The sequence below is a fragment of the Pseudophryne corroboree genome, chromosome 6, assembly GCF_028390025.1.
Source record: "Pseudophryne corroboree isolate aPseCor3 chromosome 6, aPseCor3.hap2, whole genome shotgun sequence".
NCBI classification, from domain to species: domain Eukaryota; kingdom Metazoa; phylum Chordata; class Amphibia; order Anura; family Myobatrachidae; genus Pseudophryne; species Pseudophryne corroboree.
The window spans coordinates 824,952,668-825,013,615 of NC_086449.1; the positions used below are offsets into that span (position 1 = coordinate 824,952,668).

General features: G+C 49.1%; 1 protein-coding gene across 1 annotated transcript; it reads right to left on the reverse strand.

The window, feature by feature from the left end:
* Window positions 1–23,527: 23,527 nt before the first annotated feature.
* ATP6V0A4 (ATPase H+ transporting V0 subunit a4) lies at window positions 23,528–51,760 on the reverse strand. The gene is made up of 20 exons (XM_063929247.1): window positions 51,586–51,760; window positions 48,971–49,049; window positions 48,328–48,425; window positions 47,922–48,047; window positions 46,150–46,247; window positions 44,546–44,672; window positions 38,108–38,190; window positions 36,479–36,572; window positions 36,078–36,290; window positions 34,326–34,476; window positions 33,527–33,666; window positions 33,118–33,275; window positions 32,426–32,519; window positions 32,196–32,314; window positions 31,613–31,829; window positions 29,623–29,730; window positions 27,233–27,403; window positions 26,603–26,720; window positions 26,325–26,496; window positions 23,528–23,733 (listed from the first exon to the last, which is right to left on the reverse strand). Exons 1-20 carry the CDS (start codon window positions 51,700–51,702, stop codon window positions 23,640–23,642), a joined length of 2,577 nt encoding a protein of 858 aa, XP_063785317.1. The 5' UTR covers window positions 51,703–51,760; the 3' UTR covers window positions 23,528–23,639.
* Window positions 51,761–60,948: the final 9,188 nt, after the last annotated feature.

Sequence of the window (60,948 nt, forward strand, 5' to 3'; positions counted from 1 at the left end):
GGGTTTCATGCTCTTGGTTCCATGCACGGTGCCATGGGTTTTCATGCTCAGGGTGTCATGCTCGTTGCCAGGGGTTTCATGCACTGGGTGTCATGCTCGTTGCCAGGGGTTTCATGCACTGGGTGTCATGCTCGTTGCCAGGGGTTTCATGCACTGGGTGTCATGCTCGTTGCTAGGAGGTAGTCCTTGTTGCTAGGGCTGTGCTCCCAGTGCCACATATGTCCCCAGTGCCAGATATTCCCCCACGGTGCCAGGTACTCACATGCCCCCAGTGCCAAATATAGCCCCCCCCCATGTGCCAGGTACACATATACCCCCAGTGCCAGATATTCCCCGACAGTGCCACATATGCCCCCAGTGCCAGATATTCCCCCCCCCAGTGCCAGATATTCCCCCCCCCAGTGCCACATATGTCCCCAGTGCCAGACAATGCCCCAGTGCCAGATATCCCCCCAGTGCCAGATATTCCCCCCAGTGCCAGATATCCCCCCCCCAGTGCCACATATGCCCCCAGTGCCAGATACCCCCCCAGTGCCAGATATGCCCCCAGTGCCAGATATTCCCCCCAGTGCCATATATGTCCCCAGTGCCAGATATCCCCCCCCCCCTCCCTGCCAAATATGCCCCCAGTGCCAGATATTCCCCCCCAGTGCTTGCGTCCCCCGTCCCCCCCTTCCTCCGCCGCCGCTGCTCCCCCCGCTCCCCTGCTGTTAGGAGGGACACGGAGGGCACAGTGCACGCCTCTCCTGTGTCCCTCCAGGGCCGTCTTAACAGCAGTGTAGGCCCCTGGGCACAGAAATGCACTGGGCCCCCTACCCATCCTTCAGCGGTAGGGGTGGGGGGTGCTATCAGTGCAGCTCTGATGTCCCGCAGGCAGTAGTTGGTGTTCTATCTTCCGCTCAGAATGTAGGACCCGGAACAGTAATTTCTGCTAATTACTCCTTTACTGCACAGATGGGGCTAAACTGTAGAAGGGGGCATTGGGCTGAATGAAGAAGCCCTGGTACATGACCTCCAGGGTGGTAGGGGGTGTTTAATACTTAGGGGAGGGGTGGATAGTGGAGTGGGCTTAATATTTATCATTTTCCAGTGGGAGGCAGCTTGCTTGACTGCAGATATCTCATGTTCCTGAAAATATATTTCTTAGCTTTGAATGGGAAAAAAACTAGAGAGCCCCACCTTTCAGAAGGTTCTGGGGACTTGGCGATCAGTGTTCAGGAGCCAAAGCAATTCACCAACGAAAATCTAAAACTGCATATTAGGCGTGTGGAGCTGGAGCAGGGACCAGCTGCTTGAAGGCTGATATCTCTGGTTCTGGGCATAGTAGAAACAAGCTGCCAGTGTCCACCAAAAGAGGAGAGTCACAGCTTTTGGGTTATATCCTCAGAAATACTTTAAGTCAGACAGAACCCGAGATATCAAGCTGGGAAGAGCAATTAACAGGCTTGGATGGGGACCACTGCTTTCAAGTCAGATATCTCCGGTTCCCCAGGGCCGATTTTCAAAAATCTGGTACCCCTGGAAAGAGGGGACCCTCAGCTATCAGCCTAGGGCCCTTATACTCCTGGGGCCCTTGGGCAAGAGCCCATTGAGCCCATACGAAAAGACGGCCCTGTGTCCCTCCTGTGTCTCCGGCGGCCGCGGGTCACTGTAATAAAGGAAGTGCTCACGAACGGCACTTCCTTTATGAGACCCGCGGCCGCCGGAGACCCAGGAGGGACACAGGAGAGGCGTGCACTGTGCCCTCCGTGTCCCTCCTAACAGCAGTGGACGAAACGAGACCGCAGACTGACATGCGGACGCGTCCGCATGTCAGTCTGCACTAAAAATGACAGGGGGGGCACGTGCCTTGGTGCCCCCCCCCCCTAAATCCGCCACTGACTAAATGTATAGTCCAGTATGCTAATACTAAATGTATAGTCCAGTATGCTAATACTAAATGTATAGTCCAGTATGCTAATACTAAATGTATAGTCCAGTATGCTATTACTAAATGTATAGTCCAGTATGCTAATACTAAATGTATAGTCCAGTATGCTATTACTAAATGTATAGTCCAGTATGCTATTACTAAATGTATAGTCCAGTATGCTATTACTAAATGTATAGTCCAGTATGCTAATACTAAATGTATAGTCCAGTATGCTATTACTAAATGTATAGTCCAGTATGCTATTACTAAATGTATAGTCCAGTATGCTAATACTAAATGTATAGTCCAGTATGCTATTACTAAATGTATAGTCCAGTATGCTATTACTAAATGTATAGTCCAGTATGCTAATACTAAATGTATAGTCCAGTATGCTATTACTAAATGTATAGTCCAGTATGCTATTACTAAATGTATAGTCCAGTATGCTATTACTAAATGTATAGTCCAGTATGCTATTACTAAATGTATAGTCAGTATGCCAATACTCCAGTGATCCTAGGCACAGATCACACAAGCGTCTGGCAGTGGGAGATGCAGACAGACTTTTGTGGCTTAACCAGTTTTTCCTTCCCGCTGCCGAACCACAAATAGTGATTTCATTCTAACCTGCTAGGAGTGTTGATGTGAGGATAAGCATCCATGCACACCACATTAACTGTAGGAAACAGGCCCGCTGCAGCTGCACCTTTAGGGGTATATTCAATTGAAGTCGAAAACTGCCGTCCGTCGAAAAGACGGCAGTTTTCGACTTTTTAAGGTCGAATCGTGATTCGACCTATTCAATATATCCCAACATTTTTTGACAAGTCGATGAATTCGACTTGTCGAAAAGCACGTGGATCGGCGGAATGCCTGCCGATCCATGTGCTTGTGTCGAAAACGGGGCCAAAACCGACAGGTTTGGGCCCCCTTTTCGACCATCTCAGTCCGACATAAAAAAAATGTTGGACTGAGATGAGGGATTAGAGCAGGAGAGGGGGAGAGCCAAGGCGGGGACGGGGTGAGCAGCGCTGGAGGACAGCCGCCACTCACAGCAGCGTCCACCCGGCTCCAGCAAGCGAGATCTCGCTTGCTGGAGCCGGGTGGACGCTGCCGTGAGCGGCGGCTGGGAGAGAGGGAGAGACAGGGAGTGGGGGCTGTGTCGGGGGACAGAGTGGCGGCTGTGACGGGGGATGGAGCGGCGGCTGTGAAGGGGGACGTAGCGGTGGCTGTGAGACAGGAGGGACGGGGGAGAGCCGCGGGCAGACGGGGGAGAGCAGCGCTACAGCAGCGGCTGCTGCTGCTATAGCGCTGCTCTCCCCCGTCTGCTCGCTGCTCTCCCCCGCCCCCCCCCTCCCCCCCCCCCCATTCGACTTTTGTAAAAGTCAAATTGAGATGTCCATTGAATAGGCCAGGTCGGATCCATTCCAACAAATGAATGTCGGAATGGATCCGACTTCAATTGAATATACCCCTTAGTCTGGTGATCACGGCTATGGGACATAACAATCATCCTACCAGATATGCTGACCACTCAGCAACCTCTGAAAAGTGTTGTTTCTTCTGACGCATCTGCTACTTTTTTTAGAGCGTTTCCAAAAGACCTTTAAGGGCCCGATTCAGACCTGATCGCTGATGTGCGAATTCACACAGCAGCTGATTATCGAATGACTGCGTATGTACCGCAATGCGCACGTGCAATGCCAAACTGCGACAGAATGGTGTGAAAATTTTGATCACTGGGTGTACGCAGGTTGCTTGGCAGGAAGCGGATGTTTGTGGGTGGTAACTGGCCGTTTTCTGGGAGTGTCAGGAAAAACGCAGGCGTTCCCAAGCGTTCTCAGGGCGGGTGTGTGATGTCATATCCGGCCCCGATCAGCCTGTGTGTATCGCACTGTAGGAGTAAGTCCCGGGCTACGCACACACTGCACACACTGGAAAAATCATTCGATGGTGAGTGAGTTGCGAACGGATTTGCAGATGTCCGCTGTCTGGCGAAGATTTTTGCATGGTGTACACCTGCACGGGGTGGGTTTTCACTCTCCCTGGGCGGCGGCTATCTGATCGCAGACCTCTCAAATTTGCAGCACAGCGATCAGGTCTGAATTAGGCCCTAAGGGGGTCATTCCGAGTTGATCGCTAGATGAAAATGTTCGCTGCGCTGCGATGATGCAAAAAAACGGCACTTCTGCGCATGCATATGAGGCGCAATGGGCAGGTGCGTCGTACTTTCACAGCGGCCGTAGTAGTTTCACACAGGGTCTAGCGAAGCTTTTCAGTCGCACTGGTGGCCGCAGAGTGATTGACAGGAAGTGGGCGTTTCTGGGTGGCAACTGACCGTTTTCAGGGAGTGATCGGAAAAAACGCAGGCGTGCCAGGAAAAACACAGGCGTGGCTGGGTGAACGCAGGGCGTGTTTGTGACATCAAATCCGGAACTGAACAGTCTGAAGTGATTGCAAGCGCAGAGTAGGTATTGAGCTACTCTAAAACTGCACAAAATTATTTTGTAGCCGCTCTGCGATCCTTTCGTTCGCACTTCTGCTAAGATACACTCCCAGTGGGAGGTGGCATAGCGTTTGCACGGCTGCTAAAAACTGCTAGCGAGCGATCAACTCGGAATGACCACCTAAGCTGCTTCCATGTAAGAATCTGAGTTCCCAGTCACATCCATAAATAAAAATACACCACAGACAATTCTGACCTAAATGTTGTTTGTGATATATGTGTGTAAGACACACTAAAACACCTTATGCTATATGTTGTCTGACCCCAGTGACAGCACAAGCTAAAATCACACACAGTAGGTACATACATTGGGGAGTATGATTGAAAATGATGTAGTATATGTTAACTTTCATTTGCAACACCATTGTTTAGTAACATATATGGGTTTTCTTTTGGGCCGAATCCAAAAATGTTGAGGTGTAATTATTTCCAATTGTGTCTGTGTTGGTTACATTACAATTTTCGCACAAATTATTCATGTACATTTGTGTTTTCCTTTTAGGTGAAGATCATTTTAAGATGTTCCAATGTTATCCTTAAAAGTAAATTTGTATTTGTTAAGTAAATATACATGTGTAAAGAGCCTTGTTTGTTGTTAAATATACAGAAATGCATCAAAAACCTTTAAAAAAATAAAAATATGGATGACACCGTACCAATTGTTTTTTTTTTGTGCATAAGAAAATATTAACAGCTACATTTGGCGCAATCGGATCCACCCTCTCCCCCAGAAAATATAAACACTATATTTGAAGCAAAAAAAAACGTGTTTGACCAAACACAAAACAAAATAGAAAACATAAGTAACTGTGTATCATTTGTAGAAAGTTATTTAATCAAAACTGCTCAAAAAAATAAAGGGAACACTAAAATAACACATCCTAGATCTGAATGAATGAAATATTCTTATTAAATACTTTGTTCTTTACATAGTTGAATGTGCTGACAACAAAATCACACAAAAATTATCAATGGAAATCAAATTTATCAACCCATGGGGGTCTGGATTTGGAGTCACCCTCAAAATTAAAGTGGAAAAACACACTACAGGCTGATCCAACTTTGATGTAATGTCCTTAAAACAAGTCAAAATGAGGCTCAGTAGTGTGTGTGGCCTCCACGTGCCTGTATGACCTCCCTACAACCCACACAAGTGGCTCAGGTAGTGCAGCTCATCCAGGATGGCACATCAATGCGAGCTGTGGCAAGAAGGTTTGCTGTGTCTGTCAGCGTAATGTCCAGAGCATGGAGGCGCTACCAGGAGACAGGCCAGTACATCAGGAGACGTGGAGGAGGCCGTAGGAGGGCAACAACCCAGCAGCAGGACCGCTACCTCCGCCTTTGTGCAAGGAGGAACAGGAGGAGCACTGCCAGAGCTCTGCAAAATGACCTCCAGCAAGCCACAAATGTGCATGTGTCTACTCAAACGATCAGAAACAGACTCCATGAGGGTGGTATGAGGGCCCGACATCCACAGGTGGGGGTTGTGCTTACAGCCCAACACCGTGGAGGACGTTTGGCATTTGCCAGAGAACACCAAGATTGGCAAATTCGCCACTGGCGCCCTGTGCTCTTCACAGATGAAAGCAGGTTCTCACTGAGCACATGTGACAGACGTGATAGAGTCTGGAGACGCCAAGGAGAACGTTCTGCTGTCTGGAGACGCCAAGGAGAATGTTCTGCTGCCTGCAACATCCTCCAGCATGACCGATTTGGCAGTGGGTCAGTAATGGTGTGGGGTGGCATTTCTTTGGGGGGCCGCACAGCCCTCCATGTGCTTGCCAGAGGTAGCCTGACTGCCATTAGGTACCGAGATGAGATCCTCAGACCCCTTGTGAGACCATATGCTGGTGCGGTTGGCCCTGGGTTCCTCCTAATGCAAGACAATGCTAGACCTCGTGTGGCTGGAGTGTGTCAGCAGTTCCTGCAAGACGAAGGCATTGATGCTATGGACTGGCCCGCCCATTCCCCAGACCTGAATCCAATTGAGCACATCTGGGACATCATGTCTCGCTCCATCCACCAATGCCACGTTGCACCACAGACTGTCCAGGAGTCAGTGGCGTGCGGTGAGGTCAGTGGCTGGTGAGGCACTACAGCCATAATGTCCGCCGCATCCTGCCGATGACCCCTACCGCCGTCGAGCCAATGCCCGCTACTGCCTCTGAGCCGATGCCCGCTGCCACCGCCAATGGCTTACAAACTCGCCCACCATCAACTGACCCGGGCCTCCTCCACTAATTTGCATCTCAGTCCGATGCCGCCAATGCCTTCTGCCTGCCTGCTCATCATACTTGTTGTATATTGTACATTTTTATAGAAAAATAAATAAAAATTTGTGTTTGGGAGTGGAAGGAGGACATGAATGCAATTTTGTGGTCCAGGGCTTCCATTAACTTAAAGGAGAAGGGTCTGAATGGGTTACAAAAATGTTTAAAAAAAAATGCGTGAGGTCCCCCCTCCTAAGTATAACCAGCCTCGGGCTCTTTGAGCCGGTCCTGGTTGTTTAAATACTGGGAAAAAAATTGGACAGGGGTTCCCCGTATTTTGATAACCAGCACCGGGCTCTTAGTCCGGTCCTGGTTCCAAAAATACGGGGGACAAAAGATGTAGGGGTCCCCCGTATTTTTGAAACCAGCACCGGGCTCCACTAGCCAGGGACATAATGCCACAGCCGGGGAGACACATTTATGTAGGTCCCTGCGGCCGTGGCATTACCCCTCCAACTAGTCACCACTGGCCGGGGTTCCCTGGAGGAGTGGGGACCCCTTAAATCAAGGTGTCACCCCCCCTTCCAGGCACCCAAGGGCCAGGGGTGAAGCGAGAGGCTGTCCCCAGCACCCCTGGGCGGTGGGTGCCAGGCTGATAGCCATGTGTGTAAAAAAAAGAATATTGTTTTTTGTTGTGGAACTACAAGGCCCAGCAAGCCTCCCCCGCTTGCTGGTACTTGGAGAACCTCAAGTACCAACATGCGGGGAAATAACGGGCCTGCAGGTACCTGTAGTTCTACAACAAAAAAAATACCCAAATAAAAACACAACTCTCACACCGTGAAAGTAAAAAATTATTAACACACACTTACACACTCACACATACTTACCTACATCCCACGCCGGTCACGTCCACTTGTCCAGTAGAATCCAATAGGGGTACCTGTAAAAATGAGAGACAGATTACTTACCTACATCCCACGCCGGTCACGTCCACTTGTCCAGTAGAATCCAATAGGGTAGGGGTACCTGTAAAAATGAACATTGGCCCTCATTCCGAGTTGTTCGCTCGTTCTTTTTCATCGCATCGCAGTGAAAATCCGCTTAGTACGCATGCGCAAAGTTCGCACTGCGACTGCGCCAAGTAACTTTACTATGAAGAAAGTATTTTTACTCACGGCTTTTTCTTCGCTCCGGCGATCGTAATGTGATTGACAGGAAATGGGTGTTACTGGGCGGAAACACGGCGTTTCAGGGGCGTGTGGCTGAAAACGCTACCGTTTCCGGAAAAAACGCAGGAGTGGCCGGAGAAACGGTGGGAGTGCCTGGGCGAACGCTGGGTGTGTTTGTGACGTCAACCAGGAACGACAAGCACTGAACTGATCGCACAGGCAGAGTAAGTCTGGAGCTACTCTGAAACTGCTAAGTAGTTAGTAATCGCAATATTGCGAATACATCGGTCGCAATTTTAAGAAGCTAAGATTCACTCCCAGTAGGCGGCGGCTTAGCGTGTGTAACTCTGCTAAATTCGCCTTGCGACCGATCAACTCGGAATGAGGGCCATTATACTTACAAACAGAGAGAGAGAGAGAGAGGGTGGGATGTACTAAACAGTAATATAGCAGTAAAACCTGTTACCGGCCCGATGTCTTTTCCCCGTATGTTCTATTAATCCTCAGCCTACTGCGCTGTCAGTTGCTTCTGCATCTCCTGTTACACGTGACTTCTTCGGCACGGTACCTGCTCTCATAGGTAGCCTATTATTCCACCACGGGTACTGTATGTACGAACGTACAGGACCCATCACCTCCAGGCATACTGTATGTGCCATTGTTTAATGATCAGAGGTGATGGCTCCTGTACGTTCGTACATACGGTGCCCGCGGTGGGTGGACCAATAGGCTACCTATGAGAGCAGGTATAGTGCAAAAGTCACGTGTAAGAGGTGCAAGTGACAGCGTGGCAGGCTGGGGGTTAATGAAATACGGGGAAAAGATATTGGGCTGGTAAGACACACACACAGGTTAACACAGCAATAAAGCAGCATTTTTGCACCTTGCAATAGATGCAGCAAGTGGCAGTTCTCCATGACGGCTGCCAGCTCCTCTTCTTAGGTGACCCAGGCCGCAGCAGCAGGAAAAAGCAGCGAAGGGATGTGCAGCTTGAAAAAATGTGTACACACACAAATCCCCCCTCCCCCCACCCTTCTCCCCTCGTACCTGCTTAAAGACTGCTGAGAGACTCACACTGCCGGAGGAGAGGGAGAATAGCTCCGGACAGCGGGAGGGCGCAGGAGCGGGAGAGCCGCTCGGGTCACACAGCGGGGGGACGGAGGAGGTCGGGGGAGAGCCGCATACACTCCAGGGCCACGGCTATCTCCAGCGACACTCACCGCCAGGACCCGCCGCATCCAGCGCCGCATGTGTGTGATTGGACAGCGGATCCAGTACTGGATCCGCTGTCCAATCACAGCTGCCTCGCTGACATGGGGGTGGTGTCCCTGTCAGCGAGGCACTTGTAGAGGTGCCGCTTTCCCTATCTTTTTGAATGGGCTTTAACAGCCCAGTGCTAGGCTCCGCCCCCCCCGCTCTGTCCCCGTTCCCATTATGTTTGGGAGGCACTGCTATCAGTGCCTCCCACACGCATTTAAACTAGAAAAATTATTAGAATTACATAAAGAAGATACTTACCAAGTAAATGAACAAAAACACAAACACAATAACATTCAAATAACTATTGTCTGTGCAGAATTGTTTGCAGCAAATGTTTACTATTTACAATGCCCTGGTGGCTGCACTAAGGCCTGCTTCCACTCGGTCAAGCTCCCTTGATAATATTTGGAGATTATCTCTCTCTGAAGTTGTTGTGGAACAAAAAAATGCATATTAAGTACACAAGTAATTTTAATAGCCTTTCAGGGCCGGTTCTTGCCCTTTTGGCGGCCCGGGCGAGAAATAGGGGCGTGGCTTCATACATGGGGCGTGGTCAGTTACGCCCCCTGTACAGTAGAGTAGCGCCGCTGAAAAATAAAAAAATTAATAAAAATGAATACTTACTATCCCCGCTCCCGACCGCTGCAGACCTCCGCCGGCGCCGCTTCTCTCCTCGGATCTGGCATAGACAGACACTAGAGGTCAATTATGACCCCTAGCGTCTGTGTCAGTCCCACAATGCTTTGTGGTGCGCGATGACATCATCACGCACCGCACAGCAAAGGTCCTCTCCACGAAGGCAAACTAGACGCTACGCGTCTAGTTCCCTTCACAGCGGGGAACCAGCGGACCCAGCGGGGGACACAGCGGGCAGCGGGGGACACAGTAGCGGATCTTGCCATGGTGCGGCGCCCTCCGGAAGGCGGCGCCCCGGGCAAAAGTCCTGCTTGCCCGTGGCAAGATTTCTACTGTAGCCTTTACAAACATATACCTACTGACACATACCTAATGATGGGCTCATGACCTCAGCAGAAGACAAGATGTCAGAGGTAGAAGCCTTATAAAGTATTGCTGCCAGATATGTTGCACTAGGTAGAGGAGGAAATTCCTCATCACTTGAGTCCAGATGCCAAACTAAGGATGGGGTAGGTGGTGTTGGTGGTCTGGTTTTAGTGCTTGAGGTGGTGCTCCTCTTCCTCCTCCTCCTCAGTAACCTGGCCCATGTGAGCTTAGTGGTGCTCCTCTTCCTCCTCCTCAGTCACCTGGCCCACGTGAGTTTGGTGGTGCTCCTCCTCCCCAGTCACCTGGCCCATGTGAGCTTGGTGGTGCTCCTCTTCCTCCTCCTTCTCCTCCTCAGTCACCTGGCCCACGTGAGTTTGGTGGTGATATTCCTTCTTCTCCTCTTCCTCCTCCTCAGTCACCTGGCCCATGTGAGCTTGGTGGTGGTGCTCCTCTTCCTCCTCCTCAGTCACCTGGCCCACGTGAGCTTAGTGGTGCTCCTCTTCTTCCTCCCCAGTCACCTGGCCCATGTGAGCTTGGTGGTGCTCCTCTTCCTCCTCCTCAGTCACCTGGCCCACCTGAGCTTGGTGGTGCTCCTCTTCCTCCTCCTCAGTCACCTGGCCCATGTGAGCTTAGTGGTGCTCCTCTTACCTCCTCCTCAGTCACCTGGCCCACGTGAGTTTGGTGGTGATCCTCCTCTTCCTCCTCCTCAGTCACCTGGGCCATGTGAGTGTGGTGGTGCTCCTCCTCCTCAGTCACCTGGCACATGTGAGCTTGGTGGTGCTCCTCTTCCTCCTCCTTCTCCTCAGTCACCTGGCCCACATGAGTTTGGTGGTGATATTCCTTCTACTCTTCCTCCTCAGTCACCTGGCCCATGTGAGCTTGGTGGTGCTCCTCTTCCTCCTCCTCAGTCACCTGGCCCACGTGAGCTTGGTGGTGCTCCTCTTCCTCCTCCTCAGTCACCTGGCCCATGTGAGCTTAGTGGTGCTCCTCTTACCTCCTCCTCAGTCACCTGGCACACGTGAGTTTGGTGGTGATCCTCCTCTTCCTCCTCCTCAGTCACCTGGGCCATGTGAGCGTGGTGGTGCTCCTCCTCCTCAGTCACCTGGCACATGTGAGCTTGGTGGTGCTCCTCTTCCTCCTCCTTCTCCTCAGTCACCTGGCCCACGTGAGTTTGGTGGTGATATTCCTTCTACTCTTCCTCCTCCTCAGTCACCTGGCCCATGTGAGCTTGGTGGTGCTCCTCTTCCTCCTCCTCAGTCACCTGGGCCATGTGAGTGTGGTGGTGCTCCTCCTCCTCAGTCACCTGGCACATGTGAGCTTGGTGGTGCTCCTCTTCCTCCTCCTTCTCCTCAGTCACCTGGCCCACATGAGTTTGGTGGTGATATTCCTTCTACTCTTCCTCCTCCTCCTCAGTCACCTGGCCCATGTGAGCTTGGTGGTGCTCCTCTTCCTCCTCCTCAGTCACCTGGCCCACGTGAGCTTGGTGGTGTTCCTCTTCCTCCTCCTCAGTCACCTGGCCCATGTGAGCTTAGTGGTGCTCCTCTTACCTCCTCCTCAGTCACCTGGCACACGTGAGTTTGGTGGTGATCCTCCTCTTCCTCCTCCTCAGTCACCTGGGCCATGTGAGCGTGGTGGTGCTCCTCCTCCTCAGTCACCTGGCACATGTGAGCTTGGTGGTGCTTCTCTTCCTCCTCCTTCTCCTCAGTCACCTGGCCCACGTGAGTTTGGTGGTGATATTCCTTCTACTCTTCCTCCTCCTCAGTCACCTGGCCCATGTGAGCTTGGTGGTGCTCCTCTTCCTCCTCCTCAGTCACCTGGCCCACGTGAGCTTAATGTTGCTCTTCTTCCTCCTCCTCAGTCACCTGGCCCACGTGAGCTTAGTGTTGCTCCTCTTCCTCCTCTTTCTCCTCCTCAGTCACCTGGCCCACGTGAGTTTGGTGGTGCTCCTCTTCCTCCTCAGTCACCTGGTCCACATGAGGTTGGTGGTGCTCCTCTTCCTCCTCCTCAGTCACCTGGCCCACATGAGGTTGGTGGTGCTCCTATTCCTCCTCCTCAGTCACCTGGCCCACGTTAGTTTGGTGGTCTTTCTCCTCCTCTTCCTCCTCCTCCTCAGTCACCTGGCCCACGTGAATTTGGTGGTGATCCTTCTCCTCCTCTTCCTCCTCCTCAGTCACCTTGCCCACGTGAGCTTGGTGGTGCTCCTCTTCCTCCTCAGTCACCTGGCCCACATGAGGTTGGTGGTGCTCCTATTCCTCCTCCTCAGTCACCTGGCCCACGTTAGTTTGGTGGTGTTTCTCCTCCTCCTCCTCCTCAGTCACCTGGCCCACGTGAGTTTGGTGGTGATCCTCCTCCTCCTCTTCCTCCTCCTCAGTCACCTGGCCCACGTGAGCTTGTTGGTGCTCCTCCTCAGTCACCTGTTTATAAATGTTTGCTGAGTTACAGCAGGAGGAGAGCTAAAATAATGTATAGTCTGTTCTGAGTGCTGCAGTATGTGTTTCTTAAGGCTAAACATTAAATAATGCATGTTTCTGATGGCATACCCCTGTGGCTGGTTTTACTATTAACAATATAAATAGGTCATGCCCTACTGTTGTCCTGAATGAACCAGCAGGGTACTAGAATTGCAATGATACTTTTACCTGTCAAGTTATCTTAAGTATAAGCAGAGCATGAACCGAGCCACCTAGCGGCAAGTTGGAGTGTTGACCCCCCTAAAAAAAAAAGAGAAAACAAATATAAAATATGGGGGGGGGGGGGGGGGGTGTATGTAAGAGTCTGTGAGGGGTTGGGTATGGATGACCGGCGGTTGGGATAGCATCGGTCACCATACTGACACCGGAATCCCGGAGTTTAGGTTGCCGGCGGGAAGGGGGGGAGCGCTAAGAAGCCCCTTGCGGGCTCGGTGGCTCACTGCACTCACCACAGGTTCTATTCCCACTTTATGGATGTCGTGGAAATAGTCCCTGTCAGTTGGCATGCTGACTGTCGGGATTACATCCGGGCGGGATTCTGGCGTCTGTATAGTGCCCGCCGGTCTCCCGCTCCCGACCGCCGGTCACGTAACCGCATCACACTGTGAGAAGCGGCAGTAATTTACATCAGCTGTCCTGCCTCATAATCCAGGTATACCCTCACTCCGTCACAGGGGATATTAGGGGTCATTCCGAGTTGATCGCTCGCTGCCGATTTTCGCAGCACAGCGATCAGTTAAAAAAAGGCAAATCTGTGCGTGCGTAAGCACCGCAATGCGCACGTGCATCATACTGGTACACAGAGCATCGTTGCTGTGCAATGCTTCTAGCGAAGAATCCATTCGCACAGCCGATCGCAAGGAGATTGACAGGAAGAGGGCGTATGTGGGTGTCAACTGACCATTTTCTGGGAGTGTTTGTGGAAACGCAGGCATGTCCAGGCGTTTGCAGGGCGGGTGTCTGACGTCAATTCCGGGACCTTCGTCGCTGGATTCATCGCACAGGATTAGTAACTACAGGGCTGATCTTGTTCTGCACAAAATATTTTTGTACCGCTCGGCTGCACAGGCGTTCGCACACTTGCAAAGCGAAAATACACTTCCCCGTGGGCGATGACTATGCGTTTGCACGGCTGCTAAAAGTAGCTAGCGAACGATCAACTCGGAATGAGGGCCCTAGTCAGGTAACCGGATCACTGTACTGTCATGTATCACTAAGTACTGATTATTATACCTACACAGGCACCAGGACTTGTTATTATCCCCAATGTATGACTGACGTCCTCCCCTGCCTATACTGGGATAACACATCCCCACCCCCCACATCACTAACTTACTGACATCCACCTCCCAGTAATGTCGCCCTGAGGAGAATCCCCATGTACTCATTACCTGTGGACACTGAAATCTCCATGCTGTTTCTGGGTGATTCATATGTGACCTGGATGCAGTTTTCCTGTCACCTGATATCTGTATATAATCACCAGCTGTAGTTACATCATATCCTCCAACTGTACCTTTTTGGCAGGTACAGTACCTTTTTTTATGGTCTGTACCGATTTTTGACTCTCCATTGAAAGTATAGGAAAGGGGGCATGGCCACACCCCCTTTACCCATGGCCACGCCCCTTTTCCTAATTTGTACCAGGTTTTATGTGTAAAATGTTGGAGGGTATGTTACATCCAGTAATAGGTCTGTAGCTTCCTGTATATAGAAACATACATTTATATCTGTTATTATAACAGATAATGGTGGTCATTCCGAGTTGTTTGCTCGCTGCCGATTTTCGCAGTGCAGCGATCAAGTGAAAAAAATTGCAAAAATACGCATGCGCATGGTACGCAGCGCGCATGCGCTAAGTGCTTTCACACAAAACTTTGTAGTTTTACACATGCTCGAGCTACGTTTTTTCATCGCTCGAGTGATCGTAGTGTGATTGGCAGGGAGTGGGTGTTTCTGGGCGGAAACTGGACGTTTTCAGGGAGTGTGATAAAAAACGCAGGCGTGCCAGGTAAAAACGCAGGCGTGGCTGGGGAAACGGGGGAGTGGCTGGCCGAACGCAGGGCGTGTTTGTGACGTCAAACCAGGAACTGTACGGACTGAGGTGATCGCAGTCTAGGAGTAGATCTGGAGCTACTCAGAAACTGCAGGGAATTATTTAGTAGCAGTTCTGCTAAGATACACTCCCAGAGGGCGGCGGCCTCGCGTGTGCAATGCTGCTAAAAGCAGCTAGCGAGTGAACAACTCGGAATGAGGGCCCATGTGTATAATGTCCCTGAGATGAGACCACATCCAGATCTCCTGCACCATGGACCTGGGTATCATGTCTCTCTGTGTCCTCAGTATCACACAAGTCCCCTGTGTCTGGTTGCTGTAAGACAGTCACTGGATCAGACATGTTACACAGCTCCTCAATGTGATGCATCTTCCTGGACAGCTCGTCTTTCTTTATTTCCAGCTGCTGGATCAGATCAGAGACTGAGAGTGAAACGCGCTGTTCCTGCCTGGAGATCTCACTCAGTACGCTCTTCTCCAGGTCTTCCAGCTGTCTCCTGATGTCTCTAAACACGGCAGTGACTGTCTCTGTTACACCCACTGCTTTTCCCTGATCTTCTCTCCTGCAGACTCTGGGCTCTTTTCTCAGTCTCTGCTCTCTTTATGGTCAGTTTCTGCAGAACATTCCTCAGCTTCTGCTTCTTCTTCTCAGAAGCCTCATCCAGAGACTCCACATGGTGTCCCCGATATTCTCCATCCAGACTGCAGGACACAGAGATACAGGCAGCATCCTCAGTGCAGTAATACTGCAGGACCTTCTTATGGACAGAGCATTTCCTGTTCCCCAGGGCAGAGGTGGGATCACATAAGACGTGCTCTGGTGACTTGCTGTGTACTCTCAGGTGATTATCACACAGAGAAGCCTCACACAGCAGACAGGATTTAGCAGCAGGTACAGGAGAGTCCACACAGTAAGTGCAGAAGATCCCAGTCTCCTCCTGATCTGGCCGAGTAGACAGGAACCTCCCCACTATGTTACACAGCGTTATGTTCTGTATCAGTGCAGGACGCTCCTGACACTCTGCTCTGCAGTCAGGACAGGTATAAACTCCAGCCCCCTCCTGTGTATCCAGCTCACGATCAATACAGACCCGGCAGAAGTTGTGGCCACATCTCAGGGTTACAGGATCTGTATAAATGCTCAGGCAGATGGAACAGTCCAGCTCCCGTCTCAGATCAGGAGACGCCATAGCTGCAGCAGGAGAGGGAAATGAATGTGAACTCTGACACTCAGATACCAGTAGGGTCACATTCTGCACACAGGGGGAGGGGGAGCTGTTACTCACATTATAGCTACAGGCTCAGTTACACTAGCGCTGGGTACACACTAGACGATATTCTGAATGATATGCATGATTCCAATATTTTGGAACGACAAATCGTTCATATAGACCAGTGTGTATGGACTATATTGTGTACCTATGTGAGGAGGTAAGGGAAAGGGAACTCTAGGACTTGCCTGCATGGGTTATGACTAAAACCAAGTTGGCTAAAGGACCTCTGATGTCACAAGGGGAAGGGGAGGGGGGTTAGCAAGGCCAGGACATAGTATCCGAAATGTACCCTCGTACTGAAGAGAGTACTTGTTGATGTGGATAGTGAAACTACTATCCCACCAGCCTTGCTCCTCCCCCTGATGTCAGAGGTCCTCACTTGGATCTAGCATCTGAAGCCTGTGTTGTGGGGCGGTGATGGTGCACAGCTAGACTCACTGGAGGTTGCTGGGAGAAAGAGACTGTGTGTGTGGAGGTGTAGGTGCACAGCTAGACTCACTGGAGGTTGCTGGGAGAAAGAGACTGTGTGTGTGGAGGTGTAGGTGCACAGCTAGACTCACTGGAGGTTGCTGGGAGAAAGAGACTGTGTGTGTGGAGGTGTAGGTGCACAGCTAGACTCACTGGAGGTTGCTGGGAGAAAGAGACTGTGTGTGTGTGGAGGTGATGGGGCACAGCTAGACTCACTGGAGGTTGCTGGGAGAAAGAGACTGTGTGTGTGGAGGTGGAGGTGCACAGCTAGACTCACTGGAGGTTGCTGGGAGAAAGAGACTGTGTGTGTGGAGGTGGAGGTGCACAGCTAGACTCACTGCAGGTTGCTGGGAGAAAGAGACTGTGTGTGTGGAGGTGAGGGTGCACAGCTAGACTCACTGGAGGTTGCTGTTATGATTCCCGTACTCCAGACCAGAAGAGATCTTATGGCAGAGGTCTGAGTACTGGGAAGATATGCTGGTTGTGGGAGCAGGAGAGCCTAGTAACCCCTGGCGCCCTAACTCCGTTGTCTCGCCCGTGTTATCAGAAATCCCTTGCGAGACTATGGTTGCTTGAGCCCATGGCAGCCGCGTTCGAAGGGCGGATTATGTCTGCCCAACCCCGATGCCCCCGCAGGTCTTAATGGGAGACAAAGGGAAATCCGAGACAGGGTGATAACAAGGGGCCCTCTGACTAAGCAACCAGGCCAGGGGTTACAAGCTAACTAACTTTAACCAAAGGTATGTGCGGACTAGCCGCCAGGGAAAAGGACAACCAAAGATCCACTGATCCGTTACTCCTATCCAGCACCGCTGGATACCAGAGTGGATCTGTGGGAGCGGAATCCTCCGCAAAAGCTCCAGAACACAAATCAACCAAATAACAAACAGCAAGCGGACAAGCCGCAACACACGGCTGAGCCGCGACTCACGAACACCACAGGATGCCAAAGGTGCTCGGTCAGACTCCAGGAATAGATGGCAAACTTCCGAGTACAGGATCTCTGAGGACAGGAACAACCGGATTGAGCAGGACTGGAAACTCTCTGTAGCAGACACAGGCAAACAGGAAGCTATCACCGGCGTCTGTAAGAAGTCCTGAGGGTGCCTTTATTCAGGAACCCTCCAATCAAGATCCAGACAGGGTAATCAATGGAAATGCCGTGCAGCTTGCATGCTGCACGGCCAGCACATAATCAGGTAATTTAGGACAGACCCAGCAACGGGGAACGCGGCTGAACGTGGCGTCCCCGTTGCTAAGGTCAGAGCGGCTCTGTGCGCCCGGCGTCTAGCGTTGCCAGGGAGCCGGCGGCTGAACGCGCACGGCGTCCCTGGTTGCTAGGCGCCGGGCCGCACCGACGAGCGGACCCCGGCGCCTAACAGTACCCCCCCCTTGAGGAGGGGTCAAGGAACCCCTAAAGCCAGGTTTCTGAGGAAATTCTCGAAAAAATGCCCTTTTGAGCCTTGGGGCATGAAGGTCCTCATCCAGGACCCAAGACCTTTCCTCTGGCCCATAACCTCTCCAATGTACCAAAAAATAAAGCCGACCCCGGGACAACTTGGAATCGAGAACCTTCTCCACCAAGAACTCCTGCTGACCCTGTACATTTACTGGAGATCTCCCCTGAGATATTTTACGAGGAAATCTACTGGACGAAACATAAGGTTTAAGCAATGAGCAATGGAAGGTATTTCCGATCCGTAAAGTTTTTGGTAAGCGTAACCGGAAAGCAACTGGATTGACTTTTTTGATAATGAGAAATGGTCCAATAAATCTAGGACCCAATCTGGCTGAGGTTTGTCGGAGTTTAATGTTGCGAGTCGACAACCACACCCTGTCTCCTACTTTAAAAGTGCACGGCCGCCGGAGCCTGTCAGAAAATCTTTTTTCCCGGAATGCTGCTTTTCTGAGAGCCAGGTGCACTTTTTTCCAAATAAGTTTAAGATGAGAGGTCAGGGCCAGAGAGGAGACAGAGGAATGTTGAAAAAATGAATTAGCTCTGGGGTGAAAACCAAAAACTGCAAAAAATGGAGACACATTGGTGGAGGAATGACAGGCATTATTATAAGCAAACTCCGCCAATGGAAGAAACTCAGACCAGTCATTTTGGAGTTTGGCCGAGTACAAACGCAAATATTGTTTAAGAGATTGGTTAACTCGCTCAGTCTGTCCATTGGATTGGGGATGATAGCCGGAGGTTAATGATAATTTCATCTTCAACGAAGCACAAAAGGACTTCCAAAATTGTGCAATGAATTGTGGACCCCTGTCAGAGACAATATCAGTGGGTAAGCCATGGAGTCTGAAAACATGGCGGAGGAACAAGACTGCCAATCCCTGGGCAGATGGCAATCGGGGAAGAGCAATGAAATGGGCCATTTTGCTAAAACGGTCCACTACCACCCATATGACTCGGCATCCGGCTGACAGAGGGAGGTCCACCACAAAATCCATGGAGATATGCGACCATGGCCTAAGGGGAACATTCAAGGGCATAAGTTGACCTATAGGCAAAGAACGGGGAACTTTATGCTGTGCACAGACCTGACAAGAAAAAACAAACTCTTTAATGTCTTTGGAAAGACCAGGCCACCATACTGAGCGGGAGACTAATTCCAAAGTCTTAGCGATTCCCGGATGCCCGGCAACCTTGCTATCATGAAACTCCGCCAAAACAGTAGCTCTCAAAAACTCAGGGACAAAAAGACGACCAGCAGGAGTATTTCCAGGAGCTTGATGTTGAAGCAGCTTTAACTGGGTAAATACATCCTGTGTGAGGCCTGCCCGAATGACTGAAGACGGAAGTATGGGAGTAACAGGACTGTTGTCTTGAACTGGAAGAAAACTGCGTGACAGGGCATCTGCCTTAGTATTCTTGGAACCTGGCCTGAAGGTGATAATGAATTTGAAACGAGTAAAAAATAAAGCCCAACGAGCCTGCCGGGCATTCAGTCGTTTAGCAGATTCAATGTATTGAAGATTTTTGTGATCAGTCAAAACTGAAATGGTATGGGTCGCTCCTTCAAGCCAATGCCTCCACTCCTCGAAAGCCCATTTAATAGCCAGCAATTCCCGGTTACCAACATCGTAGTTGGATTCTGCAGATGAGAATTTCCTGGACATAAAGGCACAAGGATGTAATTCAAGGGAATCTGGATCCTTCTGAGAAAGGATAGCCCCTACTCCAACCTCCGAGGCATCAACCTCAACAATGAAAGGCAATTCTGGGTTGGGATGTCTAAGGACAGGGGCTGAGACAAAGGCTTGTTTCAAGGCCTGAAAAGATAACTCAGCTTCACATGACCAATTGGTAGGATCTGCTCCCTTCTTAGTAAGTGCCACAATGGGAGCAACTAGGTCAGAGAAAGAGTGAATAAATCTTCTATAGTAGTTCGCAAACCCTAAAAAGCGCTGAATTGCTTTTAAATTGGTGGGTTGCGCCCAACTAAGGATGGCTTGGAGCTTCTTCGGTTCCATACGGAATCCCCGAGGGGAAATAATGTACCCTAAAAAGGATACCTCCGTGACATGAAATTCACACTTCTCCAGTTTGGCATATAGGTGATTTTCACGTAATTTCTTTAGCACCTGACGCACCTGGGTAACATGTTGTTCTACAGAGTCAGAATATATCAAAATATCGTCTAAGTAGACTACAACGAATCTTCCAAGAAATTCACGGAGCACATCATTAATGAGATCCTGGAAAACTGCCGGAGCGTTTGACAGGCCGAATGGCATAACCAGATACTCATAGTGGCCTGATTGAGTACTGAATGCCGTTTTCCACTCATCCCCTGACTTGATTCTGATGAGGTTATATGCTCCTCTAAGGTCAATTTTAGAAAAAATCACAGCCGAACGTAGCTGATCAAAGAGGACAGAGATCAGCGGCAGAGGGTAAGTATTCTTTACTGAGATTTTATTCAAAGCTCTAAAGTCAATGCAGGGTCTGAGTGAACCATCCTTCTTCTCTACGAAGAAGAAACCTGCACTTAATGGGGATTTAGATGGCCTGATAAAACCTTTCCCAAGGCTTTCTTTCACATACTCATTCATGGCCACAGTTTCAGGACCAGACAATGCATATAACCTTCCTTTAGGCAACGTGGCACCAGGAATTAGCTCAATGGCACAATCGTAAGGCCTATGGGGAGGCAGAATATCCGCATTGCCCTTGGAAAACACGTCGACAAAATCCTGATATTCCTCAGGAATGGGTGCAGGAACGGCGGCAGCTACTCGGATAGGAAGCGTAATACATTCTTTATTACAGATGGTACCCCATTGTAAGATCTCCCCCGACTGCCAATCAATGATGGGATTATGAAAGGCCAGCCAAGGGTGACCCAGAACCACAGGAACTGCTGGACAATGAGTAAGGAAAAACTCAATCTTTTCAGAATGCAGGGCACCCACCGAGAGTAAAACAGGAGGTGTACCTAGAGAAATAACCCCATTGGACAAGGGACTCCCATCTAAACCATGCATGGTGACACACCTACCCAAGGTCAACTGAGGAATACCTAAGGCCTTGGCCCATGTTAAATCCATAAAGTTCCCTGCAGCTCCACTGTCCACAAAAGCAGAGACCGAGGAACAGAGGCTGCCAAAGGAAACTTTAGCAGGAACTAACAGTGAATTATTTGAGGAGATGAGCTGCAGACCAAAGTGAACCCCCTCACAACTCACTTGGTCAGGAAGTTTCCCGATTTGTTCGGACAACTACGGGCAAAATGTCCCTTACCTCCACAGTACAAACAAAGACCAGAATTTTGCCTCCTGGTTCTTTCTTCAGGAGACAATTTGGAGAGACCTATCTGCATAGGCTCCTCCATGTCTACAGGAATGGAAAGCACACAAGGAGAAGACCCGACAGATGCCCCTTTTTCAGCCCTCCGCTCTCTGAGCCGACGATCTATCTTAATAGAGAGCTCCATGAGTTTATCGAGAGTCTCAGGAGCGGGATACTGAAGGAGACTGTCTTTTATAGATTCAGATAAGCCGAGGCGAAACTGACTGCGCAGGGCTGGGTCATTCCATCCACAGTCGTTCGACCAACGGAGAAACTCCGTACAATAATTCTCTGCGGGATTCCTACCCTGTCTAAGAGCACGTAACTGACTCTCAGCGGACGCCTCTCTATCAGGGTCGTCATACAATAGCCCTAAAGATTTTAAAAAGGCGTCTACAGACGATAAGGCCGGATCGTCTGTCTTTAAACCAAAAGCCCAGGTCTGAGGATCCCCCTGAAGCAGAGAAATAATAATTCCAACCCGCTGAGCCTCCGTACCTGAGGAGACTGGTCTTAAACGAAAATAAAGTTTACAAGACTCTTTAAAATTAAAAAACTGTTTTCTATCCCCAGAAAAACGGTCAGGCAGATGCATTTTTGGTTCAGGGATGACCCTCGGGGAAGTCCGTAACAGATCTTCCTGTGACCTCACCCGGAGGGACAGATCCTGAACCATCTGAGTAAGTTCTTGAATCTGACTAACTAGAAGCTGGCCAGGATTTGGCCCAATACCGGCGGGATTCATGAGGCCGACAAAATCTCCCAACTGAATAAGTGAAAAAATTAACTCCTGTTAATTTAAATTTTTTCTTTTGTCTGGCCGGTGATAATGTTATGATTCCCGTACTCCAGACCAGAAGAGATCTTATGGCAGAGGTCTGAGTACTGGGAAGATATGCTGGTTGTGGGAGCAGGAGAGCCTAGTAACCCCTGGCGCCCTAACTCCGTTGTCTCGCCCGTGTTATCAGAAATCCCTTGCGAGACTATGGTTGCTTGAGCCCATGGCAGCCGCGTTCGAAGGGCGGATTATGTCTGCCCAACCCCGATGCCCCCGCAGGTCTTAATGGGAGACAAAGGGAAATCCGAGACAGGGTGATAACAAGGGGCCCTCTGACTAAGCAACCAGGCCAGGGGTTACAAGCTAACTAACTTTAACCAAAGGTATGTGCGGACTAGCCGCCAGGGAAAAGGACAACCAAAGATCCACTGATCCGTTACTCCTATCCAGCACCGCTGGATACCAGAGTGGATCTGTGGGAGCGGAATCCTCCGCAAAAGCTCCAGAACACAAATCAACCAAATAACAAACAGCAAGCGGACAAGCCGCAACACACGGCTGAGCCGCGACTCACGAACACCACAGGATGCCAAAGGTGCTCGGTCAGACTCCAGGAATAGATGGCAAACTTCCGAGTACAGGATCTCTGAGGACAGGAACAACCGGATTGAGCAGGACTGGAAACTCTCTGTAGCAGACACAGGCAAACAGGAAGCTATCACCGGCGTCTGTAAGAAGTCCTGAGGGTGCCTTTATTCAGGAACCCTCCAATCAAGATCCAGACAGGGTAATCAACGGAAATGCCGTGCAGCTTGCATGCTGCACGGCCAGCACATAATCAGGTAATTTAGGACAGACCCAGCAACGGGGAACGCGGCTGAACGTGGCGTCCCCGTTGCTAAGGTCAGAGCGGCTCTGTGCGCCCGGCGTCTAGCGTTGCCAGGGAGCCGGCGGCTGAACGCGCACGGCGTCCCTGGTTGCTAGGCGCCGGGCCGCACCGACGAGCGGACCCCGGCGCCTAACAGTTGCTGGGAGAAAGAGACTGTGTGTGTGGAGGTGATGGTGCACAGCTAGACTCACTGGAGGTTGGGGTGTTGTCCCCTCTTAGTGTCCTCAGCCACTCTGTGTGCCCTGCTACAGCTGTCATTGCTGCCCAGGACTGCAGGAGATATAGAGCAGCTGGTAAGGACTTTGCTGAACTCTGAGTGGACATTATTAGTATAACCCTGCTTGCTGGTCACTGGATTTCTGGAACTCCCTGAATAAAGCTCACCTTGTTTTCATTGTAACCCGCTCTACTGTGTGATCCCTGAACCCCAGGATACCCAGGTCACCTGGTATCCTTACAACCAGAGCCAGCCCTAACCAATATGATGCCCTAGGCAAGATTTAGACTGGTGCCTCCTAGCACCGCCGCTAGTTCTTAGGCATTTGCCTAGTTTGCCTATGCCTAAGTCCGGCTCTGCTCGCTACCTATGTTATATTTGTCCCATGGACCCTTATCATTGGCGTATCAATAGAGGTATCCGTGGTTACAACATCACCAGGGCCGATGCTTTTTTTATAATGAAGATTCCACATTTATGTCCCAGGAAATTAAATATAGAACACACAGGGCTGATAAATTCATATGCACTTAATTTTATTGTAAATCATCCAGATTTATTGACGACGGATGTCTCTGTTGCATTTATTAATATAAAGGTACAATTGGCGCGGAGACGACCCTCAGTTTAATTATCCACAGTTCCATCCAAGATGCGCTGGAAGGAGAACGGGCTGAACATGTGTCCGGTGCCGACGTAAAACTTATTCTGGAACTCCACCCTAGAGGGAAAGGGACAGAGTACGGGAGTGGTGAGCGGCAATCTATGAGACACAGCTACATCATATTATAAGGGCAGATGTGCTCCAAACAGGAGGCGAGGAGCCAGAAATAGTGACTTTCACAGTATAACATCAGTATTTTACACTTATTCCCCATTACAGGCCTATTATAGAAAACATTGTCACAAACTCATCATTGTATCATGATCGGTGGGAAAATCAAACATTTTATGCCTGATCTGGTCACATACAGATGGGTCCACGGTTATCTTGACTAGTTTGCTGCGCCTAGGCACACCATGGTTTATTAACATAAACCCTTCATCTATTGTTCTCAGCTGCAATACAATACAGAGAACAATACAGCAGGGGATTACGTCATTACAGCAGGGGATTAAGTCATTACAGCAGGGGATTAAGGGGGTCATTCCGAGTTGATCATAGCTGTGCTAAATTTAGCACAGCTACGATCATCTTCCCTGACGTGGGGGGGATGCGCAGCACAGGCCTAGTCCGCCCCGCATGTCAGTCCCCCCCCTCCCCCACACACACACACAAGTACAAAAGCGCTATTGTATTTGAGGAGTTAATTGTCGCTGCCACTGGCCACAGCGGCTGCGTGAGACGTCACGCAGCCGCTGCGGTCCGACCCCCCAAAAGTCCGGCCACGCCTTCATTGGTCGGACCGCTCCCCCTAAACGGCGGCTTAACGCCGCTGTTCAGCCCCCTCCCGCCCAGTGACCACCTCTGTCTCAGAGGCGATCGCTAGGCAACGAAAGCTGCCATGCGCCGGCGCATGCGCAGTTCCGACCCGATTGCTATGCTGCGACATACTGCAGCGAGTGATCGGGTCGGAATGACCCCCTAACTCCGACTGCCCAGTCTCAGTTAATCCTATTAAAGGTCAAGATAAACATGGACCCATCTGTATGACGGGACCATTTTTTCTGCATCACACTCCAATACTTGAATCCAATACAAAACTACTTTAGTATAACGAGTGAATAAATCACAATACAACATTTTCAATGTAAAGTAAAAAAAGACCCTTTGTGTGTGAAATTCGCACCACACGGGTGAGTCCGTACATTTTTTTGTAGAGCAAAGTTGCTACAATATGATGAAGGAAAATAACACACACTTCGAGATTCTATAATAAAAAGACGCTCCGTCACTTCACATAATATCCCCTAAACGATGTCAACTCTAAGGGGGTTATTCAGAGATGGACGCAGATCTTACTTCCGCAGCAAGATCTGCGTCCATCTACTCACATGCTGTGTGCCGCCCACCACAGGATAAGGCCGTCCAGCGTGTGTGTTGTGCTGCCCCGCGATGCGTTCTCAATTTAATTGTGAACGCATCGATTTGAGGTCGACCCTTGCCTGCGCAGCCTGCGCTGTCTGGACCACACCCGCCACACACGAATGTTGACACCCTCCCCTACGGGATGCGGCTGTATGGTGAAAGGTTGTGCAACCACACTGCGGCCGGTGCGCGTGACAGTCTCTGGACGCAGCCGCTGCGTACAGATGCGCAACTGCAATCCGGGTCTGAATAAGGCTCTAAGGGCAGGATGTATGAAAGTGAAACTGCAGCAAAAACTCTGAAAATGCTGTTTGCGGAGGTTTGGCCACATTTCCCATATGTCTCAAGCTTTGGATAGTGATACTTTCCGGAGTCTGGGCCATTAGACAATATATCTATAGATGGCACTGCCTAATAGAAGCCTGTGAGATGTATCCAGTTGGGTCCCTCCCAGTATCCGCTGCGGCGCAGATAGGACTCCCCGGTCATAAACCCATAAGTCCGATCATCTTTTCGGAAGAGCTGTCCTTTGAGATTTTAATCGCAATTCTAGGTTCACACCAGCGTAGTTAACACCGGTATGTGTCCAATAAGTGGCGTGATGTATCGCATCCAAAATGTATTGCGTAGTACGTTACGATACTCTAATATATTATTATAGGGTAGATGCATTAAACCTTGGAGAGAGATAAAAGTGGAGAGAGATAAAGTACCAACCAATCAGTGTATAGCTGTCATGTTAAAGGCTGTCTTTGAAAATTGGCAGGAGCTGATTGGTTGGTATTTTGTCTCTCTCCAAGTTTTGACACATCTCCCCCTGTGAATGTTATCTAGAATCCGGTCTCTCTGCCAATGTTTTAAAAGCAAACCAGGCGGCTAGAAACCGGCTTCATTGTTTCGCAAAAAAAGTTAAAGGGGCAGCAGACATCTATGTAGGTGTTCACACCGACAGACGTTTCCATCTTGGAACCAGACGTTATAAAACAGTGCTGGTGTGGCTGGGCTGCTTCAGGTCGGCACACCCTAACACTTTATTAACACGTTTTTCCCTATCACATTGTATATATTTTTGTATTATTTTAATCACACTTCTCACTTACATAGCACTTATTTGCTTAATATTAACCCATAGCCAGATGAAAGGGGGATGCAGGGCATACTGTGCCAGGGGGCCCCCTGGCCAGAGCACACTGACATCACTGGCTTTCCCTCTTAATCAGCAGCAGAACCAGCAGCCAGTATCGTTACTCTGGTTCATTGACCCAACGTAGGACGTTACCTACCAGTGGAGACGGAGTGCGTGCAGGAAGGCGGACAGCCCCTCCATGATCAGTAGGATGGCAATCGTTAGAACGGCAAAGATAGCAAAAATGATGAAAACACCGATAAGCCCTCCCCAGCTCGCGCTGGACAGGCCAATGTGCATCACCATGGTCCACAGCACTTCGGACAGCTCTGCAAGGGAGAAGCACCAGGATGATTAGTACAGAGGGGCCCTATAATAAAGGAACCACAGAGGTCCAGATTTACAGATTGTTACGTTGATTTCATGGTGTCTTACCTGCATGGGCCAGACTCAGAGCCCAGAGCCGCAGGTAGGAGGCGGTGTTGGAGATGCAGCCCAGGCAGTACTCTATGGTGTGGATGGCTTGGTGAACAAATACATCTCCAAAATCAAACTGTAGAGAGAAAAAGTGATGTATAATGCCACGGTCTTGTAGAGATAAAGGGGCCTATTTATTAACAAGAGGAGATAACAGGACCTTTTTATGTCCAATGACTATGGTAAAAAGTTTGTATTTCACAATGGAATTTATATACAAAGTTTTCACTGTGATGGAGGGTAAGGAGCGATACACACTTCCTCCATTATAGACCGGCGAAACGTCCGTATGCACAAACAAAGGTCTGAAGTGTCCACGCAGCTCATTTGGAGGGCTGGATACTAAGTGCTAGTAGTAGCTGTGTCTGGGACAGATTATATTAATAATGAGACTTTATACATTCTTGTGGAAGCTGATGGCGCAATCAGTGGGACAGTACAGCCCCAGAACACAATCTAGAACCCTATCCAACCTCCGAGGGTATGTGTTATGTGGCTCGAACCAGAACTGATGTTACACTGACCTCTCTGTGGGCCATGCTGGACACTCACTGTAGATAATGAACATTTTTGTCACTGAGCTCGTACCTCCTCGTCCCCATGTCCTCCGTGTCCTCCTCCCTGATCTCCGTGTCCTCCTCCCTGGTCTCCGTGTTTTCCACCGTCCTTCTCCTTTTTCTCCTCCTTGGAGTGGTTTGTTTGCACATTTTCTATCTCGCCAATCTCAATATTATCCTCAGGTAAGGATGATGAGTGCAGCTGTGGGAGACAGAGGAGAAGTCGGGCCTGAGCCGAGAGCTCACTCACTGGCAGTCGCCTGCCACCACCTCTACTGAGATAGCATTCAGAGCTGTAGCCTAAAAGGGCGCTAAAATGTGGGTGACAGGTATTGGAACATTCCACTGTTATGGGACAGTCACAGAAGGATGGTCCTCCAGGGCACATGTGGTTCTACGGTGACTGGAGGTGAGATAGCTCATTCAATCTGAGGACAGTAGGCGGGCAGACCAGTACACGAGAGGTAGAGAGTTCATATTTAAGGGACTCCCACCCACCAATTACTTTTGGTTGATGTAGGGAAACAAATTAGGGCAGGAGCAACCAGCCCTCCCCCCTCCCCATCACATCTGGGAATTGCCCCACTCTGCTAAACATCCCATCTCTGCATTGATCGGTGATTGAATGATAAGCAAAAAACAAAGAATCAGGTAACTTTGTACCTGGGTAACATGTGTGGGCTACATGCAGAAGCAGCCAGTAACTGAGCACCTGGGTAACACCATGCTGCATTGCAGGGGGGCAGATGTAATATGTGCAGAGAGTTAGGTGTGGGAGGGGTGTGTCCTAGCTCAGAGCTACATTGCAGTGTGAGAATAAAGCTGCCCAGCATGTGTGTGCTACATGCAGAAGCAGCCAGTAACTGAGCATCTGGGTAACACCATGCTGCACTGCAGGGGGCAGATGTAACATGTGCAGAGAGTTAGGTGTGGGAGGGTGTGTCCTAGCTCAGAGCTACATTGCAGTGTGAGAATAAAGCTGCCCAGCATGTGTGTGCTACATGCAGAAGCAGCCAGTAACTGAGCATCTGGGTAACACCATGCTGCGCTGAAGGGGGGCAGATGTAACATGTGCATAGAGTTAGGTGTGGGAGGAGCGTGTCCCAGCTTAGAGCTACATTGCAGTGTGAGAATAAAGCTGCCCAGCATGTGTGTGCTACATGCAGAAGCAGCCAGTAACTGAGCATCTGGGTAACACCATGCTGCGCTGCAGGGGGCAGATGTAACATGTGCAGAGAGTTAGGTGTGGGAGGGTGTGTCCTAGCTCAGAGCTACATTGCAGTGTGAGAATAAAGCTGCCCAGCATGTGTGTGCTACATGCAGAAGCAGCCAGTATTTACCCTGCATGCAAACATAATAAATGTATCTCCCCCCTCCCACCCCTGTATTTCTACATGGTCTGTTCCAGATATAAAGTTACTGTTTGTTATTTGCTCCCAACTGAGAATCAGCCCGTTAATATACAATGTGCTCTTTCTAGGGATGGCCATTGGTGTGGCCGCTATCGATGGGGGTGGTGGGGTGGGTGGGGATCGGTTATGCTGTGCCATCGAGAACCATCTGGTTCTGCCCTATCGATGGCAAAAGTATTCAACATCGGCCACGAACCATTGATGATTATGAATCATCGATGGTTGATGGCCATCCTTAACCCTAAGGGAAGTTTTTTAGCGGAAAATCAAAACTAGTTTATATTAATGAGGGTGGTGGTCCTAAGGTAATAATGGGCGGTGACATTTCTTCTTTCTGTACCAGCAGGATTCCTATCTCTGCCCACAATGCCGCATATTGCCCTGCAGCCCGCTTACACGGGGGCAATTACCCTATAAGCATATAATTCTTACTGTCAGTGCAAAAGTGTAACACGCCTACAGATGAACTCGCCGTCTCCCCACACCTGCCGTACTGTACGCCCCGTGCCGGGTATACGCCCCGTGCCGGGTATCAGGGGTGGTCGCTCTATAAGGGGACCTACCCCCAGACACAGCACCAGGACTGGGTATAGGGTGGTACTGAATTAGGGAACAACAATGAAGTCAGATCCTGTGCCCCGCTCCTTGCACCTCAGGGATGTAGACGTCCACTAATAATGATGCCACGATGGGGACACAGCAGCTGGAAGAAGCCACCAGGATCGCGCAGCACAGAGCACATGGTAGCGGAGGGACAGGAAGTTGCAATATTCCACTTCCTGTATGCTGCCTCAGCTGGAGCCGGGTGGGAGGGTGAGTGGTGGGCGGCTGCAGGAGGTGGGGGGCTGTAAATTGTCCTAATGGGGGGAAACTGACATGTATGTTGTATTTATTTCAGTGCACATAATCACGCCACCATTGTATGTGCCTCTTACCACACATCATAAGGAAACCTCTCGTGTATTTCTCCCATTGATCCCCACAATTAAGCGACCCCTCCCCCACTTACCATGCGTTGCGCCTTGATGTGATTGGCTCTTAGGACGAAAGGCTTTATCAGGAGCATCCAGGGAACGGCGATTAGCGCAAATATAACCAGGAAACTCTGCACTTCTTTCTGAAATGACACATGTGTATGAGGGTGACACGCTTAGCCCACACATAGCAAGTACAGATCATGTGACTGCGCTAGCGCTGACCTGGGTAACATATTATGGGGGCTCATTCTGAGCCGGACGCAGTGAGGCTGTGTGTGTGCGATGCCGTAGATATACTACCTGATGCTAATGTGAGATAATAGGAGGATCCGCGTTAGAGATGAGCGGAACGCAGAAAGGGACAGAACCCGTGGCTGCCTTAGGCAACACTAAGTGCGTGGGAACTGACAGAACAAAAATTCGGTATACTGTATATAAAACAGTAATAACAATAATGAAAGCGGGAAGTCGCTCCTTTCACTGCTTCTCTGTCCACAGCCGCAACCGTCATCATCAGTACCAGCCCCACGCTATGCGCAGGAGGTGGAACAGTTCCGTCCGACCGGATTGTCGCTGCCCAGTTCCCGCCCTGAAAGGCCCATATCACACAAAGACAGATCTGGCCAACTTAGAATCGGACAGAAATGCGCAAAAATGTGTAATTCGCATCTGCGCATGGGCTGTAGGCTAAAACTCACTATTTGCGTCCATGCAAACCGATGCGTTCTTCTCAGAATGAGCCCCAATATGACTGGCCTAAGCTGTAAGAGACACGTAGATGGAGGTTATTTTATAATGAAGGTATTTTATTATGAAAAAATCCTAAAAGCATCGCTGCCCTCTGCAGGATATAAGTGAGTACTGCACCGCATGATATGAGAGTCAAAGTGATTCGAGCTCTTTAATTCTAGTGGACATGTTGATTATTCCAATATATACGACATGCAGTGCCGGATTACCAAATATGCAGAGTAGGTACCAGCCTACAGGCCCCAAAATAATACTGATTTGATCTTGAAAGAGAATTACAATCACGCTTTCTTACGTTGTTTCCAAAGGATAGAAAAAATGAGTCAACTCAGACGGCGAGATTCAAATGTTGCTCTGCCTGCAGCCAGTAGATGGCGCCCAAACAGAGCTATTCAATTGTAGCACCATTCGGGTGCGAATGGCTGCCGGCGTCTGCATTTCAGCTCGCACCCCCTGGGGGTGATGGGCTGAAATGTGGAAAAAGTGACCCCTTTGGGTGCCCAAATGGCACTTTTCGCGATCACGTCCAGCAGATTGCACCTATGGTTCAAGGAGCATTACTGCCTGTGTGGGGCATAATATGATAATATGGTACAAAGGGCATTACTGCCTGTGTGGAGCAGAATATGGTGCAAGGGGCATTACTGTGTGGGACATAATATGGTGCAAGGGGCATTACTGTGTGGGGCATAATATGGTGCAAGGGGCACTATTGTTTTGGTGTATGGTAGTCTTTTCCTTCAGGGCCACGCCCATTGCAGTGAGGCCACGCCCCCTTTTAGCGTTTGCACTAATGTGCATAAACCACAGACATCAGAATCACATGACAGTTTCCAGATCGTAGCCTGTTAGCTGGTAAAATGATAAACGTATCAGGAGATAATTTGCGAGGGGGCCCCCAAAATTCCGACCTCCTGGGGGCCTCCACAGGTTTTAATCCGGCACTGATGACGGGTACTTACAGCAAAACTGCTTTACAGGCAAATATATGGATCATATCAATTATCCTTTATACTAAGTTGTTTTGAGTAGGATTTTTATTCCTATTGTGGCTTTATGTTTGTGTAAATGTTACAGTAACTGTTATAATGACCAGCGTGTACCCGTTACATTATACAGCAATGTGGGAGATGCCGGTGCTTTATAAATAATAGTAATGACATCATCATAATCCCAGTGTTACTCTATTGTGTCCGCAGGGCGTGGGTTCCATGCTAGCACTACTCTTTCAGCGCACTTCTCCCTACACCCACCTTCCAGCGCCTGGGTTACCTGGTGCTCGTAGAGCGGGCCGTTGGTTGGGTCGTTGTAGTTGAAGAGGAACATATTGATGTAGTGAATGAGGATACTGGGAGCCTTCTGAGAGTTGTATACGTTGAAGCGGCACCACTTGAAGATGACCATAAAGACCAGGTAGCCAAAGAGACTTATGATGAATATCATCTCCGGGATGAACTGCAGGATGATATTCATGTGTCTCCTGAAGTTTCTGGAAAGAATCCAAAATATTAAAACGTCAGTAGCCCACTAACTCCTCAGGAGGTTTTATATTGAGGACAGAGAAGATCAAGTCAGATCAAAAGATGCATAGTTGCTTCTGGTTTTTGCCCTCACAAAACTCCATCTTCTCCAGATCAAGTCAGAACAAGAAGGTCTACAAGATAGTAAAAGATTGAACAACTTGCATGGGCAGAGACCTCACTTGGCGTTTCATGGGTGGAGGTTCTCCCTTCTTGGGTGATACCACCATTCATGAGACACACCCGTGATATATAGAGGTGGCAAAGGGATAAATTGGTTTATGAAGCTCTTCTATATCGAGACGAGAGTAGAATTGTCCTTACACAAAACCTACATGTGGTTCATGAGGCCAACTAGCACCCCGAAGACCATGTGTGTGATGCCCAGTATGACTGACATCTTCATCTTGTAGGAGTTCAGGAAGGTCAACTTGTTTCTCGCAATGTTCCAGATCTGAGGAGACAGAAACACGGTCAGAAACTTGGTGGGGGGACGGGGGGATCTAACCCTCCAAAATAGACCTGAGGTGTCATCGATTTACTTCTGCATGGACAGGATAGTTACCGGGTCGATCCCAAAGGGATATGGGTTCCCAGAAAAGACGCCAGGCACAGCGGGGTCCAGCTGCAAGGAGAGGCCTTGCTCTAACAGGTGGTCACTATGGAGAAAGAAGGTGGCTTTGAGTTTGTGAACATGCTAAGATCATACAACACAGGTATCTATACTATATAACAGTGCGGCTATCTCTGCAGATCCCTCTCCTGCTCCTTATTCCTCCCTGTAATCTCTGCGATGTGCTGCAGAGAAGTTGGTCACCATTATTAGATACAGCGGGCAGAAGATGACAGCACAGTAGCTTATTCTTTACTTGCAGCTGGCCATGCACGCTGCCTTATCTATAGATCAGGCTATTGGCCCCATAGCACAACATGCAGGGGCTCTAACAGGACAAACTAAAATTAGTAGGATCCTTAGGGGCAGATGTACTAAGTCTTGAGGAGCAATAAAGTGGAGAGAGATAAAGTACCAGCCAATCAGCTCCTAACTGCCATTTTTCAAACACAGCCTGTAGTTAGGAGCTGATTGGCTGGTGCCATGGCAGTTAGGAGCTGATTGGCTGGTGCTTTATCTACGTCCACTTTATGAATTACCAAGGCTTAGTACCTCTCCCCCATAGTGAGGACACCTCTGTACGTAAGACTTGAAAGTTTCCCTTTCTCAGCTTAATATAAAATCGAAAGAAAAGGGAAACTTACTTCCAGGTGTTGTTAATGAACATGGGGCGAACCCTCCAGGACGACCCAAATATGTTGAATGATTTGGAGAAGCAGTCGTTGTAGATGAATCCGGTGTAGATGGAAAATATGGACATGAGGAATATCAGGTATCGCCCTCCGAAAAACGTGTTCCAGATCTGAAGGAGAACAGAACAGAGCAACACTGAATATTGGTGCCGCCGACTGGCGGTCACTTTGAGGAACATTGATGAAACGCGTCAGCCCAAACAATTTCCAGATTTCTGTTCGAAAAATTCGCCCCCTTCCCCACCAAAATATAAATACATTTTACTCTCGTACTACAAAAGATGATACTACTGTACCATAAACACATAATTAACAGGCGGAATGTGTTTCTATATAGTAATAAGTTCTGTTATAACCTCACCTCATTGTCACTCTTTGAAGCTAAAAGCCATTTCTCATTCAAAACCATCCAGGCCGCAAATCCCAGCATGACACTGCCGTGTCCGCAATCGCCAAACATCACCGCGAAGAGGAAGGGGAAAGTGATGATGGTGTAAGGGGCTGGACAAACAAAGTCAGAACATTATGTTTCAGAAGCTTTTGTTGGGTCTTACCAAAATCCCACCCAGAGGCACTTTCCATGTCCCCTATAGCACTGTCATTTGGGCGCCTCAACACTCTTTTCTACATTGTATAATTCTATTTTATATAAAGAGGAAATATTTGTAACAAAGTGGAGAAAACCTTCAGAGGTGGCATTTCTGGGTGGAATTTACAGGTGGTGATGCCCCTCCCCCCGCCCCCATTCTCATCACTTTCTACCCAACACTCCCTCATCTGTTCTAATAATGCACCCCCAGCCGTGGAGCATTACGGATATTTCAGGTGACTCTGGGTTCCTGCCACTTGTATAATGTGTAAAAGTTTAGAAATGAAAAACTTATATAACTGGTGTCACATATATCCTTACAGATCACATAAGGCAGAAATACAATGTCATATAAACCCAATTATTAACATAAATGGGCTTCAAATGTATTTTAAATTCTATAACAGTATAACAAGGAACTAAGGGGGAGATGTATCAAAGTTTGGAGAGAAATAAAGTGATGACCAATCATTGTCTAACCGTCATGTTTAATTTTCGTTTTGGGCTGAAAATAAAAACTTATTCAGTGACGTTCCCACACATGACCCCCATGTGAGTTTACGGATCTTACTTGGGTTCATCTCCCTGTAATTCCCGACACCGTACGCGTCCACAATGCCCTGGAAGCCGGAGGTGAACTTGTTGGTCCGGTTGAAGGTTGGCGGCTCAATCTTTGTGGGTATACTGGTCAGGATGGGGGCGATGGTGGATCCGCTGCGGTCCTGAAATGAGAGAAATACGCAGCGCAGGCGTTAAAGCTTATTGCCTGAGGACAGAGGCGGTTGTTAAATATCTGAATGCATAAGGAATATAATTTATTCTCTTAATACAATATAGTCACATATTTCATAGGTACAACATACAGCTGTACCTATCATATACTGTAACATACCTTATCATATAACATACCTTAACTCTTAATCCATTTTGTTTTATAAAGTGACCTTTATACAGACATTGGTTCACTTATCAGATACATGTACCTTTAAACAGAGTTTGGAAAACAGCAAACTCATTGGGGTAAATTTACTAAGATGGGAGTTCTATTTAAGATGGGATGTTGCCCATAGCAACCAATCAGATTCTACTTCTCATTTATCTAGCACCTTCTAGAAGATTATGGGGTATATTCAATTAGCAGCGATAACGAACTTTTCGCGTGAAAAGTCCGGTTTTCGCTCGAAAGACCGGACTTTTCCCGCGAAACGCAATTACAGCCTATTCAATTTTCCAGGAAAATTTATCGGTGATCATTTTTTCACTAATTTAACTTCACCTACTCTAAAGCAGGTGAAAAGTTGGAAAAAGTCACTATTTTAAGGTAAAAATGCTTGGATATGGTACAGAACTCCTGGGACACCCCCCTTTATGACTAATTAGGCACGTTGAAGTTTTTAATTATTTTTAATTGGCCAATAATGACATGTCATTTTTGGGGTGAAAAAGTACAAAGTGATGGATATTGGGGTTCAAGGTATGGGACAGGTATATTGGGGTGCTTTATGAGTGGGACAGGTGTTTTTAGGCTTGCAGATGGGAGTAATCGGTCTGTTTCCACTTTTTTTTAAAGTACCCTAAAATGACCCAAATATATACTTATACCCATTTTCATGTACCCCAAATTTAATGAGAGCATTTATTTTGCTCCAAAAAACTTGCTATCCATCATTTTTTTGCATTTTAAAAAAAAATGCATATAACAGCCATTTCACACAATTTAATTCCCCAAAAACTCTCTAATGTGATCTCTAACACACTTCTCTTCTGTTTTCCTATGTTAGTTTTGCATTTTTGGGGGTACAGGCTGATTTCCCCATTTTCACCTGCACTTTTCACTGCAAGAATTTTCACGTGAAACCCATTTGGAATTAAATAGGTCGAAAAACGGAGCGTTTTCGCAGTAATTTTCGCCCGATTGCCGCGAAAACTTTTCGCCCGATTTTGCGGATAATTGAATACCCTAGAATATCTGGAATCTGATTGGTTGCTATTGGCAACATCCCATCTGAAACCCTTACCGGGTGCGCACGCAAGTTTTTTTTTTTCATCTAAGTGTGTGGGGGGGGGGGGGGGGGGACATTTTTTTATGTCATGGGGGGGGCGCATTTTTAAATCTCGCACTGGGAGCCAAATTGGCTAGAAACAGCCCTAGTACTGGCTATAACCATCTGTTCCGCCACACCGTCACCACGTGCTCATCCGGGGGTATATGTCAGTCTACTCTGTGTTACGTGTTTGAAGAAATAACCTCTCCTACAGGCATGCGCATACATGTGGGACGCGCAAGAAGAGAGGGCTGACCGCCATGGCAGTGCGCGCTCACCGTTCCCAGCTGGAGCGCCCGCTTGATGCGCTCTTTGTCGGCCACCGGGCACCAGATCTCGGCGATGACGCACTGCTGGGTGACGTCGATGTTGCACAGGTTCAGCACGTGGTAGACCGACTTCATTTTCGTCACCTTCACCACCCAGTTTGACAGACTCTGAGCCGCCTCCAGCAGGACGCGCTGTCGGTGGGACTCGGTTTGGGTGATGACCTGGAAGGAGAAGGGGTCTGGCAATGAGAACAGGAGGAACCCGGCATTATACTGTAGCTCATTCCCACAAGACAGCAGGGAGACTAAACATAAAATATTACATATAACATTTAATCCCCGGAGTTTCTACGTCAGGCCTACTGAGCCTTTACCCAGCCGGCAGGTGTGAGTGACTCCCCCCCGCTCACCGCATTCATGTCTTCGATCCTGGTGTTCACATCAGCGACCATGTCCCGACGTTCAGTCGCCGACTCAGGGCACGGGTAGACGGTCGCTTTAAAACTGCAAAACAAACCAAATTGTTGACAATGGCAGGAGATTAGGTGCAGTAATATCACCGGCGACTATTATCACTTCCAAAGGCTAAATACACTTACGGGCCAAGATAAGTTGCTCTAGAAATTTGGGTCCTTCAGGGTGGTTTTATTACCACCAGCTCCGGCATTGGGTGTAGGCCATGCCCATTACTCCAACGGTTCTTCATTCACCTCCACCAAATGTACTAACCAGACTGACTGCAACTTCTTCCCGTGGGGCAATATCATTTTGGTATCGCTTTCTGACCCCTTCCTGACCTACTAGACAAATCACCTGACCCGTTACTCTGGGGAACAGATCTGCAACGTACCTGTACTCCCAAGCAGTGGTCATCATCTCACCTATCCTCCTTTTCCCTGTCCAAATGTACCAACCATGCTGAAATGCACATTGAACTTTTGACTAGACTCTACCTGACTCCCTATAAACTCCAAGTGATGTGGCCCTCCTGTTCCAAACTTGGGTCAATCCGAGTTGATCGCTCGCTAGCAACTTTTTGCTGGCTTGCGATCAGATAGTCGCCACCTATGGGGGAGTGTATTTTTGCTTTGCAAGTGTGCGATCGCACGTGTTGCCGAGCGTCCCGAAAAAGTTTTGTGCAGTTTCTGAGTAGCTCAGAACTTACTCAGCCCTTGCGATCATTTCAGCGTGTCTGGTCCGGATTTGACGTCAGACACCCTCCCCGCAAAAGCTTGGACACGCCTGTGTTTTTCCAACCACTCCCTGAAAACGGTCAGTTGACACCCGGAAACGCCTTCCTCCTGTCAATCTCCTTGCGATCGGCCGTGCGAATGGATTCTTGGTTAAATCCATCGCTGTGCAACGACCCGCTTTGTAGCCGTGCGACGCGCCTGCGCATTGCGGTGCATATGCATGCGCAGTTTTGCAGAGTTATGACCTGATCGCAGCGCAGCAAAAAGTTGCTAGCGAGCGATCAACTCAGAATGACCCACTTGGTTGATGCATGTGCCAACTGGGAGGTACCATTTTCCATAGTTTTGGGGAATGCAGCATTCTACGTCCCTTTTGGATGGAGGTGTTTGGTCTTATAAAAAGACGTGCTTGACCTTACCCTCATTCCAAAACCTACCTTAGCCATACTCCATTGGTTCCCGCTAGCTGTCCGTAAGTCTGCCTGCTACATTCTTGGACACAGCTTAATCTCAGCCAGAGCTACTATTGCTCAATACTGGAAGCCCCCCTTCCCCCTCTATTTGCTAAGGTTTTCTATAAGACTCTTTCCATTTTCCATTCTACTACCCTTGTGTTCTGTAAACCAAACCACCCCCCCCCCCCCCACCTCCCATTGTTTATATATACATCGGGGGGGGAAAGCTAAATACAACATCTTACTTTTTATTTTGCAATATACAGGGAAAGAGATACTGTACATGGTCATTATTAATACCACCTTTAGACCCCAGCAATAAACCATGGGTCCACCTGTGATGTACGGGAGCCACCACTAGATGCCGCCACCGGGCCACACACTTACTTACCCCTCACATATTTTCTTTATCTTCTGCTTGAGCTGGTCGCCCTGGTAGAATATGATGAATACGTCCTTCTTCACCTCCTCTTTCTAGGGACGCGGTGGAAGAAAGTAAAGGAAATAGATCAGGGGGGCTGGCAGCCATGTTTCAGTCATTTCAAACATTGACAATGTGTTTGGATTTGCATTAATAAACTCGATGGAAAAAGAATTTTGGAAGCATCTGATTTTCTCTGACGTCCTAGTGGATGCTGGGAACTCCGTAAGGACCATGGGGAATAGACGGGCTCCGCAGGAGACTGGGCACTCTTAAAAGAAAGATTAGGTACTATATCTGGTGTGCACTGGCTCCTCCCTCTATGCCCCTCCTCCAGACCTCAGTTAGAATTTGTGCCCGGCCAGAGCTGGATGCACCTAGTGGGCTCTCCTGAGCTCACTAGAAAAGAAAGTATTTGTTAGGTTTTTTATTTTCAGTGAGATCTGCTGGCAACAGACTCACTGCTACGAGGGACTGAGGGGAGAGAAGCAAACCTACCTGCTTGCAGCTAGCTTGGGCTTCTAGGCTACTGGACACCATTAGCTCCAGAGGGATCGAACACAGGGCCCGACCTCGATCGTCCGTTCCCGGAGCCGCGCCGCCGTCCCCCTTGCAGAGCCAGAAGACGGAAGATAAAGATGAAAAACGGCAGCTGAAGACTGCTGTCTTCATTAAGGTAGCGCACAGCACTGCAGCTGTGCGCCATTGCTCCCATAGCACACCACACACTCCGGTCACTGTTGGGTGCAGGGCGCCGGGGGGGTGGGGGGGGGCGCCCTGGGCAGCAATTAGTTTACCTTTTGGCACAAATAGCACATAATACAGTGTATAACACTGTATATGTGCAAAAAAAACCGCCATTAACATTATAAAAAGCGGGAGAAGCCCGCCGCTGAGGGGGCGGGGCTATCTTCCTCAGCAGAGCCAGCGCCTTTTTCTCTTCACAGCTCCGCTGGAAGGACGCTCCCCAGGCTCTCCCCTGCAGTATACAGTACAACAAGGCTAAAAAAGAGAGGGGGGGGCACATAAATTTAGGCGCAAATTGGTGTTAATAAGCAGCTATTGGGAAAAATCACTCAGTATAGTGAAAATCCCTGTGTTATATAGCGCTGTGGTGTGTGCTGGCATACTCTCTCTCTGTCTCCCCAAAGGACTTTGTGGGGTCCTGTCATCAGTCAGAGCATTCCCTGTGTGTGTGCAGTGTGTCGGTACGGCTTCGTCGACATGTTTGATGTGGAGGGCTACGTGGAGGCGGAGCAGGAGCCGATAAGTGTGATGTCGCCCCCTACGGGGCCGACACCGGAGTGGATGGATATGTGGAAGGTATTAACCGACAGTGTCAACTCTTTACATAAAAGGTTTGATGACGTAACAGCCTTGGGACAGCCGGCATCTCAGCCCGCGCCTGCCCTGGCGTCTCAGAGGCCATCAGGGGCTCAAAAACGCCCGCTAGCTCAGATGGCAGACACAGATGTCGACACGGAGTCTGACTCCAGTGTAGACGAGGATGAGACAAATGTACAGTCCACAAGGGCCATCCGATGCATGATTACGGCAATGAAAAATGTGTTGCACATTTCTGACATTAACCCGGTTACCACTAAAAAGGGTATTATGTTTGGGGAGAAAAAGCAGCCAGTGACTTTTTCCCCATCTGATGAATTAAATGAATTGTGTGAAGAAGCGTGGTGTTCACCTGATAAGAAACTAGCGATTTCTAAGAGGTTACTGATGGCGTACCCTTTCCCGCCAATGGATAGGTTACGCTGGGAGACATCCCCTAGGGTGGACAAGGCGCTCACACGATTATCTAAAAGGGTGGCACTGCCGTCTCAGGATACGGCCACCCTAAAGGAGCCTGCAGATAGAAAGCAGGAGGCTATCCTGAAGTCTGTATATACACACTCAGGTACTATACTGAGACCTGCTATTGCTTCAGCATGGATGTGTAGTGCTGCAGCCGCATGGTCTGATACCCTGTCAGACAACATTGATACCCTCGACAGGAATGCTATTTTGCTAACCATAGAGCATATAAAGGACGTTGTCTTGTATATGAGGGATGCACAGAGGGACATTTGCCGGCTGGCATCTAGAATTAATGCAATGTCCATTTCTGCCAGGAGAGTATTATGGACTCGGCAGTGGACAAGTGATGCTGATTCTAAAAGGCACATGGAGGTTTTGCCTTATAAGGGTGAGGAATTGTTTGGGGACGGTCTCTCGGACCTCGTATCCACAGCAACAGCTGGGAAGTCGACTTTTTTACCTCAGGTTTCCTCACAGCCTAAGAAAGCACCGTATTATCAAGTACAGTCCTTTCGGCCTCAGAAAGGCAAGCGGGTCAGAGGCGCATCCTTTCTGCCCAGAGGCAGGGGTAGAGGGAAAAAGCTGCACCAGACAGCCAGTTCCCAGGAACAAACATCCTCCCCTGCTTCCACTAAGTCCACCGCATGAATCTGGGGCTCCACAGGTGGAGCCAGGTGCGGTGGGGGCGCGTCTCCGGAACTTCAGCGACCAGTGGGTTCGCTCACAGGTGGATCTCTGGGTTCTACAAGTGGTATCTCAGGGATACATGCTGGAGTTCGAGGCGACTCCCCCTCGCCGTTACCTCAAATCAGCCTTGCCAGCGGCTCCCAGGGAAAGGGAGGTAGTACTGGCGGCTATTCACAAGCTGTACCTTCAGCAGGTGATAATCAAGGTTCCCCTCCTTCAACAGGGACGGGGTTACTATTCCACAATGTTTGTGGTACCGAAACCAGACGGTTCGGTGAGACCCATTCTAAATTTAAAATCCTTGAACACTTATGTAAGGAAGTTCAAGTTCAAAATGGAATCGCTCAGGGCGGTTATTGCAAGCCTGGAAGAGGGGGATTTTATGGTGTCGCTGGACATCAAGGACGCTTATCTGCATGTCCCCATTTACCCACCTCACCAGGAGTACCTCAGGTTTGTGGTACAGGACTGTCATTACCAATTCCAGACGTTGCCGTTTGGTCTGTCCACGGCACCGAGGGTATTTACCAAGGTAATGGCCGAAATGATGATACTCCTTCGGAAGAAGGGAGTTATAATTATCCCGTACTTGGACGATCTCCTTATAAAGGCGAGGTCCAAGGAGCAGTTGTTAGTCAACGTAGCACTATCTCGGGAAGTGCTGCAACAGCACGGCTGGATTCTGAATATCCCAAAGTCGCAGCTGATTCCTGCGACGCGTCTGCGAAGCAATTCCCTTCGGCAGGTTCCATGCAAGGATCTTACAGTGGGATCTGTTAGACAAGTGGTCCGGATCGCATCTTCAGATGCATCGGCTGATCACCCTGTCCCCGAGGGCCAGGGTGTCTCTGCTGTGGTGGCTGCAGAGTGCTCATCTTCTCGAGGGCCACAGATTCAGCATACAGGACTGTGTCCTGGTGACCACGGATGCAAGCCTCCGAGGTTGGGGGGCAGTCACTCAGGGAAGGAACTTCCAAGGACAGTGGTCAAGTCAGGAGACTTCCCTTCACATAAATATTCTGGAGCTAAGGACCATTTACAACGCCCTGAGTCAAGCAGAACCCCTGCTTCAAAACCAACCGGTGCTGATTCAGTCAGACAACATCACGGCGGTCGCCCATGTAAACCGACAGGGCGGCACAAGAAGCAGGATGGCGATGGCAGAAGCCACAAGGATTCTTCGATGGGCGGAGAATCACGTGCTAGCACTGTCAGCAGTGTTCATTCCGGGAGTGGACAACTGGGAAGCAGACTTCCTCAGCAGGCACGACCTCCACCCGGGAGAGTGGAGACTTCATCCAGAAGTCTTCACGCTGATTGTAAATCGTTGGGAACGGCCACAGGTAGACATGATGGCGTCCCGTCTCAATAAAAAGCTAAAAAAATATTGCGCCAGATCAAGAGACCCTCAGGCGATAGCTGTGGACGCACTAGTGACACCGTGGGTGTACCAGTCGGTTTATGTGTTCCCTCCTCTTCCTCTCATACCCAAGGTACTGAGGATTGTAAGAAAGAGAGGAGTAAGAACTATACTCATCGTTCCGGATTGGCCAAGAAGAACTTGGTACCCAGAACTACAAGAAATGATCTCAGAGGACCCATGGCCTCTGCCTCTCAGACAGGACCTGTTACAGCAGGGGCCCTGTCTGTTCCAAGACTTACCACGGCTGCGTTTGACGGCATGGCGGTTGAACGCCGGATCCTAACGGAAAAGGGCATTCCAGATGAAGTGATTCCTACGCTGATAAAGGCTAGGAAAGACGTGACAGCACAACATTATCACCGTATATGGCGAAAATATGTTGCTTGGTGTGAGGCCAGGAAGGCCCCTACAGAAGAATTCCAGCTGGGTCGATTCCTGCACTTCCTACAGTCAGGAGTGACTATGGGCCTAAAATTAGGATCCATAAAGGTCCAGATTTCGGCCCTATCTATTTTCTTTCAAAAAGAACTGGCTTCACTGCCTGAAGTTCAGACGTTTGTTAAGGGAGTGCTGCATATTAAGCCCCCTTTTGTGCCTCCAGTGGCACCTTGGGATCTTAACGTTGTGTTGGATTTCCTGAAATCCCACTGGTTTGAGCCACTTAAGACCGTGGAGCTAAAATACCTCACGTGGAAAGTGGTCATGCTATTGGCCTTAACTTCGGCTAGGCGGGTGTCAGAATTGCCGGCTTTGTCGTGTAAAAGCCCTTATCTGATCTTCCATATGGACAGGGCAGAATTGAGGACTCGTCCCCAATTTCTCCCTAAGGTGGTGTCAGCGTTTCATTTGAACCAACCTATTGTGGTGCCTGCGGCTACTAGGGACTTGGAGGACTCCAAGTTACTAGATGTAGTCAGGGCTTTGAAAATATATGTAGCCAGGACGGCTGGAGTCAGGAAAACTGACTCGCTGTTTATCCTGCATGCGCCCAACAAGCTGGGTGCTCCTGCTTTAAAGCAAACTATTGCGCGCTGGATCTGTAGCACGATTCAGCAAGCTCATTCTGCGGCAGGATTGCCGCATCCTAAATCAGTAAAAGCCCATTCCACAGGGAAGGTGGGCTCTTCTTGGGCGGCTGCCCGAGGGGTCTCGGCTTTACAGCTTTGCCGAGCTGCTACTTGGTCGGGTTCAAACACATTTGCTAAGTTCTACAAGTTTGATACCCTGGCTGAGGAGGACCTTGCCTTTGCTCATTCGGTGCTGCAGAGTCGTCCGCACTCTCCCGCCCGTTTGGGAGCTTTGGTATAATCCCCATGGTCCTTACGGAGTTCCCAGCATCCACTAGGACGTCAGAGAAAATAAGAATTTACTCACCGGTAATTCTATTTCTCGTAGTCCGTAGTGGATGCTGGGCGCCCGTCCCAAGTGCGGACTCTCTGCAATACATGTATATAGTTATTGCTTAACTAAAGGGTTATTGTTATGAGCCATCTGTTACTGAGGCTCAGTTGTTATCATACTGTTAACTGGGTATGGTTATCACAAGTTGTACAGTGTGATTGGTGTGGCTGGTATGAGTCTTACCCTGGATTCCAAATCCTTTCCTGGTAATGTCAGCTCTTCCGGGCACAGTTTCCCTAACTGAGGTCTGGAGGAGAGGCGTAGAGGGAGGAGCCAGTGCACACCAGATATAGTACCTAATCTTTCTTTTAAGAGTGCCCAGTCTCCTGCGGAGCCCGTCTTTTCCCCATGGTCCTTACGGAGTTCCCAGCATCCACTACGGACTACGAGAAATAGAATTACCGGTGAGTAAATTCTTATTTTTACCCGTCCGGGATTCTGCACATAAAACTGTCAGACGTATTCGTGCTTATTGTGGCATTCTGGGAACGGCTGACGCCATTTCACAATAGTTTTTTTACTTGACAACTGTAATTATTTACTGCCTGCCACCAATTGTAATGAAACATAACTTGGGTACAATGGAAATGCATACAACTCTATGGCTGGTGTGACACCGTTATGTGTATGAAGTAATTTTTACTGTTTGCTACTGTTTTCCTACAGAAGCGTCAGTAAATTTACTGGCAGATGGCAGTCATGATTCAGAAGTCTCTGATCGTGTTATAGTGTAGATCTGCAAAACTGGCTTGAGCTGCTGAGGCAGAGGAGCCCATTATAAATCAATGCCCCTATAACACAGAGCTCCCATATGGATTGGGGGCTTGTGCTGCTCTGGGCCCTCGGGTTAGGGCCGTCTGGGTCGCACGCAGGTCCAAATGCGGACAATCTGGAACGCTAATGCGACTGTACCACATTTTCCATGGGCCAGAGTAATTGCATTGAGTGCATGACTCAGGGTCAGACCCTTGGCGTGGGCCTAGGTGGTTTAATGGATGATCCAACCATGACCGGGCCTTATATGGCCGATCATAAGTTCTCTCCTGACAGACGGAGACAAGACACGTGAGAACTAGACTGTTCCTTACAGTGACCGGGTCCTCCAGCGTGGTGTCCAGCTCACTATACTTCACGTAGATATTCCCCCGGCAGACCCTCCACAGCAGCCTCTCGAATGAGGCCATGCGCTCTCTCCCGATCACCCCAGCGGTGTACCTGCACGGAGAAAGGGAGGATTATGGGAGAAGACAATGACAGCAGAGATAGAGAGACAGAGTCATAATTTCCCAGGATAATAGTGACACCGAACTGCAGTGAATTCATGGACTCAGCAGCGGCATCAGTACTCAAACAGGATTCAAAACACTATGGGGGAGATTTAGCAAATCTTAGAGAGAGATAAAGTGGATAAAGTACCAGCCAATCAGCTCCTAACTGCCATGTTACAGGCTGTATTTGAAAAATGACAGTTAGGAGCTGGTTGGTTGCTAAGAGCAACTTCACCACTTTATGTATCCGGTCCCGGAGCTACGATAATATACACACATTCTGTCTCTCCACACAGCTTCCGATGTTGCTGCAGCAAAGGCTAAATGGGTACGGGTCGTTGGGTCGACACAACTTAGGTCAACAGTCATTAGGTCGACCACTATTGGTCGACATGCATTAGTCGACAGGGTCACTAGGTCGACAGGGTCATTAGGTTAACAGGTAAAAGGGTCGACATGAGTTTTTTTACTTTTTTGGGTGTCGTTTTCTTCATAAAGTGATGGGGAACCCCAATTAGGGCACCGTGTCCCCTCGCATGGCTTCGGGCAAGGTGCCTCTCTGCACTCGGCATAGGTCACTATTCCCAATCGTAGTCCACGTGGATCGTAAAGTATGAAAAAGTCCAAAAATTGATTAAAAAAAAACTCATGTCGACCTTTTGACCTGTCAACCTAGTACATGTCGACTAATAGTGGTCGACCTAATGACTGTCGATCTAAGTGGTGTCAACCTAATGACCGTATCTCGACTAAACGATGTTTTGTGTCCAATGTTACGAACATCGGCAGTAGCGATGTTTTCTTTCGATGTCCCATACCTAGTTGTTGCTCAATGAATACTGCCTTATTTTTAGAGCTTGTGTTCCTATCCTGACGGTCGCACAAGCTGCTGAGACCACAGCTCAGGCTCAGGAGTATATTTACTAACGATCGATTTAAAATCGATCTAAAATTGGCCAACATCGGCAGGGTGTTCCAGGGACAGAATTCCATATTTATAAAAAGTCGGTTTTTGGTCGAGTTTACAAAACAGCTGTTAGTAAATATGGAATTTTGGCCCTGGAACACCCTGCCGATGTTGGCCGATGTTGATCGATTTTACAAATCTGCTGTTAGTAAACCTCCGATCTGCATTGAACACATCAGAGAGACATCCATGTTTTCCCGTTGTTTGATGTTATCTAGTTTTTCGGGGGGGGGGGGGGCGATTTTTACCTTTAGTAAATCTCCGATGCAAAATCGACCAAAATTTGGTGGAAAACACAAAATCAACCTTTAATATAAATATACCCCTGAAAGTGTCACAGGACCAATAACCAGAGCCTGTGTGAGCGTGAGAAGATTTATAACAGACGCTTTAGGTGTCGCCGTCACTGTTGTCACCACACTCCGCGCACCCACGTAACTACCCATGAGGAACTTACCCCAACTTGCCCGCAGCCGCGGCGGAGGGCACCGTCCGGAGTTCCAGGAGACTGCTGGTATCTTCACTAAAGAAATCATCTGGGAGGTTTGCTTCAGCCTATAAATAATACAAACATCCCACGTACAGGATCAGAGGCGTGATTATATATATGACAGTCAGGATATCATATATAGGAAGAGGATGCGCTGACCTGCCGGTACTATTCCCAAAGCTACAGTGCCAGGGGCCATCAAAGTCTCCTCCCTCTCATTTACATACAGTGCCAGGGGCCATCAAAGTCTCCTCCCTCTCATTTACATACAGTGCCAGGGGCCATCAAAGTCTCCTCCCTCTCATTTACATACAGTGCCAGGGGCCATCAAATACTCTTTCCCTCTCATTTACATACAGTGCCAGGGGCCATCAAAGTCTCCTCCCTCTCATTTACATACAGTGCCAGGGGCCATCAAAGTCTCCTCCCTCTCATTTACATACAGTGCCAGGGGCCATCAAAGTCTCCTCCCTCTCATTTACATACAGTGCCAGGGGCCATCAAAGTCTCCTCCCTCTCACTTACATACAGTGCCAGGGGCAATCAAAGTCTCCTCCCTCTTATTTACATACAGTGCCAGGGGCCATCAAAGTCTCCTCCCTCTCATTTACATACAGTGCCAGGGGCCATAAAGTCTCCTTCCTCTCATTTACATACAGTGCCAGGGGCCATCAAAGTCTCCTCCCTCTCATTTACATACAGTGCCAGGGGCCATAAAGTCTCCTCCCTCTCATTTACATACAGTGCCAGGGGCCATAAAGTCTCCTTCCTCTCATTTACATACAGTGCCAGGGGCCATAAAGTCTGCTCCATCTGTCTCTCCCTCTCATTTACATACACGGCCAGGGGCCATCAAAGTCTCCTCCCCCTCATTTATATACAACGCCATGGGCCATCAAAGTCTGCTTGATCTGTCTCCGCACTCTCATTTACATACAGTGCCAGGGGCCATCTGTTTGCTTCCACTACTGGAATACCTGCTGAATGAGTCTCCTCTCTCTCATTTACATACAGTGCCAGGGGCCATCTGTCTGCTTCCACTACTGGAATATCTGCAGAATTAGTCTCCTCCCTCTCATTTACATACAGTGCCAGGGGCCATCTGTTTGCTTCAACTACTGGAATACCTGCTGAATGAGTCTCCTCCCTCTCATTTACATACAGTGCCAGGGGCCATCTGTCTGCTTCCACTACTGGAATATCTGCAGAAAAAGTCTCCTCCCTCACATTTACATAAAGTGCCAGGGGCCATCTGTCTGCTTCTACTACTGGAATATCTGCTGAATGAGACTCCTCCCTCTCATTTACATACAGTGCCAGGGGCCAGCTTCCTTTTTACACTACTGCAAAGTCTCCTCGATCTGTCTCCTCCCTCTCATTTACATACAGTGCCAGGGGCCAGCTTCCTTTTTACACTACTGCAAAGTCTCCTCGATCTGTCTCCTCCCTCTCATTTACATATAGTGCCAGAGGCCATTTTCCTTTTGAAATCTTTGAAATTATTCGATCACAATCACTTTAGATCTGCAGCACATTGCCCTGATCTATACCATAACTGTATAATGACTTGTTCTGCAGAGCATCTCATCCATAGATACCAGGGTTACCCCCAAAACTAGACTTCGCTCATTACTTCCTCTGTACTCTGAGTGTATGCACCTTCTTGTAGGAACTTTGCCCTTCTGCCCATCCCACAAGGGTCTTCCTTTAGTTAGAGAATAAAAATAAATTTCTGATACCTCAAAAAAATCCTGAGTCTTCTTCAGGAGATGCTTCAGCTCCGTCAGCTCCAGGAAGTTTTGTTTCAGGGTCTGTTGGTTGTGGTTCACCTCCTGCAGTTCCCCTTCCAGCTTCTCCAGGACTGTCTGTCATGGGGGTAAGGAGATGGTTAGCGCCATCCACAGAGAGACCCCCAATACTGTGTCGCACTATACTCACATTCTCCGCTCCACCACAGCTCTGCATGACCCCAAACCCCGCCCCTGAGGAACACTTCAGCCCTAATTCAGTATGCAAAGAGAAGAGGTCGGCTCCTGAACTGAAGCCACACTGGGCCTGGCTCTAGAAGAGCTTTAAGGGCCGGAGGACAGGTGTTGCGGGGGCCCTTTGGGGTCAAGTACCTCTCTCTCTCTCTCTAGCACTCACCTCCAGGTCAATCATCTCTCGGGGGAGTGGGGTCTGCGGCGTCTTTTCAGGGATCCTGATGTTGATTTTATCATTTTGCATCTCACACTCCAAAAATCCTATACTCCAAAAGAGTCAGAAGCTGATGTCAGAAATAAATAATATAATCACATAATTCCAACAAGTCAAAGGCTCGATACAGATGTAATTCCTGCAATAATGACATAAACAAGCGGACAAGCTCTGTAGTCAGGGCCGGATTACGGGCCGCATGGCCTGGGGCTGAAAATGATCAAGGGCCTATTGCCAGAAGTGGAAGAGGTGTGGCCAGTGCAGTGTGGGTGCGGTCAGTGGGAGTGGCCAGTGGCATGTGGGCGTGTACAGTCTCTATAATCTCAGCCTCGTTATCTTTCCAAATACGTTAAAGTAGAAAATTTGCATAATTTTGTGAGATAAAATAGAAATACAGTTTTAATGCTTATGATTTATGGCTTATGATATATGTGACTGTATATTTAAAAAAATGGTTTCATTAAAATTGTAGTGAGGGTCTGTTCATTACATACTAAGAGCAGAGAACTGTGAATATTACTGGTAACTGTGTGTCACATGTAGAGAACACGTGTGTCTCCGGTACGTGTACAGAAAGACGCTCTGTACTCACGCAGAATCCGCTGCATCCCCTCGCAACGCCGCACCTCATTGACAAACCTGCGCTGGAAGTTGTTGATGGAGGCATTCAGCTGCAATAAACAGCAAAGAGTTAACTGTCAGGCGACGACGAAATTAGCAAAGAAATGCTCGCGTATATGCTCGGTATATTTATGAAAGGTCGATTGTCATCGATTTTACATCGATGTGTTTCTGGGGATAATACACACATATACTAACATATAACAAATAATTTGTTGGTACATGTGTGTTATGGCCCTTGGAACTCAATATTGGTTTAGATTGTTTCTTGTCGATTTAAAATCAATAAAAATGCAAGTTAATAAACAGTCTTCAGTAAATATACCCTAAGACTCTATTGTGTATTGCTGACATGAGTCTTCTTACGTCTGGAGAGGTGAAACAGAGCAGGTAAGCGTAGGCTTTGCACAATGAGCCTGTGTTCATGTAACTGCAACACATTTAGGTATAGACCCCTGATGAAGTCACTTGATGAAACGCGTAGGTGAGGAGTGTTGCTGTATTCTGTCATAGAAATACAGGGCATCGTGTTCTGCTTTGCGATATTACACTTAGTGCAAGATAAAAAGCATCACTTTATGGGAGTATCTGAATTGGACAATTATAACACGTAAGCTATTGTTTATTTTATACAATATATATATATATATATACAGGTTGAGTATCCCATATCCAAATATTCTGAAATACGGAATATTCCGAAATACGGACTTTTTTTGCGTGAGAGTGGGATAGTGAAACCTTTGTTTTTTGATGGCTCAATGTACACAAGCTTTGTTTAATACACAGTTATTAAAAATATTGTATTAAATTACCTTCCTGCTGTGTGTATAAGGTGAATATGCAACATAAATGAATTGTGTGACTGTACACACACTTTGTTTAATGCACAAAGTTACAAAAAATATTGGCTAAAATTACCTTCCTGCTGTGTGTATAAGGTGGATATGTAACATAAATGCATTCTGTGCTTATATTTAGTTCCCATCACCATGATATCTCATAATGGTATGCAATTATTCCAAAATACGGAAAAATCCCATATCCAAAATACCTCTGGTCCCAAGCATTTTGGATAAGGGATACTCAACCTGTATATATATATATATACAGAGAAAAGACGTGGCACTCACGGCAATCTGAAGAACTCACAAACTCATCATATGTTGAAGTAACGTTTCAGTGGACACCCCACTGTCGTCAGACTTTTATTATAATAAAAGTCTGACGACAGTGGGGTGTCCACTGAAACGTTACTTCAACATATGATGAGTTTCACGTCTTTTCTCTGTGTTATTACCTTGGTTTTACGGAGGCACCGGCATTATTTGTATGAAGCTTTAGGAGTGCCTTACCTTTCTACATATATATACAGGTTGAGTATTCCATATCCAAATATTCCGAAATACGGAATATTCCGAAATACGGACTTTTTTGAGTGAGAGTGAGATAGTGAAACCTTTGTTTTTTGATGGCTCGATGTACACAAACTTTGTTTAATACACAAAGTTATTAAAAATATTGTATTAAATGACCTTCAGGCTGTGTGTATAAGGTGTATATGGAACATAAATGAATTGTGTGAATGTACACACACTTTGTTTAATGCACAAAGTTATAAAAAATATTGGCTAAAATGACCTTCAGGCTGTGTGTATAAGGTGTATATGTAACATAAATGTATTCTGTGCTTAGACTTAGGTCCCATCACCATGATATCTCATTATGGTATGCAATTATTCCAAAATACGGAATAATCCCATATCCAAAATACCTCTGGTCCCAAGCATTTTGGATAAGGGACACTCAACCTGTAGATATATATATATATATATATATATATATATATATATACCCAGGGCCGGTTCCAGGGCTTCTGGCGCCCCGGGCGGCATTGGGGGGCGTGGCTTCATACAGGGGGCGTGGTCATTTACGCCCCCTGTACAGACTGGAATGATGCGCGGTGCGCGATGATGTCATCGTGCACCGCACATCAAAGGTCCTTTCAACGAAGAGAAACTAGACGCGTAGCGTCTAGTTCCCTTCGTGGAGAGGACCTTGGCCGTGCGGTGCGCGATGACGTCATCGCGCACCGCACAGTAAAGGACCTCTCCACGAAGGGAAACTAGACGCGTACGCGTCTAGTTTCCCTTCCCAGCGGCCAGCGGCAGCAGGGCGACAGCGGGGGCCGGGGGGCACACACTGCAGCAGCGGATCTTGCCCTGGTGCGGCGCCCTCCGGAAGGCGCCCTGCGCCCTCCGGAAGGCGGCGCCCCGGGCAAAAGTACTGCTTGCCCGTGGCAAGATCCGCTACTGTATATACCTATACTAGCAAGCCCATTTCTCTCTAGTTCTATGTTCTGGTGTAAATATCACACTTATCCCAGCTACAAGTGAGCTCTATCTTATTCAGAAGTGTCAACATATGAAATATGTTTTTTTATATGTGCGTCTTTTCCCAGCGAGATTTCAGAGCACATGTGCGTCCACCTCTAGATGCGCCAATTCCTTGTACTGATCACTGCTACCCCCACTCTCCACCCGATCCCACCAGCCAGTACATGGAATCATTCCATCAGCTACTTACATCCCTGAACTGGACCAGCCCCAGTTCCCCCAGCTCAGCGATGCAGCAGTACCCGGCCTCCACCTGTAGGATCAGCTGCGTCAGACACATCTCCTCGCTCCGGAACAGGGACCCCATCCTGGTAGCAGCCTGCAGCGCGGTCCCTCAGCTCAGACTGTAAAGGGAAAACAATAGTCACATTATAAAACCAAACAGGCGAAACGCGCCTGGTCAGAGGCATCAGTTTATGGGACATAGTTTTCATTTACCAAAACTCATCCCTAATACAAAGCTCCATTCTTCATGTAAGACTGGGTTGGATAAACCCCCGAAGCAGCCCAGGACTCTTATCTGTGACTGCTGCAGGCATAAAAGCCGATCCAGATCATCCACTGAGCAACCTAGGCTACCACATAAGGCCCAGATGGCAGCTAGAGGCCCAGATTACTCTGTAACATTTTTATGTCAGGTTTGTTTTTGGTTTTCTTGACACATGTAGGAGGGAAGGGGGATTAAATTGATACTTAGTGCATTATATGTGATTTCCAAACAATGTAATCGAAATGTTAAAACACAAATGTGCAACATATAATAAACTCTTATTTCCTCAAAAATGAGCCTAACCAAATCGGTATTTTAGGAAAAAAATTGAATACTTTTAATTAATTGAGGGGGTGATCCATTATACGGTGCACTTTGAAATTAAGTTTTCTGTTGGTCATGATATCCCCCAAAAGTAGATGCAGACCGATTGGGTGGGAGCGAATCCAAGGGTGGGAATGCGTGTTACCTATGAGTACGCAAGGCAGATAATGAGCATTGCATTCGTGCGAACATGACGACGGTTATTATCACTAATATTAATAATATCTGGAAATTCACCAGTATTAGTACTCGGTGCCCCGATATATCCTGATATACCAAATGACACCGTACAGTATCATCAGGGGAGCACTAAATCACTGGCTATCTATCACTCGATCAGGATAATAACTAGATGACTTTGATGTGTTCTAAATTAGTTCCCAACATTCCCTATTTCTAAACATTAACCAAACTGCACATTGATTCCAATTCTCACCGTCTACTCATTGTATCTAAAATCAGCAAACATGTCATAAAGGGAATTATAGATCCTGTACTGTCCTATCTGATTAACAGTAATTACATTCAAATGCTAAACTGTGTATCACTAAAACATTATATATAATATGATATGATATGTGCTATAATGTACTGTATTATTAAACTTCATATTGAATAATTAAACATTAAATCAATAATGTTTTTAATCATACGGAGCCCGTTAGACGTCATGCACCTTGCAGTAAGCTGTCCGCACTATTTCCACTAATTACATATATGTTGTTATAACATACAGTGATGATTATATATCAGTAACTGAGACGTATGCAGCACAGGTTAAGGTGAGCGGACATTGTTACCACCAAATGAATTCATGGATATTACAGAATATTGCACATGGCAGAAAGTGGCAGGTAATAGGTAGAATAGGTAACACTGTCACTGCAGGACATACTGTAACTCAGGTGAGCACAGGACAGGTGTGTGCTGCCAGGTAACTTACCTGTTCTGACCTCTGCTCCTCCGAGGGGGTCTGCACTCTCTCAGCCAGAAACCTAGCACACGTTACACTGTTCTCCCATCTAAGGAGCATTAAGAAAGTGGTGATGCTGGGGCTGGGAGAGGGGTGTGAGGCTGGGGTGGCCCTGTCCTACTGCAGAGGTCCCTCCTACCCAGGAGATGGGGGCTGGAAGGGGCAGCATCTGACTGGTTCCTACCCCCTGGTTCTCTTCCACTGTTATAGGTAATAACAAAGCAGGTACAGCAAGTCCTCACAGGGCAGCCAGCTCCAGCTGTCAGTCACCTTCCTAGCTGCCTTCACTCAGAGGTAACCCATAATACAGGAGAGGACGGAGGACACGGTTCCGGTATGAATGGTCGACCATGTTATGGTCGACAGTCATTAGTTCGACCACTATTGGTCGACATTGACATGGTCGACATGGACACATGGTCGACACATGAAAATTGTCGCCACATGAAAGGTCGACATGTGAAAAGGTCGACATGAGTTTTTTAACTTTTTTTTGTGTCGTTTTTTGCGTAAAGTGACTGGGAACCCCAATTAGTGCACCGCGTCCCCTCGCATGGCTCGCTTCGCTCGCCATGCTTCGGGCATGGTGCCTTCGCTCCGCTGCCGCTTCGCTCGGCACACTTTACCGTTCCAATCGTAGTCCATGTGGATCGTAAAGTATGGAAAAGTTCCCCAAAAGAAAAAAAAGTTAAAAAAACTCATGTCGACCTTTTCACGTGTCGACCATTTTCATGTGTCGACCACGTGTCCATGTCGACCATGTCAATGTCGACCAATAGTGGTCGACCTAATGACTGTCGACCATAACATGGTCGACCATGTGAACGGATACCGAGGACACACAGGAAGGGGCATTAGATCTATAGAGCAGGGCCCTCCTACCTCTCTGTCTGTCTGTTATTACCCAGGTTTGTGTTATTACTGTTGTTTCCAATTGTAAAGCGCAATGGAATAGGCTGCATAATATAAGAAACTGTTGATAGATAGATAGATAGATAGATAGATAGATAGATAGATAGATAGATAGATAGATAGATAAATACATATAGGCATTGGCTGCTATAAATGTATAGCTACTGCATAGACTGTAGCGCTGTACAATATAAAATTGTCACTTCAGGCCCTTGCTCATAGAAACATAAAAATGAATAGAACTGTGTGTGTGTGTGTGTGTGTGTGTGTGTGTGTCTGTGTGTGTGTGTGTGCGTGTGCGTGTGTCTGCGCGCGTGTGTGTGTGCGCGTGTGTGTGTGCGTGTGCGTGTCTGTGTGTGTGTGCGTGTGCGTGTCTGTGTGTGTGTACGTGTGTGTGTGTGTGTGTGTACGTGTGTGTGTGTGTGTGTGTGTGTGTGTGTGTGTGTGTGTGTGTGCGTGTGTCTGCGTGTGTGCGTGCGCGTGTGTGTGTGCGCGCGTGTGTGTGTGTGCGTGTGTGTGTGTGCGTGTCTGTGTGTGTGTGTGTGTGGAGGGGGGGTGTAATTAAATAAAAGCCTTGGAGAGAGATAAAGTGGAAAGAGAGACAAAGTATCAGCCATGTTAGAGGCTGTGTTTGAAACATGACAGGAGCTGATTGGTTGGTAGTTTATCTCTCTCCACTTTATCACTCTCCAAGGCTTAGTACATATCCCCAACACACAACATTATACAGCACATCTTCAGTGTCAGGTGTAGTACAGTCACTTGGCCAGCAGGTGTCACCGCTGCAGTTCCAGAACAAGCTTTGCCGTTACTGACCATTTAGCAGGAACGTGCAGTCAGGGGAGGCAGGGGAGGTAGGAGGCAGTGCCTCCCCTGTCATAATGATTAAAATAATAAAAAGAAGATATTTATAACACAGTCTGTAATAAATATCTTTTTTTATTATTTTAATAATCCCCCCCACCCCCTGTGGCTGCGTGTGAGGGACAGGTGGGAGGCAGCGGGAGAGGTGCCTCCCACTGCTAACATTAAAGTCCCAGCAGCGGGGGGCGGGCAGGGGGCAGGGCGCAGCAATGGGCTGTGAAAGCCCATTGCAAACGCATGGGGAAGTGGCACCTATACTGGTCCTCAATGACAGGGGCGTGCATTCAGCCCAGATGAATGCATGCCCCTGTCAGACCCCCAGATTTGATTGGCCCAGCGGATCCAGTGCTGGATCCGCTGTCCAATCCCCCCGTCCCTGGCTGCAGCAGGCGGCGCTGACTGACACCAGAGGTCATAATTGACCCCTAGTGTCTGAGCCGCGCTGAGGAGCCAGCGGCCGGAGACGGAGGACAGCGCAGCAGGAGCGGTAAGTATTGTGTGCGTGTGAATTTTTATGTGTTTGCGGCGCTACGGGGGCACTGGCACAGCTAGGGGGCATAGCAAATGGGGGGGAACAGCAACTAGGGGCACTGCTACAAAGGGCACGGCTATAAAGGGCACAGCAACCTGGGGGCACTGCTACAGGGGGCACTGCTACAGGGGGCACAGCAACTAGGGGCACTGCTACAGGGGGCACTGCTACAAGGGGCACTGCTACAGGGGGCACAGCTACAGGGGGCACAGCTACAAGGGGCACAGCAACTAGGGGCACTGCTACAAGGGGCACTGCTACAGGGGGCACTGCTACAGGGCACTGCTACAAGGGGCACTGCTACAGGGGGCACAGCAACTAGGGGCACTGCTACAGGGGGCACAGCAACTAGGGGCACTGCTACAGGGGGCACTGCTACAAGGGGCACTGCTACAGGGGGCACAGCTACAGGGGGCACAGCTACAAGGGGCACAGCTACAAGGGGCACTGCTACAAGGGGCACTGCTACAGGGGGCACTGCTACAGGGCACTGCTACAAGGGGCACTGCTACAGGGGGCACTGCTACAAGGGGCACTGCTACAGGGGGCACAGCAACTAGGGGCGCTGCTACAGGGGGCAGAGCTACAGGGGGCAGAGCTACAGGGGGCACAGCAACAGGGGGCACTGCTACAGGGGGCACAGCAACTGGGGGCAGTGCTACAGGGGGCACAGCTACAGGGGGCACAGCTGCAGGGGGCACAGCTACAGGGGGCACAGCTACAAGGGGCACAGCTACAAGGGGCACAGCTGCAGGGGGCGGGCACAGCTACAAGGGGCACAGCTACTGGAGGCACAACTACTCGGGGCACTGCTACAGGGAGCACAGCTACAGGGGGCACAGCAACTGGGGGCACAGCAACTGGGGGCACAAATACAGGGGTCAACTACTGGGGGCACAACGAGGGGGCACAGCACCTGGGGGCACAACGACTGGGGGCACTACTACAGGGGGCACAGCAACTAGGGGCGCTGCTACAGGGGGCACAGCAACTGGGGGCACTGCTACCGGGGCACAGCTACAGGGGGCACAGCAACTGGGGGCACTGCTACAGGGGGCACAGCTACAGGGGTCACTGCTACAAGAGGCACAGCTACAGGGGGCACTGCTACAAGGGGCACTGCTACAAGGGGCACAGCTACAGGGGGCACAGCAACTAGGGGCACAGCAATTGGAGGCACAGCAACTAGGGGCACTGCTACAAGGGACACAGCAACTGGGGGCACAGCTACTGGGGGAAAGCTACAGGGGGCACAGCTACAGGGGTTAACTACTGGGGGCACAGCGAGGGGGCACAGCAACTGGGGTCACAACTACAGGGGTTACAACTACTGGGGGGCACAGCTACAAGGGGCACAGCAACTGGAGGCACAACTACTCGGGCACTGCTACAGGGGGCAAAGCTACAGGGGGCACAGCTACAAGGGGCACAATTACTGGGGGTAAAGCTACAGGGGGCACAGCAACTGGGGGCACAGCTACAGGGGTCAACTACTGGGGACACAGCGAGGGGGCACAGCAACTGGGGTCACAACTACAGGGGTCACAACTACTGTGGGCACAGCAACTGGAGGCACAACTACTCGGGGCACTGCAACAGGGAGCAAAGCTACAGGGGGCACAGCTACTGGGGGCAAAGCAACTGGGGGCACAACTACAGGGGTCAACTACTGGGGGCACAACGAGGGGGCACAGCACCTGGGGGCACTGCTACAGGGGGCACAGCTACAAGGGGCACAGCAACTAGGGGCGCTGCTACAGGGGGCACAGCAACTGGGGGCACTGCTACCGGGGCACAGCTACAGGGGGCACAGCAACTGGAGGCACTGCTACAGGGGGCACTGTTACAAGGGGCACAGCTACAGGGGGCACTGCTACAAGGGGCACAGCTACACAGCTACAAGGGGCACAGCTACACAGCTACAGGGGCACAGCTACAGGGGCACAGCTACAGGGGGCACAGCTACAAGGGGCACTGCTACAAGAGGCACAGCTACAGGGGGCACTGCTACAAGGGACACAGCAACTGGGGGCACTGCTACAATGGGCACTGCTAGTGGGGGGAAAGCTACAGGGGGCACAGCTACAGGGGTCAACTACTGGGGGCACAGCGAGGGGGCACAGCAACTGGGGTCACAACTACAGGGGTCACAACTACTGGGGGCACAGCTACAAGGGGCACAGCAACTGGAGGCACAACTACTGGGGGCACAGCAACTGGAGGCACAACTACAGGGGTCACAACTACTCGGGGCACTGCTACAGGGGGCAAAGCTACAGGGGGCACAACTACAGGGGTCAACTACTGGGGGCACAGCGAGGGGGCACAGCACCTGGGGGCCCAACGACTGGGGGCACAGCTACAGGGGTCACAACTACTGGGGGCACTGCTAATGGGCTCATAACTTTTGGGGGCACCTGCTTCATCCTCCCAGCCAGCAGCAGCACTCTCCCCTGTCTGTGCTAACGTCTTTCCGCGTCAGTGAGTGTATAATATTCAATTTCTCTCTCTCTCTCCTCCTGTGGATTACTTTGTTTGTAAGTATAATTTTCATTTTTACAGATACCGGCCCTATTGGATTCTACTGGACAAGTGGACGTGACCGGCGTGGGCTGACGGTAAGTAATCTCTCTCTCATTTTTACAGGAACCACCTATTGGATTCTACATGGACAAGTGGACGTGACCAGCGTGGGATGTAGGTAAGTATGTGCGAGTGTGTAAGTGTGTTTTAATAAATTTTTACTTTCACGGTGTGTGTGTGTTGTGTTTTTATTTGGGTATTTTTTTTGTAGAACTACAGGTGCCAGCGGGCCCGTTATTTCCCCGTATGCTGGTACTTGAGGTTCTCCAAGTACCAGCAAGCGGGGGAGGCCTGCTGGGCCTTGTAGTTCCACAACAAAAAACAATATTCTTTTTTTTTTACACACTTATGGCTATCAGCCTGGCACCCACCGCCCAGGGGTGCTGGAGACAGCCTCGGGCTTCACCACTGGCCCCTTGGGTGTCTGGAGGGGGGGTCCCCTTGATTTAAGGGGTCCCCACTCCCCCAGGGAACCCCGGCCAGGGGTGACTAGTTGGTGGGGTAATGCCACGGCCGCAGGGACCTACATAAATGTGTCCCCCGGCTGTGGCATTATGTCCCTGGCTAGTGGAGCCCGGTGTTGGTTTTAAAAATACGGGGGACCCCTACATCTTTTGTCCCCCGTATTTTTGGAACCAGGACCGGTCTAAGAGCCCGGTGCTGGTTGTCTAAATACGGGGAACCCCTGTCCAATTTTCCCCCCAGTATTTAAACAGCCAGGACTGGCTCAAAGAGCCCGAGGCTGGTTATACTTAGGAGGGGGGACCCCACGCATTTTTTTTTTAACCCATTCAGACCCTTCTCCATTAAGTTAATGGAAGCCCTGGACAACAAAATTGCATTCGTGTCCTCCTCCCACTCCCTTCCCAGTCCCAAACACTCATTATTATTTTTTTCTATAAAAATGTACAATATATCACAAGTATGATGAGCAGGCAGGCAGTGGGCATTGGCGGCATCGGACTGAGATGCAAATTAGTAGCGGAGGGCTGGGTCAGTTGATGGTGGGCAAGTTTGTAAGCCATTGGCAGTGGCATCAGCTCAGAGGCAGTAGCGGGCATTGGCTAGGGGTCATCGGCAGGATTCGGCGGACATTATGGCTGTAGTGCCTTACCAGCCTCTGACCTCACCGCACGCCACTGCCATTTAGTGACAGTTCTCCATAGACAGCAAATACACTGTATAACAGACTACACACCACACAAACACAACTGTGTCACCGTAGTATCACGTGTTGTTTACAGTCAGCCACTTGCGCTGAATATTTACACATAAACTTTCATTCAGCAACATAGGATCCCACTGATACCTGAGTCACTACACAGGATATACACAAATCTTATATATATATAACAACAGAGGTCACTTCACTCACAGGTCTCACGTCGTTACCATCAGGTCACCCCTATGGTGTTACTATCCTAAATGCCTTCTCACACCCCACCAGATACTTCCCTGTGTATAATATACCTGCTTATATGATCACGTATAAAGGTGTCCGCTATCCTTGTGCCTTATGTATATAGCCGGTGTGTTTATTCTATGGAAGCCGGTACTCACCTAACGTTACAATGTGACACAAGATACAGTATACAGTATAGATATAGCAGCTTCCAGTCTCTGTATATGGGGACCATTCAGCATTCAATATTTGCGGCTCAATCCCTGAAAACACCGGAATGCAAATATGAAACATTCCCGGAATGTATGACAGATTTCTCCGATACCTGCTGCGATCCCTCCATTCCCGTCGGCAGCCTATGGGGGATGAGATGCTGCCAGATTTACCAACAGCGCGGAGATTGCCCTCTGAAGATGGCGGCTGCCCCCTGTTGCCTATGGGCTACAGATGGCAGTCTGAGCCAGGAGAGGGCTCCCCGGCACCCTCCACGCTCGCCGCGCATGTGTGGTCAGCTGGACCCCTCTCCCTGTGGTTGCTCGGTCATACATCTGGCCGATATATGCGCATCGGGCATAAACATCGCACCCAGATCACATTGCAAATGTAAAGAGTGATAAATGGCCTCCTAAGTGAAGCAGTGAAAAGTGTGGAGAAGTGATCCAGTGGAGAAGTTGCCCATAGCAACCAATCAGCTGCTCCGTACAATTGTATAGTATGCAAATTACAAATGTTACTTCAATGCTGATTGGTTGCTATGGGCAACTTCTCCACTGGCTCACATCTCCACACTTTTCAATGCTTCATGAATAGACAAAGTGAGAGGACGTGTATCCGAGTGACCCCATACATAAAGCGCTGACCGCGCACAGCGGCACCATATTCCGCAGCGCAGTACAATCAGGGAGATGAGACAGAAGGTGGGAGGCGCCTGCTCTCCAGAGCTTACAATCTATAGTTATTGTATGAGATGAGAGCGTCGTCTCGTCACTTGTGTCACCGTCTCCTATACATGGACCTGACAGAACATCCTCACACAGGACGCTACACTCCTAATATCCCCGGGTGACCTCTGAAGCGGAAAAATATTATGTATCAGATCGGGGTGAGGAGACCGAACACAGCAGATCATTTACATGTTGTTTATACAACAGGTCACCTTCATGGGGCGTGCACGCCCTCCAGGGTGTTTAGCAAACACTGAACTGGTTTGTCCCAATCACTGGTGCCTGTATCCAACCAGGTCTCTCTGACTGCCCAGATTACAGGCAGGGACCCCTGAGGACGGGGTATTACCACCAGCACCCAGACCCCCAGGTCTGTCTGACTGCCCAGATTACAGACAGGGACCCCTGAGGACGGGGTGTCACCACCAGCACCCAGACCCCAGGTCTGTCTGACTGCCCAGATTACAGGCAGGGATCCCTGAGGACCGGGGTCTTACCACCAGCACCCAGACCCCAGGTCTGTCTGACT

What these genes read in the sequence shown, in the direction of transcription:
- ATP6V0A4 (XM_063929247.1), bottom strand. Translation starts at nt 51,702, where the DNA reads ATGGGGTCCCTGTTCCGGAGCGAGGAGATGTGTCTGACGCAGCTGATC. An exon ending in CGCTGGAGGACCCGGTCACT is followed by an intron (nt 38,191 to 44,545) that starts GTAAGGAACAGT and finishes CCGCGTCCCTAG; the next exon opens with AAAGAGGAGGTGAAGAAGGA. An exon ending in TTCATTAACAACACCTGGAA is followed by an intron (nt 32,520 to 33,117) that starts GTAAGTTTCCCT and finishes CTTTCTCCATAG; the next exon opens with TGACCACCTGTTAGAGCAAG.